This window comes from Thalassophryne amazonica, chromosome 5 (assembly GCF_902500255.1).
Source record: "Thalassophryne amazonica chromosome 5, fThaAma1.1, whole genome shotgun sequence".
NCBI classification, from domain to species: domain Eukaryota; kingdom Metazoa; phylum Chordata; class Actinopteri; order Batrachoidiformes; family Batrachoididae; genus Thalassophryne; species Thalassophryne amazonica.
This window is the reverse complement of record NC_047107.1, coordinates 7,604,839-7,676,927: the sequence shown is the minus strand read 5'-3', so window position 1 is coordinate 7,676,927 and position 72,089 is coordinate 7,604,839. Positions and strand designations below refer to the sequence as shown.

The window sequence follows — 72,089 nt, the reverse complement described above, 5'->3', positions numbered from 1 at the left end:
ACATCCTCATTGAGACAACTTTGGATGCTGTAGCTCCTCTGAAAAAGAGAGCTTTAAATCAGAAGTGCCTGACTCCATGGTATAACTCACAAACTCGCAGCTTAACGCAGATAACCCGTAAGTTGGAGAGGAAATGGCGTCTCACTAATTTAGAAGATCTTCACTTAGCCTGGAAAAAGAGTCTGTTGCTCTATAAAAAAGCCCTCCGTAAAGCTAGGACATCTTACTACTCATCACTAATTGAAGAAAATAAGAACAACCCCAGGTTTCTTTTCAGCACTGAAGCCAGGATGACAAAGAGTCAGAGCTCTATTGAGCCGAGTATTCCTTTAACTAGTAATGACTTCATGACTTTCTTTGCTAATAAAATTTTAACTATTAGAGAAAAAATTCATTCCTACCAGGCTGCTCAAGGAAGCCCTACCATTAATTAATGCTTCGATCTTAAATATGATCAATCTATCTTTATTAGTTGGCTATGTACCACAGGCTTTTAAGGTGGCAGTAATTAAACCATTACTTAAAAAGCCATCACTTGACCCAGCTATCTTAGCTAATTATAGGCCAATCTCCAACCTTCCTTTTCTCTCAAAAAAACCCTTCTTGAAAGGGTAGTTGTAAAACAGCTAACTCATCATCTGCAGAGGAATGGTCTATTTGAAGAGTTTCAGTCAGGTTTAAGAATTCATCATAGTACAGAAACAGCATTAGTGAAGGTTACAAATGATCTTCTTATGGCCTCAGACAGTGGACTCATCTCTGTGCTTGTTCTGTTAGACCTCAGTGCTGCTTTTGATACTGTTGACCATGAAATTTTATTACAGAGATTAGAGCATGCCATAGGTATTAAAGGCACTGCGCTGCGGTGGTTTGAATCATATTTATCTAATAGATTACAATTTATTCATGTAAATGGGGAATCTTCTTCACAGACTAAGGTTAATTATGGAGTTCCACAAGGTTCTGTGCTAGGACCAATTTTATTCACTTTATACATGTTTCCCTACATACATGTATTATTAGACGGCATTGCTTAAATTTTCATTGTTAGGCAGATGATACCCAGCTTTATCTATCCGTGAAGCCAGAGGACACACACCAATTATCTAAACTGCAGGATTGTCTTACAGACATAAAGACATGGATGACCTCTAATTTCCTGCTTTTAAACTCAGATAAAACTGAAGTTATTGTACTTGGCCCCATAAATCTTAGAAACATGGTGTCTAACCAGATCCTTACTCTGGATGGCATTACCCTGACCTCTAGTAATACTGTGAGAAATCTTGGAGTCATTTTTGATCAGAATATGTCATTCAATGCGCATATTAAACAAATATGTAGGACTCCTTTTTTGCATTTGCGCAAAATCTCTAAAATTAGAAAGGTCTTGTCTCAGAGTGATGCTGAAAAACTAATTAATGCATTTATTTCCTCTAGGCTGGACTATTGTAATTCATTATTATCAGGTTGTCCTAAAAGTTCCCTGAAAAGCCTTCAGTTAATTCAAAATGCTGCAGCTAGAGTACTAACAGGGACTAGAAGGAGAGAGCATATCTCACCCATATTGGCCTCTCTTCATTGGCTTCCTGTTAATTCTAGAATAGAATTTAAAATTCTTCTTCTTACTTATAAGGTTTTGAATAATCAAGTCCCATCTTATCTTAGGGACCTCATAGTACTATATCACCCCAATAGAGCGCTTCGCTCTCAGACTGCAGGCTTACTTGTAGTTCCTAGGGTTTGTAAGAGTAGAATGGGAGGCAGAGCCTTCAGCTTTCAGGCTCCTCTCCTCTGGAACCAGCTCCCAATTCGGATCAGGGAGACAGACACCCTCTCTACTTTTAAGATTAGGCTTAAAACTTTCCTTTTTGCTAAAGCTTATAGTTAGGGTTGGATAAGTTGACCCTGAACCATCCCTTAGTTATGCTGCTATAGACTTAGACTGCTGGGGGTTCCCATGATGCATTGAGTTTTTCTTTCTCTTTTTGCTCTGTATGCACCACTCTGCATTTAATCATTAGTGATTGATCTCTGCTCCCCTCCACAGCATGTCTTTTTCCTGGTTCTCTCCCTCAGCCCTAACCAGTCCCAGGCCCCTCCCTGAGCCTGGTTCTGCTGGTGGTTTCTTCCTGTTAAAAGGAAGTTTTTCCTTCCCACTGTTGCCAAGTGCTTGCTCACAGGGAGTCGTTTTGACAGTTGGGGTTTTTACATAATTATTGTATGGCCTTGCCTTACAATATAAAGTGCCTTGGGGCAACTGTTTGTTGTGATTTGGCGCTATATAAATAAAATTGATATGATTTGATTTGATTTGACCTCCTCTCAAAGGTTTGATGGATGACGTCATAGCCAATCAGTATCGACTACATCACTAAGCCCCACCCCTAACCCCTCTGCAAATCCCGCCCCTATGACTTGTCACAGCCAATCATAATTGACTACGGCACTAAGCCCCGCACCTAACCCATCCTTAATTCCGCCCCATGACGTGTCACAGCCAATCAGCGTGAGCCCAGCCCTAACCCCTCCCCTAATCCCGCCCCTATGACATCACAGCCAATCAGTGTGAGCCCGCCTCCGGAGTCCCACCCATCCATAATTAGTTCACACACAGGTGTCATATCAGCCTAATTTGCATTGAATGCTAGTCTGAGCATGTATGGGCATGTCTGCCCATTTTGTATCGACTGGGGTTCACCCCTTCCATGAGTCTCTGACGCTATAATATTATTTATAAAATAAAGATTTATAAAATGTAATTATTTAATTCATTTATTTGTGGGATTAACCCTTTAAAAACGCTTCTTAAAGAAACTCTCATTGCAGGTGATGTGTTCACGCGCACACGTGTGCGTCTCCCTTTAAAGCTGGTGCTGAGGTGGAGTATCTGGCTTTTTAAACCGCGATGGCCCGACGTGTTTTAACTTCGCGCTGCATAGCCGAAACTCCAGTAAATATAACAATCGTCTCTAAAGACCACTGAAGAAGGTAAAATTATACATAAATTGTGTAAAACCGCCTCTACCACTCGACCACCTGGCTGGGGTAGTGAATTTTGAGTCAGCAGCCTGTCTGGGGTATATGTTTGAAGCGTATAAAGCAACCCTGAGTTTTTACATGTTACCCTCCGGTTTGTTGATCGAGCCCCACACCCCGAAAGTGACTTTGTGCACATATGACTGGAGCGTTATGTCCACCGTGGTCGCTGCTTATTTGAGAGGGGATGTTTTAGTGGATCCTCAGACAATCCGTGCTGAGAACAAAAACATTTTCAGATTTCATGGACCGGTTACGCCAGCTCTCTGTATAAAGTGACCTTTGACTAAGTTCAAAAACTGTCTGGAATGAACGTTTAGATCCGTGTAGCACTGTTTGATCTGTGGGTGTGATGATTACAGCTCTGACCTGTCTGGAGCGAATAAACGTTTTAGCTCCCTGTAAGAGGGTGAGAGCCATATATAATCTTCATTTAGCCAGAAAACAGGGTCGAAGCAGTCACTCTGAGAGATCTCCACACATCCGCGTTAAAAGGGGTATTTTCAAAGTTTGGTTATATTTGCGGATCTATACTTGCAAAATGTTAATAATCACCTCGTCCAACTAGAAATTGAAGCTTCAAGCGTGAGCGGAGTATGTGGTGAATATATTTTGTAAATTGTTTTAAATTTGTTTTTACAGCCTGTTTAATAATTATCTTGTTTTTTTGTCTTACCTAATTATTATTTGTATATGTTAGAAATTTGTTTATAATCATTATTACAACCTGTGTAATATATATATATGGTCTCGCCTGATAATTATTTTATATGTTATTACAGATTATTTAAAAGTGAGTTGTGTAAATAAATTCAGTATGTATGCTATGTGTTTAGAGAAATCTGCTCAGACATTACAAACCTATTTCGGATGTGCGCCAGCCGGGAGAGGTAATTATCTCAGGTTTTTTATTTTATTTGTGATGTTATTACAAATGATTTAAAAGCGAGTTGTGTAAATAAAAGTCGTATGTCTGCTCTGTGTTTAGAGAAATCTATGCGGATATGACAAACCTGTTTTGGACGTGCGCCAGCCGGGGAGGTAATTATCTCAGATTATTTATGTATTTATTTATTTATTTATTTATTTATTTGTGTATGTATTTAATTTTAGCGTTTGAGGGGCGCATATAATTCTCTCTCTCTCTCTCTCTCTCTCTCTTTTTCTCTGTCTTCACTTTTAGAATTCAAGCCTGAAGAAGAGGTGCTCGGTAAATTCCCCTCTGTTCATAAAAAACTTTCTTTCTAATGAAAAGTGAACTTGTATAATAATTATTTTTATTTTCTCTCATTCCTAATAATTATTTTACTTTTCGGTACTGATTTAGCAACCCCGAACAACATTCCTGAACAACTTAACAGAGCCGGTAAGCAATAATATTTATTGATTAAGTCTGTATAAGGTTGCATACTCTATACTTATAAAAATTCACATACATGTCTGTGTTACAGAACCAGTGCAGACCTCTCCTTCAGTCGAACCTTCAGGGGGGTGCAGGCAGCCGTTGACGCCAGAGGATAGATCCCTACCTGCGTTCTTTGGTGAGTATTTGCAAAAGCGTTCTGTATATTTCAGCCAGGAGACGTCGAGCAGCTCCCGGAGAAGGAGGAGACCTGTTGACCGGCGGCCAAACAACTTCCAGATCCAGACCTGCATCATTCAATTAGTTGACCTCGTTTAGTACATTCATCACAGCTGAACTGGTATTAACTCACATACAGAGGTATACTGATTTTTTATTGTTTTTCAATATGTCAGAGGACAGTCAAGATAGGTCACCCAAATCAGGAGTGAATCCTTATCACACTGCCTTAATTTCAGAAATAAATAATGCTTTAAATGATACATGTCAGCTTGGAGATCCCTGACATGAGTCACCAGAGAGAACACTCCTGCACCGTATTAATCAGGCCAAATTCCAAAACAGTATACATTGGACCCCTTTAACAGAAGCGTTAAATGGTTTAAACCCTCCTTCACCCGAATCAGTGGACCCTTTCAGCTGCACTACAATTGCCTCAGCCTGTATGAAAATTTTTAAAACGAACTTTCTTCCACCTAATACATTGGCCTTACCGTCAGCCGACAATTACCGCCAACAGCATAAAAGAGTTTCAGACAGTTCGATTCAATGTCAAGAATGGGAAATGGAGAACCGAAATATTACAATCGCTCACGCACTGAACCAAGGTGAGAAAAAGCTGTGGGCGTATACCGTTGATGGTTATGCGGTGGTTAACGGGGTAAAAAATGTCTGGGAATTCCTTGGTTGCTTTTATCACAGTTGTCCAACCTGTTTTCTGGCCCATGAAAAAAATTCCTCTTCTGAACACCACATTTGGTCATCTGTACGCGGTGTTTCAGATGAAATTAGCAGCTTTGCGGGCAATGGAGGGTGTCAGTCTTACCATTATCTGGGAGCACGAATGGAATAACATGAAAAAAATGATCAGACAGTCCGACAATTTCTCCAACAGTACCAAGCCCCAAAACCCCTCGAACCAAGAGACGCTTTTTACGGGGGACGGACAGCCCCTGCGCATCTGCGGTACACCTCAGGTCAGGGTGAACAGATTCATTATGTTGATGTGACATCGTTGTACCCTTAGGTTAACATAAATTTCACATACCCCACAGGACATCCGAAAATCATTGTCAGGGATTTCCAAGACCCTCATTCATATTTTGGTCTCATCAAAGCTAGCGTGTACCCGCCGTGCGGGTTACATTTCCCCATTCTTCCTTACCGGATGCCTCAGGGAAAGCTAGTCTTTCCTCTTTGTCGCCTGTGTGCTGATCTCAACAACCAAGATGAATCATGCACACACAGTGATCAGAATAGAGCTTTGAACAGGATGTGGCCAGTCCCTGAATTTCACAAAGCTTTGGATAAGGTTACATTGTGGCAGAGATTAACGAGGTCTGGCATTTCGAAACTAAAAGCGATACTATATTTGTGGGGTACATAAGCACATTTTTAAAACATAAACAGGAGGCGTCTGGATATCCACCAGAATCTGATAAAGACTCTGAGAACAGGGAGAAAGAAGGACTACTTGGATCAATCAAAAAATCCGATTGGACCCGGGGAAAATTTCCCTCAACCCTGCAAAAAGACAAATCGCAAAATTATGCGTATAAAAAATTAAGGGTACCAGTGAACCATACAGATATTTATTCCTGGTCTGTGCACAAAACTGCTCAGATCGGTTTAGACTGAGAACAGGGTTGTTATAAAATCAGTGGTTGGCTGTTTATATTGCAAAATCCAGCAGGAGACCATGAGCTCACTTTTAAAAAGGAACGCCGACATTCTTAAAACTCTAATCAAAGCCAGCCTGCATCAGCGTCAAGACATTTTGAGAACGGGAGCTCCCGACCTTCTGGGTTCCTTATCTGAGATTGCTCTGAATATTTTAAAGGGTAATATCATCCTGAACAGGAGACAATTCAGCACCCTGAAAAGGAAGAGAAAAGCTTTATGGCTTTTGGTGGCTAAAATGACCAACTTAAAGAGTAAACGCAGGAGTCTTATACAGACTGGAGGATTCTTGTTGCCACTTCTGGCTGCTGCACTGCCGATTGTTACTCAACTCATACGAGGATAAATGATGTCAAAATCGACTCAGAAGATGTTTCTGGTAACACCCCAGCAACTTGAAAAGATGACCTCAAATACACAACTGTTGAATCCTGGTGGTGCAGACATCAGACAGTCTGCTGAAAATGATCTGGATTTTAAAATGAGAGCAGTTATTGCTGAAGATGGACAGAGTCCTTATGAGAAAATTAAAAAATACAAGGCTCTCCTGCAGCATTATTTAATGCTTATCATGCAGGGGGAGAATGAAAAGCGGGCACGTGTTACACCCTCTGAAAAGGACCCCGTTATTACACCAAAAGAGGAGGAGTTCACGGGTACCGTGAGGGAGGTGATAGAGAACCTGCCCTCGAGAGACCGTATGAATGCAGAGTATATTATGAGGAAGATTTCAACAGGTAATGCTACTTGGACCGCATCAGGTGAATTTATTTATAACGAGCGGGCTGTTAAGGGTTCCCATACAATCGATCTCATGAAATATCTCAGCTCTTCCTTCAAAAAGTCAAACCCTCCTACAGGCTGGGGCCGTTTTCTTACTGTTTTGAATGAATATAATATTCCTGTGACCTGCATTTCAAACCCTGCAGCCCGCAAAGAATAAAAGAATAAATAAAAGAATAAAACAAATAAAAATCTTTTCAAAAATAACAGTCTTCAGTGATTTCATTCAGTGTAAATGGTAACAGGTTTTAAACGCATGAAAACAACATGAACACTGGTTACACGAGCTCTTACAACCTGTTCTGGTACATTGCTGATATTCCTTCACAAATTCAAAAACCATATCGTCATTCTTAACAGTGTTGTGGGTGTATAAAGACAGTACATCTTTGTAGGACAGCCGCAGGCTCTTTCAGATAAATAAAAGACACAGTGTTGCCCGCAAACATCTGACATTTCGTGTTGAAGCTGTCTATTATGATAGAAAATCTTTGTAATTGGTTGATTATCCAGATACGGTAGGATACCTTTGGGGTACAGGTTGAAGTCCGGGCTAAATCCAAAGGAATCAAAAAACGTAGCTCCACCATCTTTTTCAACAGTAATCGCCAGCCAGTTTTCACTCGGTAAATGCCTCGGGTGGGTATTTACTATGAAAAAAGCAGGCGGTTTCGCTTTGATGCGATCTAACTCATCACAGGCCAACACTCCTCTGAAAATGTTTTCTGCTAAACGCCTCATCACGGCCTCCAACTCGAGGGTGTTCATGATTCAGTAAAAATTGACCAACACTTGCCGTTTGGAGTTAATTTCCAGAATGGAGTCATAGCACTCGTAGACCACTAGTGTTATCGTATGCGGGGTCACCACTCTGAAACGCATTTCCAGCCTTAGACTGCCAGTAGAAACTGGTGAAAATGCCCCCGTATCCTCCTCTGGACTCAGGTTAAAGGCGTACAAGGCATATCCCAGTGGGTAATCATCACGAGTTATACAGAGAGTAAGATCTTTCAAATGTTTCCCTGTGGCTGTGTACAAATTATAAAACTCTCTGACAGAGATCCCATTGTTAAATTGCGGTTGGGTTTAGAAGGCACCTGTCTAACATTTTGGCTTAGAGACAGATCTTCCACATCGTAGTTTCGGAAGTTAAACGGGGATAAATCCCTTTTCCCGCTGAATGCATTGTGGTTCACTATACCCAGGATGACGTATTTTGGTATGACCCCCAGAAACAGATTTTCCTGATTGCAAATTCTGGAATTGTGAGGGATAACATAGGTTTTCACATTAATCCATGATAACAGAAAGGGCGTTCCCTTTCAATAACGCCGCATTGAGGCTGAGAAGAACTGATGGGGAGACTGAGACTTTTTTAACCAAAACAGACGCTCCCAGGATGTTTAAGTTAAAAGTGCTGTTATCAGCACACATCAGGCTGAAAGCGTCACCTGCGTGTATCAGCTTAACTCTAAGGTCAACATTATTTAACAACGACCTCTCACAGAAAAAGATGTCTGCGTGTAATGGACCAAGCAGGTGGATTTCTCTCGACCGAGCGGTGAGGCGCGCTCTGCTCACCAGACCTGCGCTGGGCCCATCATCAGCCGTCACGGTTGAATCCAGCTCGCCTGCCGTGTCTTTGAAAAAAAAGGCCTGCTGTGAAATGAGATTTGAGTGATTAGTGTGGGGCTAATTTATTAGCCCCACACTGGTGTCAACAGCCAGATTACTTCCGTCAGCATTTGTACTTTTCACCAGGAGATGAATCAGAGTGTTATTTAAATCCAGATATCTTTCTCCGTCTCCGGTGATAAAAAAAATTCAATCGGCCTGGTGTCAGTCAGCGCCGATATCAGAGTTGTTTCCATATATTGACTGTCCTCTATTAAGGGTTGTGTCGATGGTCTAGCTCGCAGGTCTAGCTCGCTCATGGCGCACTCGGGTGAATTATATCATAACAGGCTCATCCTTAAGAAAAAGTATCACAAGACGGTCTTCTCTTCTTGCCGTTGCTTCAGACTGTCTCACGTTTGTGCGAGACTCTTCGGTTTTTTACCCCTGCCTATGCGTTTCCCTGGAGGGCATTTCCTGGGGTGTCTCACGAGTACCATGATCCCAGATCCTTCCTGCACGCCGGCTTCCTGAGGATGGGATACCCTTTCAACCCCATGGCTCACCACATCGGACACAATATTTTTGGCAGTGTTTTTCAGGTGAGGTTTGGTAAGCGCATATCCTTGTTTAAATAAAGGTGTGACGAACTTGAATAATTTTGAAAATATGTTTCCCAAACCTTTCCTGTACATAACAGGGGCGCCGGAAAAACTGTGACTGACCTGATTTTCATAATAAGGAATGAATCTATAAACATCAGGTTGCATTGATTGTTTTTAAACCCGTTGGTTTAAAGTGTAACGTGACAATCACTTTCCCGTATGTGAATTTAATGGGCTCGTCTTGATCTGTATGCATGTCAATGCTTATCTTTTCAATATGTCTTTTAGAAACTGGAATATAATAAGCAAGGTTGAATCTTTGCGTGATAATTTCTCCAAACTTCCCTTGGAACTTGAAACAGTGGAGCAGAGGAGCAAAACTGTCACCCACCATCTGAGCCTGAACAATGTCTGTGAAACAGAAAAAATGATATAACCCGCCTTTTATATCAAGGAAACGCGGGGAGGTCACGGCCCCAGGCCCACATCTGAACCACTTATCAGGCTGTAACCCCAGCATGTACTCCATTGGGGTTTCAAAATGTATGTGGCAGGTACCATCTCCTTCCCACAGAAAATTTTTTTGAATATCGTAATATTTTAAAGAGATCTTTGAATCTATATTCTTCAATCGAGAGTTTATCTGCGTTGCAGTAAGGTAAAATTTGTCATAATATCCAGCCTCAAAAGAAATTGATTGAACAGAGATTTTGTTCTTGGATGGAGGACCTGTAATTTTTTTCACCTGAAACACAGAGCAATGCTTTGCAATGCCAAGTGTGAGGATAAGAAATCTCCATCAGTGCCACAACCCACTCTCCCTCTTTATCTTGGTGTTGAGCCAAGCCTGGTAGCATGAAATCGTGTTATCCAGGAATACTTTTAGGCTGGAATTTGAAGGCAGAGCCACATAAAATGCTTGTCTCAGGTCCCGATCCATTTTACATATGCCGGTTGAAGATAGATGTCGTCACATTTATATGGCCATCAATTGGTCTGCAGGAACCCAGGAGTTAATTTGTCTCAGGCCAGACAAATTTCTTCCACTTGGTAAAACGTTCATGATTAATTTCTTGAACCTGATACGGTTTGTCTTTTGATATTTTAACCTTCTGCAATTCTGGTTCATAAAATGAACCTTCAATGATCTCGCCATCGTAGTCCGTTAACTTATACACAGGTGGGAAACTTGGAATACATTCTGACACTGTGAACATTTCATCTGTAAAACTCTGTTGATATTTTTTATCAAAACTCCCCTGAGCTTAGAAATCCTGACTATATCACCAACCTTATATTTAAACTTCATAGTCGTTGTGCGTAGGGGAAAAGTCCCATACAAATTTTGAAACACTTGATCGACATTTTGAGTATTAACCTCATTCGGACTCATCTTAATGCTTTTATGTTAAGACGCATTATAGGCTTTAAGCTGATCCTGCAGCACGTCGATGTAACGATGTGTATTGTTTGCAGTGAAAAACCTCCACATCTTGGTTTATAGTGTCTGATTAAAGCATTCAACGACTGAGGCCTTTAGATCGCTGCAGTTGAAAAATGTTTTATGCTGTTTTTTTTTTTGTTTTTTTTTTCATGAGGGTTAGGGTTAGGGTTAGGGTTGTTAGGGCTGTTGTAAAACAGTGGCGAAAGCATTTTAGACCTCACAACCTGTTTTCACTTTGAGAAGCCTAGCATATGCTTTTTTTGAAAATATGTCTATGACTGTTAAGAGATAATTATAGTCATCGTTATGAACCGATAAAGCCTGCATATCGCAGAGATCAACCTGGAATTGTTTCATAGGGGCTGTAACAAACACTCTATTTCTGATAAAATTCATCCTTGCGGGTTTATGTAAAGTGTAAGCATCTTCCCCGGACAAGGAATAATCCACATCTTTCCTGGAGGGTTTAACCCCAGATTCGGCTTTGATAGCCTTCTGTAAGCGTTCCACACCGCCGAAGCTTCCAGGATTTGAAGGGTCATAATACACATTTCTCATCAATCTTTCTTCAGCCATCATGTAAGGGATCAAGTATGTGAATGACGAAAAAACAGGCAATCCTAGTTTTATATATATATATATATATATATATATATATATATATATATATATATATATATATTATTTTTTTTCAAAAACTATATGGATTTGAATCACCCTGTTTCTGATAAAATTCATCCTTGTGGGTTTATGTAAAGTGTAAGCTTTGTAAGTGTAAGTGTAATCTTCCCCGGACAAGAAATACTCCACATCTTTCCTGGAGGGTTTAACACGGGATTTGGTTTTGATAGCCTTCTGTAAGCATTCCACACCGCTGAAGCTTCCAGGATTTGAAGGTTCATAATTCACATTTTTCATCAGTCTTTCTTCAGCCATCATGTAAGGGATCAAGAATGTGAATGACGAAAAAACAGGCAGTCCTAGCTGATATATAAATATTATTTTATTACAAACACGCGCAACTTAAAAAATAGAGAAATTATTGTTTTACACAGGCAACTTAAAAACAGAGAAATTATTCTTTCACACTTTTTTATCATTCATTAAAAAAAAACAAAAAAAAAACAGAAAAAGAAGTTACTATTTAATCATCTGCAGGGTTCGGTTTAAAACATCCCCGCCATTATTCAGACAAATCGCTGTATTAAGTTTCTGTAGGATGGTCAGGACTTCAGATCTCTCCAGGAGTTGTTGTTTTACACTGTGACAAAGGACGTCCACAATAAATGCTTCCAGTATAAAGAGGTGGTAGGGATTAAATGGAGGAAAATTGTCAGTAACCATAACGGAAATCCTGCGTAAGACAATGTAGGCAGAGTTATCCGCTATTTGCAAAATGGTTCTTAGCACATTTTCCTCCCAAAACTCTGGAGTGGCCTGATTTTTAACAGAGTCCAGCACCCTTTCCAATACAGACGACATTGTAATATTGTTTAGCCTGCGTGTGACTGCCTGATTTAAAAGATGCGACAGTTCATGAATGACATAACGACCCCTTACACCTCAACACAGATTAATCAGATAATTTCCCATGATAAATTGAACGTTTGACACAGATATATATATATATTAAAACAAAAAGCTCTGCAGCTGATGATCATATCAGGCCTACAGCTAGGTAGGGAGGTGCCACTCCATGAATAATTTTATAGGTTAGTAGCAGAACCTTAAAATCTGATCTCACTGGGACAGGAAGCCAGTGAAGGGATGCCAAAATGGGTGTAATGTGGTCAATTGAACCAATTGGAGACCCCTAATGCTAGACTGAGGTAAACCAGAAAACAGAACATTGCAGTAGTCCAATCTAGAAGAGATAAATGCATGGATCAGGGTCTCAGCATCAGCCATACACAGGATGGGACAAATCTTCGCTATATTTCGCAGGTGGAAGAAAACAGTAATATTTCTAATGTTCTACTAGTAATATTTCTAATGTTCTATCCTTAACTGCATACACCCCTGGAATGGAACAAGGGAAGGATACAGTAACAATCATTGTCATGGGCTGCTTGAACACTACGGCTCCTGTTTATCTTTGGCAGGCAGGACAAGTCAGGAACCGTCAAAGGTAACCTTGCAACGGAGGTGCCAGAAATTTACGGAGTTGTCATGGCGGCTGCAATAAATATCACATCAATGGACAGTACTACCATCATTTCTACAATTGTGCCATAATCCGAAGATGTCCTATCCAAGCAGAATCAAAGGAGTATAGACGGGACCATCCTGAACGTTTTCCTGATCCAGATTACAGGTTTGAAAAACTAACAATCTTGAAAATCTGTTGGGGTTTTTTTTGGGGGGGGGGGGGGGGGGGGGTGACAGCCAGTCATAGTAGAGAGGCACCATGATGTCTGGTCACTCTCTGGCTGCTAATCCAACATGGCAGAATCTGCTCCAAAACAGCTTCATTTCTGTGTAAATCTAATATGGTCATCATATATTATGTAAAAGCTACTGAAAACCACTTCAAAAACTGAAAACACTGTTTTCACAACCTGATAACACCTCTGCAGTGATTTACAAGGAAAAGCCACTAAGACTGGTCTTGTCTCAGAGTGATGCTGAAAAACTAATTCATGCATTTATTTCCTCTAGGCTGGACTATTGTAATTCATTATTATCAGGTTGTCCTAAAAGTTCCCTGAAAAGCCTTCAGTTAATTCAAAATGCTGCAGCTAGAGTACTGACGGGGACTAGAAGGAGAGAGCATATTTCACCCATATTGGCCTCTCTTCATTGGCTTCCTGTTAGTTCTAGAATAGAATTTAAAATTATTCTTCTTACTTATAAGGTTTTGAATAATCAGGTCCCATCTTAGGGACTTCTTAGTACCATATCACCCCAATAGAGTGTAAGGCAAGGCCATACAATAATTATGAAAAACCCCAACGGTCAAAACGACCCCCTATGAGCACTTGGCAACAGTGGGAAGGAAAAACTCCCTTTTAACAGGAAGAAACCTCCAGCAGAACCAGGCTCAGGGAGGGGCAGTCTTCTGCTGAGACTGGTTGGGGCTGAGGGAAAAAAACAGGAAAAAGACATGCCGTGAAGGGGGGCAGAGATCGATCACTAATGATTAAATGCAGAGTGATGCATACGGAGCAAAAAGAGAAAGAAACAGTGCATCATGGGAACCCCCCCACAATCTACGTATATATATATATATATATATGTGTGTGTGTGTGTGTGTATATGTATGTATGTAGGTATACGAGGTCTGTCCATAAAGTATAGGTCCTTTTTATTTTTTTTCAAAAACTATATGGATTTCATTCATATGTTTTTACGTCAGACATGCCTGAACCCTCGTGCGCATGCGTGAGTTTTTCCACGCCTGTCGGTGACGTCATTCGCCTGCGAGCACTCCTTGTGGGAGGAGTCGTCCAGCCCCTCGTCGGAATTCCTTTGTCTGAGAAGTTGCTGAGAGACTGGCGCTTTGTTTGATCAAATTTTTTTTTAAACCTGTGAGACACATCGAAGTGGACACAGTTCGAAAAATTAAGCTGGTTTTCGGTGAAAATTTTAACGGCTGATGAGAGATTTTGAGGTGATACTGTCGCTTTAAGGACTTCCCACGGTGCGAGACGTCGTGCAGCACTCCCAGGCGCCGTCGTCAGCCTGTTTCAAGCTGAAAACCTCCACATTTCAGGCTCTATTGATCCAGGACGTGGTGAGAGAACACAGAAGTTTCAGAAGAAGTTGGTTTCAGCATTTTATCAGGATATTCCACTGTTAAAGGAGATTTTTTTAATAAAAGACGTGCGGGCGGATTGCAGCGTCGGCTCGCAGCCACCGCGATGCTCCGCCACAGGAAAAACACCTCTGTTGGAAGCCTTAAGGACAAGTTGGAACATGTCCAGCTGTTAAACAATTTCTCATATACTCACTCCACTGAAAGCCATCAAAAGCCGCCTGGATTTTACAAAGGGTTATCAACACGGAGGTGTTTTTCCTGTGCCGCCGCACCGTGCCAGCTGCGTCCCGACGCGCGGACCCGTCTGCACGTCTTTCATTAAAAAAATCTCCTTTAACAGTGGAATATCCGGATAAAATGCTGAAACCGACTTCTTCTGAAACTTCTCTGTTCTCTCTCGACGTCCTGGATCAATAGAGCCTGAAATGTGGAGGTTTTCAGCTTGAAACAGGCTGACGACGGCGCCTGGGAGTGCTGCACGACGTCTCGCTCCGTGGGAAGTCCTTAAAGCGACAGTATCACCTCAAAATCTCTCATCAGCTGTTAAAATTTTCACCGAAAACCAGCTTAATTTTTCGAACCGTGTCCACTTCGATGTGTCTCACAGGTTTAGAAAAAATGTTTACATTTTTTTAAGTTTCTTTTCAGCACTGTAGCCAGGCTGACAAAGAGTCAGAGCTCTATTGAGCCGAGTATTCCTTTAACTTTAACTAGTAATGACTTCATGACTTTCTTTGCTAATAAAATTTTAACTATTAGAGAAAAAATTACTCATAACCATCCCAAAGACGTATCGTTATCTTTGGCTGCTTTCAGTGATGCCGGTATTTGGTTAGACTCTTTCTCTCCGATTGTTCTGTCTGAGTTATTTTCATTAGTTACTTCATCCAAACCATCAACATGTTTATTAGACCCCATTCCTACCAGGCTGCTCAAGGAAGCCCTACCATTATTTAATGCTTCGATCTTAAATATGATCAATCTATCTTTGTTAGTTGGCTATGTACCACAGGCTTTTAAGGTGGCAGTAATTAAACCATTACTTAAAAAGCCATCACTTGACCCAGCTATCTTAGCTAATTATAGGCCAATCTCCAACCTTCCTTTTCTCTCAAAAATTCTTGAAAGGGTAGTTGTAAAACAGCTAACTGATCATCTGCAGAGGAATGGTCTATTTGAAGAGTTTCAGTCAGGTTTTAGAATTCATCATAGTACAGAAACAGCATTAGTGAAGGTTACAAATGATCTTCTTATGGCCTCGGACAGTGGACTCATCTCTGTGCTTGTTCTGTTAGACCTCAGTGCTGCTTTTGATACTGTTGACCATAAAATTTTATTACAGAGATTAGAGCATGCCATAGGTATTAAAGGCACTGTGCTGCGGTGGTTTGAATCATATTTGTCTAATAGATTACAATTTGTTCATGTAAATGGGGAATCTTCTTCACAGACTAAAGTTAATTATGGAGTTCCACAAGGTTCTGTGCTAGGACCAATTTTATTCACTTTATACATGCTTCCCTTAGGCAGTATTATTAGACGGTATTGCTTAAATTTTCATTGTTACGCAGATGATACCCAGCTTTATCAATCCATGAAGCCAGAGGACACACACCAATTAGCTAAACTGCAGGATTGTCTTACAGACATAAAGACATGGATGACCTCTAATTTCCTGCTTTTAAACTCAGATAAAACTGAAGTTATTGTACTTGGCCCCACAAATCTTAGAAACATGGTGTCTAACCAGATCCTTACTCTGGATGGCATTACCCTGACCTCTAGTAATACTGTGAGAAATCTTGGAGTCATTTTTGATCAGGATATGTCAATTCAAAGCGCATATTAAACAAATATGTAGGACTGCTTTTTTGCATTTACGCAATATCTCTAAAATCAGAAAGGTCTTGTCTCAGAGTGATGCTGAAAAACTAATTCATGCATTTATTTCCTCTAGGCTGGACTATTGTAATTCATTATTATCAGGTTGTCCTAAAAGTTCCCTAAAAAGCCTTCAGTTAATTCAAAATGCTGCAGCTAGAGTACTGACGGGGACTAGAAGGAGAGAGCATATCTCACCCATATTGGCCTCTCTTCATTGGCTTCCTGTTAATTCTAGAATAGAATTTAAAATTCTTCTTCTTACTTATAAGGTTTTGAATAATCAGGTCCCATCTTATCTTAGGGACCTCGTAGTACCATATCACCCCAATAGAGCGCTTCGCTCTCAGACTGCAGGCTTACTTGTAGTTCCTAGGGTTTGTAAGAGTAGAATGGGAGGCAGAGCCTTCAGCTTTCAGGCTCCTCTCCTGTGGAACCAGCTCCCAATTCAGATCAGGGAGACAGACACCCTCTCTACTTTTAAGATTAGGCTTAAAACTTTCCTTTTTGCTAAAGCTTATAGTTAGGGCTGGATCAGGTGACCCTGAACCATCCCTTAGTTATGCTGCTATAGACGTAGACTGCTGGGGGGTTCCCATGATGCATTGTTTCTTTCTCTTTTTGCTCTGTATGCACCACTCTGCATTTAATCATTAGTGATCGATCTCTGCTCCCCTCCACAGCATGTCTTTTTCCTGGTTCTCTCCCTCAGCCCCAACCAGTCCCAGCAGAAGACTGCCCCTCCCTGAGCCTGGTTCTGCTGGAGGTTTCTTCCTGTTAAAAGGGAGTTTTTCCTTCCCACTGTAGCCAAGTGCTTGCTCACAGGGGGTCGTTTTGACTGTTGGGGTTTTACATAATTATTGTATGGCTTTGCCTTACAATATAAAGCGCCTTGGGGCAACTGTTTGTTGTGATTTGGCGCTATATAAAAAAATTGATTGATTGATTGATTGATTGATTACACTTAGCACTGGGATACCAATTAAGTAATTATTAAGAAAATTGCTCATACGGCTGAGGGTATTTTAATTGATATGAGGGTGTTTATAATGTATAATATCAAAGCTTATGGGCAGATTAGCAGCAGCATTTAATTTGCATTGTACGTGGAATATTTTTGATAAAATTTAATTTTACTTACAGAGAAACTTTTTCTCTGGGGATCAAAAATTAATTTAAATTAATAATTTTATATTAGTTTTGTATATTTTTTGTCATCATATGAATTTCCTCAGCAAATTTATTGATTGTAATATGTTTGTGTTAAACTGTTCAGTTTCGCTCTTAAAAATGATGTGTGTTCAATTGCATTGTCGTATCTGACTAATGTCATACTGAGTCTTCAAATCTATGTGATTAAAAATTTAGAATATTTTTCATAGGAATTTTCTCAGGGAATTTATTGATAGTAATGTTTGTGTTAAAACTTTCCGTAGTTTTGCTCTTAAATATGTTTAAATATTATTTCTAGAAGATTTATTATGTATGAACATTTTTTTTGGAGTAGCGTCTGTGGTTTACCGCTTAAGAAATCTTTTGTAAAGTTGAAAATTTTTCATTTTACGTGGTTTTTGAGCAATGATGTTTAATTCTGTAAAGATGAATTCCTCTCATCAATTAAATGATTTCAAAAGTTTTTCCATTATTGATTTTATATGTGAATTCCACATTGCAAGTCAATATTGGAATAAAACCTATTGAATTTTAAAACATTTATGAAGTTTGTTTTACTTAATTTTTTGTTGTTGTTTTTGTTGTTCTCAATAGGAACAATCACAAAAATTGTAGGTAACTGAGCAAGAACATTGCATGAACATCGGGAGGAGCTCGGAGTCGAGCCGCTGCTCCTCCATGTCGAAAGGAGTCAGTTGAGGTGGCTCGGTCATCTTTTCCGGATGCCCCCTAGACGCCTCGCTGGAGAAGTAGAAGAAGAAGCACGTCCCACTGGGAGGAGGCCCTGGGGAAGACCCAGGACATGCTGGGGGGTCTACATCTCTCGGCTGGCTTGGGAACGCCTTGGGGTTCCCTCGGAGGAGCTGGGGGAGGTGTGTGTGGATCGGGAGGTCTGGACGGCTTTGCTTGAGCTGCTGCCCCCGCGACCCGATTCCAGATAAAGCTGAAGAAAATGGATGGATGGATGGATGGACATTGCATGAACTTCATATGAACAAAGAATGAGGACAGGTAATGTTCACATTTGAACATTCTACAAATGTTCATTTAATGTTCTGCTGCAGCTGTTCATATGATGTTTGTGAACATTTGTGAATGTTTGTATAACATTCATTGAACGTTCGCATGCAGACATTACCTGTCCTCATTCTTTGTTCATATGATGTTCCTGCAGTGTTCATGCTACATTTGCGAACGTTCTCATGCAAACGTTCAATGAACATTCACAGAACATTCGGTTTCCGGGTGGGTAATCCACATGTATTCTTTCAAAGTAATCCTACCCAACCTTGCAAACAGCTGGATATCTGGTTCAGCACTCCACCAAAATTATCACAGTATTTCAGCTCGTTCAAGATGTTTCCAGCCACACCCTGGACTCTTGCCGGTGAGGGAAATATGTAATGGCTCGCCAGCAATTTGAGCACTGCAGGAATAAACTGTTCTGTCCAGAGGCTTTTTATCAGACGATGGAAATTGATTGGGTAAAAGAATTCAGATACCTGTTCCAGGCACTCGTGCTGCATCTGACTTGGATGCTCGACCTGACAGCCGTAACAGAGTTCCTTTCTACAATTCGTAATCACTCCAGCCAGCAGATGGATGACGGCCAGTTTTGTTGTTTTCAAAAATTAGTCGGAGAGAAGTCCGTCCGGCTGGTCACCGATGACTGGTGTGACGTACGTCTCGCCACACAGCGCTTGTTGTATCAGGTGGGGTGGGAGGGATGTTTCACCCCAACCTCATTATGGATGGGCAGGACTCCAGAGGTAGGCTCACACTGATTGGCTGTGATGTCATAGGAGCAGGATTAGGGCAGAGGGTTAGGGGCGGGCTCACGCTGATTGGCTGTGACACGTCATTGGGGCGGGATTAGGGGAGGGGCTTAATGACAGTCGATTCTGATTGGCTGTGACGTCATCCATCAAACTTTTGACAGGAGGTGGGGTATTATTCTCTATATTACAATAAAGACAATTATTTTTAATTATTCTATAAAAAAACAAATCATTCAATAATTATGTTTTTAATTACTTTTTAATTTAACATAACTCAGATAATACACAATTAGAAAACTGTTGGGAAAGTGTAGGTACACGGACCCACAACAGGGGGCGCAAATGAACGGACAATGGAGGAAGTCAAATAACAACACTTTACTGTTGTGAATGGGCACAACAAACGCAACAGATTACAACAATAGACAAAAAGCCAAATCACAAAAGGTGTCGTGTGGGCAGGCTCGAAGATAGAAGACGTCTGTCCAAAGTAGAACCGGAACCACACGATTTCCTCCGCCACCAGACCCCGGGAATACTGGAGCCGCCAAGTCCCGAACTCCCAGGTGGCCACTGCCTCCGCGTGTCGGACCTGGTACTGCTGGCGAGGAACAAAAAAACAATTAAATGTGAGCGCGTTTGCACCCAGCAATCCACACGGCAGGAAAACTACCTCCACCTCTCATTGGAAAAAGAGTCTGCTATACAATGCACAAAGTCACAAAAGGTTACTGTTGAAAGATCGCACAATCAGCTGAGAACGTTACCTTCCAGGTAGAACGATATCTCGGCAAAGAGGTGGAGACGTCGTCCTGCTGATGTACCCCTGCTGATCAGGTGATTGGTAACAGCTGTTGCAGGTGATGCCTGACAGCTGTCACCCTGGCTGCTCCTGTGAGGCGGCAGCGCCCTCTGGTGCCTGGAGCCCGCACTCCAGACAGGGCGCCCTCTGGTGGTGGGCCAGCAGTACCTCCTCTTCTGGCGGCCCACACAACAGAAAACACTATTTCTTTGATTACTACATTAAACAAATCATCCAATAATTACAATAAAGACACAATTATTTTTTAATTATTGTATAAAAAAACAAATCATTCAATAATTATGTTTTTAATTACTCTTTAATTTAACATAATTCACATAATACACAATTAGAAAACATTATTTCTTTGATTACTCCATTAAACAAATCATCCAAAAATTACAATAAAGACACACTTATTTTTTAATTATTCTATAAAAACAAATTAAATAATTATGTTTTAATTACTCTTTAATTTAACATAATTCAGGTAATACACAATTAGAAAACACTATTTCTTTGATTACTCCATTAAAGAAATCATCCAATAATTACAATAAAGACACACTTATTTTTTAATTATTCTTGAATTCAGAAATTAAATATTACGAGAGGAGGGCCTATGTGTGGAGGAGGAGCTTGGAGGCAGGGCTAGAAGCTGGTCTTAGGGCGGGGCTTTGAGGGTCTTAGGGGGTGGGGTTTTGGGGTCATGGGTGGATGATTTATGGTGACAGACTCTCTGGCAGCATTTGCACAGTATATACAGTTGTAAGCAAACTATTCACAATTATTGTCCCTAATTTCTCTGACAGTTTGTGCACCACTCAGTCAACATTCATGCAAAAATACACAAACATGTCATAAGTACCAGTTCAGTGAAATTCATGCTGAAACATTTGACTAGAGTAGCAGGTTTAGTTGCTAATTCATACTCCAAATACTTACCAATAGACACGGCCCAGTGAGATAGCACCCTTGATAGCATCCACTTTTGCAAAGGTTAATTTGTACCCCAAAAACATTATAAAAGATTGTAGCAGTAAATGGACATATGGATGCTAGAGGGTCACTGACATACAGTGAGGAAAATAAGTATTTGAACATCCTGCAATTTTGCAAGTTCTCCCACTTAGAAATCATGGAGGGGTCTGAAATTTTCATCTTAGGCGCATGTCCACTGCGAGAGACATAATCTAAAAAAAAAAAAAAAAAAAAAAATCCGGAAATCACAATGCATGATTTTTTAAAATAATTTATTTGTATGTTACTGCTGCAAATAAGTATTTGAACATCTGTGAAAATCAATGTTAATATTTGGTACAGTAGCCTTTGTTTGCAATTACAGAGGTCAAGTATTTCCTATAGTTTTTCACCAGGTTTGCACACCTGCAGCAGGGATTTTGGTCCACTCCTCCATACAGATCTTCTCTAGATCTTTCAGGTTTGGAGTTTCAGCTCCCTCCAAAGATTTTCTATTAAGTTCAGGTCTAGAGACTGGCCAGGCCACTCCAGGACCTTGAAATGCTTCTTACGGAGCCCCTCCTTAGTTGCTGGCTGTGTGTTTGGGGTCATTGTCATGCTGGAAGACCCAGCCATGACCCATCTTCAATGCTCTTACTGAGGGAAGGAGGTTGTTTGTCAAAAGCTTGCAATACATGAGCCCATCCATCCTCCCTTCAATACGGTGCAGTCGTCCTGTCCCCTTTGCAGAAGAGCACCCCCAGAGTATGATGTTTCCACCCCCATGCTTCAAGGTTGGGATGGTTTTCTTGGGGTTGTTCTCATCCTCTCAACACAGCAAGTGGAGTTATAATAATAATAAGTTGATTCCAAAAAGCTCTATTTTGGTCTCATCTGACCACATGACCTTCTCCCATGCATCCTCTGGATCATCCAGATGGTCACTGGCCTAAAATAGGCCTGGACATGTGCTGGCTTCAGCAGGGGGGGCCTTGTTGCCCTGCAGGATATTAAACCATGACAGCATCATGTATTACTAATGTAATCTTTGTGACTGTGGTCCCAGCTCTCTTCAGATCATTGACCATGTCCTCCTGTGAAGTTCTGAGCTTTCTCAGAATCATCCTTACCCCATAAAGTCAGATCTTGCATGGAATCCCAGACCGAGGGAGATTGACAGTCATCTTGTGTTTCTTCCACTTTCTAATAAATAATCATAACAGTTGTTGTCTTCTACTAAGCTGCTTGCTGTTGTCCTGTAGTCCATCACAGCCTTGTGCAGGTCTACAGTTTTGTCCCTGGTGTCCTTAGACAACTTTTTGGTCTTGGCTATGGTGGACAGGTTGGACTGTGATTGATTGAGTGTGTGAACAGGTGTCTTTTATACAGGTAACAAGTTCAAACAAGTGTTGTTAATATAGGTAAAGAGTGCAGAATAAGAGGGTTTCTTAAAGAAAAATTAACAGGTCTGTGTGAGCCAGAATTCTTGCTGATTGGCAGGTGTTCAAATACTTATTTGCAGCAGTAATATACAAATAATTTTTAAAAAAATCATACATTGTGATTTCCTGATTTTTTTTTTTTTTTTTTAGATTATGTCTCTCACAGTGGACATGCACCTAAGATGAAAATTTAAGAGAACTTGAAAAATCACAGGGTGTTCAAATACTTATTTTCCTCACTGCAGTTTGGTTAAAATTTGAACCATAAGTTAAAAATGTATGCCTCTGGATGATTTGTAAGTGGGAGAACTTGCAAAATCGCAGTGTGTTCAAATACTTAGTTTCCTCACTGTATATATATATATATATATATATATATATATATATATATATATATATATATATATATATATATAATCTGTAGAAAACAATATCATGGGCAGAAAAGGGTCCAGTAGGGCATTACATTTTACCATTGTTTCTTCATCAGGGGCATAGGCAATAACTGTAGGCCTTTTCTTTGAATGTTTCATTAGGGCTTGGAAGGCTAAAAGGGAAAAACTTTTTAAAATCGAAAAGACTCTTATTGCTGTTGTATGTTCATGCAAAGATAAAACTTATGTGCGTTTCCTTTGGTGAGAGAGCTCAACTACACGTGTAAATGTTCTGTTGAGTTGCGCATCCTGACAATATTGTGCTGTAAATACAGTGTGCACATGCAAATTTTAACTTTTTTTACTGCAAACACAAAACTTCCGTGGGTTTTCTTCGGCACTCGGTCAGGGAGTCCCTTGCAGAAAGAAATGTGCACTTGCGCCGTAAAGAGAGCCACTTTTTTAACTTTCAATTATTAATCCATTACAGAAATTAAAGATTCATCTTAATTTTTTTAAATACACTTTGTTTTAAATAATTCCATTTAATTATTCCAGAAAACAAATCATTCAATACTTTTTCTTTAATTACTTCAAAAGACTTTGTTTTAAAGAATTGTGTTTATTTTTAATTATTCTATAAAAAACAAATCATTCAATAATTATGTTTTTAATTACTCTTTAATTTAACATAATTCAGATTTTACACAATTGTAAAACACTATTTCTATGATTACTCCATTAAACAAATCATCTAATAATTACAATAAAGAAACAATTATTTTTTAATTATTCTTAAATTCAGAAATTAAAAATTATCAGAGGAGGGGCTGTCTGGAGGAGGAGCATGGAGGCAGGGCTTGGGGCGGGGCTTTCCGGGCTTAGGGGGTGGGGTTTTGGGGTTGTGGGTTGATGATTTATGGTGACAGACAAGTATAATCTCCAGCAGCATTCGCACAATATATAGAGTTGTAAGCAAACTATATATTTTTTTGGCACTAATTTCTCTGACAGTTTGTGCGCCACTCAGTCAACATTCGTTCGACATACACAAACATGTCATAAGTACCATTGTAGCAGTAAAGGGACATATGGACGGTAGAGGGTCACTGGCATATAAAAGGACATCATTGGCATATAGCAAAACCCTCTGACCAGTGTCCACTCTCTGAATCCCCTTAATTACATTCTCAGCCTTCCAAGGGAAACTACGCAACCTTTAAGCTTAATTTTACATTTCGGGAGTATTTAATGACTAAGTGAATTGTTTTGGGGTGAATGGGGGCTCCCTTCCTGAGGCATCTCGTAGCATTAAACTGTCATGAACTTGAGCAGCACACGAATTGTGTGATGGTCTTCATGAAGATGACATCACCAATTACTGATGTAAACATGCACATGTGATGGTGTCACGTGACATCAGTGCAGTGCCACGGTGCATATAGACTCAGAGTGTGCAGAGCAGCTCTGCCCACACACACTGAGCCTCTCACACTCTGATCTGTGCCACAGGAGAACAACTGGTGTGGGGGATTTTGGGGCTTATTTGAGAATTTTGCAGACATCCCAGCTCCAAAGATGACATGTTTTCATTCCTGAAGAAATTATCCTGAAGTAGTGTTATTGTGTTTTTCTCCTCCAGTGACATCAGCAGGTTTATCTATGTTCCTGAAATGATTTTCCATGATGTCATATTCAAATCAGTCTCAGATAAATGTGTTTGCTGGACTTCAGGGTGACTTGCTGGTGGAATATGTTCTGTTCACCGTGCTCTGTTCCTTGCCATGCTGTTTGTTCCTCTTCATTAATGGGATGATGTTATTCACACTGAGGAGTAAAGCGGTGTTTCGTGAGACTCCTCGTTACATCCTTCTGTATAACGTGCTGTTAGCAGACACTGCACTGCTCGCACAGAGCCAGTTACTCTACGCACTGGCTGCTTCTGGACTCAGACTGACGTATCCTGTGTGTGGAGTTCTCACCATGCTGACCACTCTGTCAAATGAAATCTCTCCTCTCACGCTGATGGTGATGTCTCTGGAGAGGTATGTAGCTGTGTGCTACCCGCTGAGGCACGCTCAGATCATCACCATCACAAAAACAGCAGCAGCTATCTGCATGGTGTGGGCTTTCAGTCTTCTAAATGTCTGCATGAGAGTTCTTTTACTGTTAGAGTCTCCACTTGAAGACAATCTGCAGATGGCCACAGTTTGTACAGACACAGCCATGATGATCGGCCCTTTGTCTTATCAATATAACTTGGCCTACACGTGCGTCCTCTTTGTGCTGGTTGCTGTGGTGATCAGCTTCTCTTATATCAGTGTGGTGCTCGCTGCCAGATCAGCCTCCGTAGACCAAGCTTCAGCCCGAAAGGCTCGTAACACGCTGCTGCTTCATCTGGTCCAGCTGGGCCTCAGTCTCTGCTCCACTCTGCACTCAGTCACAATCATATCACTGTCCAAAACCCGAGACAAAGTCACAATTTCTCGGCTCAAACGTGTTCTGTATGTGTGTGTTTACCTGTTCCCCAGGTGTCTGAGCGTTCTTATCTACGGCCTCAAAGACCAGACCATCAGACCCGTCCTCATGTTCTACCTCTGCTGTTGTCTGCAGAGAGCCAAACCCAGACACAGCAACAAGCAAGAAAACAAAGTTAGTCTTTAAACATAAAGACAACAACATAAAAATGAACAAACAACTTATTTATTGTATGTCAGTAAAGAACTGACTTTGAAAGGCAGTGAAGAAATCCCGTTAAAATGTCCTTAACTGATGATCATTTCTCTGTCTGTGCTGTTTCACTCTGACTGTACTGTGACCTGATACTGTAAAGTAGCGATTTTTTGCAAAACTTCCTGCCATCTTGCACAAATATTTGCATACGATAACAGTGAACTGAAAGTGACACACAATTTTCTCTTTGGTAACTGTCCTGGACCAAAAACCTTCAAACTCAGGGTCACTGACTGCACACATTCCATGTTATCACACAGTGTGCGTCACAAAATCTACAAGTTGTCCTGCTGTTTATCATACAGAATTGCACAGAGCGAAGTTAAATTTGTTAAAGCAACAGACTCGTCATGTCTGGCAGACGTTCAGCCATTTGTCAGACCTGATAAACTCCAGGTTCTTGTGGAAAGGCTGCTTTGTTCCCTCCAGCCAACGATGTCACTCCTCAAGTTCTTATGAGTTTGACCACCAAAACCTCATGAGTGCAGATGTTAGTGTTCAGTGGACAACACCGTTCTTTTTTTTCACTTTGTCAGCTTTTCACTCCTCCACAAGAAGGAGGTGAACTCATTGGATTAACAAATATCACAGTTTCAACAACAATATCAATATAAAAGAAAGAACACATAAAATGTGATAATTAAGAGTAAAGACCAACAACAAATGTCACGCTGGGAGTTGGAAGTCTGCAAGGAGAGGACAGCTGTATCTTCGCCGTGTCATTCCACTGAGCCTGATTGTTAACAGACAGAGAGGGGAAGATGGAGTGAAGAAATGAACCTCTGTCTGCACTTCAACAAGCCAAAAATAACTGCTGAACCTCGACCTGTAGATTCTTAGAAATGAAGGAATATATTATGATGGAGTCTCTGACTTACTTTCAGTTTCTCTGTGCTATTATGAAATAAATATTTTCTGCTGCTTGACAGAGGATTGTATGCTTCTTTCAATCAGACAAAATCTAGTTCTTATGAAGATTCATGGCTGTTGGAGATGAATGAGGCACAGTGTCTGAGGCAGGGAATATAGTTCATGGAAGGTTGGTTACCTTGTTCATTTCTTTTTCTTCTATATGTCAGGATTTGGCCCTAACCGGGGCTTTGATTCCATTTTTCCCTCTTTCCTTTTTCCACCATCTGCTCCAGCTTTGATTTATTAGTTATTTTATCATGTATTTATTCTGTGATGTATTTTGCTTTGCCATTTTGTGGGCTAAAGGGAAAAATTTTTAAAAATTGAAAGGACACTTGGTACTGTTGTATTTTCATGCAAAGACAAAACCTATGTGAGTTTCCTTTGGTGAGAGAGCTCAACTCCACATGTCAATGTTCTGTCGAGTTGCGCGTCCCGACAATATTGTGCTGTAAATACAGAGTGCACATGCAAATTTTAACTTTTTTAAATTGAAAAGACACTTATTGCTGTTGTATTTACATGCAAAAACGTTACAGGTGTTTTCTTCAGCCGCTCGGTCAGGGAGTTTGTTGCAGAAAGAAATGCACAGTTGTGCGGTAAAGAGAGACACGTCAACCCCAACGGGGGATTGGTGAGAATCTGGGTCAAGAGAACTGCGTGTGCATGTGCAGTTGCACGGAAGGCTGGCTTCTCGATAGGAATGACTTCTCCTCGGAACACCAGGAAGGATTAAATGGTCAATGAGGATGGCTCCCGTCTGGAAAGTGATTTTTGTCAAGATTATAAATTCATTGTGTTTATTTAAATAACAGAGGGACAAAACACCAGCTTCTTCCTGTTGGCTTTACTGACTAACATGAAATGCAGATGATAAAATGCAGCACACGTTGCTGCATTTAAATAGACGTTGTTTTAAATAATTCCATTTAATTATTCCATAAAACAAATCATTCAATACTTATGTTTTTTAATTACTCTTTAATTTAAGATAATTCACAAATAATAAAACACAATTTCTTTAATTACGTCAAAAGACTTTGTTTTAAAGAATTCTGTTTATTTTTTAATTATTCTATAAAAACAAATCATTCAATAATTATGTTTTTAATTACTGTTTAATTTAACATAATTCAAATAATACACAATTAGAAAACACTATTTCTTTGAATACTCCATTAAACAAATCATCCAAAAATTACAATAAAGACACACTTATTTTTTAATTATTCTGTAAAAAACAAATCATTCAATAATTATGTTTTTAATTACTCTTTAACATAATTCAGATAATACACAATTAGAAAACACTATTTCTTTGATTACAATAAAGACACAATTATTTTTTTAATTATTCTATAAAAAACAAATCATTCAATAATTAGGTTTTTAATTACTCTTTAACATAATTCAGATAATACACAATTAGAAAACACTATTTCTTTGATTACAATAAAGACACAATTATTTTTTTAATTATTCTATAAAAAACAAATCATTCAATAATTAGGTTTTTAATTACTCTTTAATTTAACATAATTCGGATAATTCACAATTAGAAAACACTATTTCTTTGATTACCCCATTAAACAAGTCATCCAATAATTACAAGAGAGAATAATACCCCACCTCCTGTCAAAAGTTTGATGGATGAAATCATAGCCAATCAGAATTGACTACGTCACTAAGCCCTGCCCCTAACCCCTCCGCTAATCCTCCCCCATGACGTGTCACAGCCAATCAGAATCAACTATGTCACTAAGCCCCACCCCAACCCTGCCCTAATTCCGCCCCTATGACATCTCACAGCCAACCAGCGTGAGCACACCCCTAACCCCTCCCATAATCCCACCCCTATGACATCACAGCCAATCAGCCTGAACCCGCCTCCTGAGTCCCACCCATCCATAATTAGTTCACACACAGGTGTCATTCCACCCATCCATAATTAATTCACACACAGGTGTGATATCAGCCTAATTTGCATTGAATGCTAGTCTGAGCATGTATGGGCATGTCTGCCCAATTTGTATCTAGTGGGGTTCACCCCTTCCATGAGTCTCTGACACTATAATATTATATATAAAATAAAGATTTATAAAATGTAATTATTTAATTTGTATATTTGTGGAATTAACCCTTTAAAAACAGTTCTGACAGAAACGCTCATTGCAGGTGATGTGTGCACGCGCACACGTGTGTGTGTGTGCGTCTCCATTTAAAGCTGGTGTTGAGGTGGAGTATCTGGCTTTTCAAACCGCAATGGCCCGATGTGTTTTAACTTCGCGTTGCATAGCCAAACTCCGGTAAATATTACAATGGTCTCTAAAGATGTAGGACCACCTAAAAAGGTAAAATTATACATAAATCATGTAAAACCGCCTGTACCACTCGACCACCTGGCTGGGGTAGTGAATTTTGAGTCAGGAGCCTGTCTAGGGTAGTTATTCGAAGCGTATAAAGCAACCCTGAGTTTTTACATGTTACCCTCCGGTTTGTTGATCGAGCCCCACACCCCGAAAGTGACTTTGTGCACATATGACTGGAGTGTTATGTCCACAGTGGTCGCTGCTTATGTGAGAGGGGATGTTTTAGTGGATTCAATAACCAGCAAAAATGTATTTAAGCATAAAAATTCAAAAAGAAAAAATAATATACCACCTTCAACTGCACCACAGACTAAAACAGTTAAATGTGGTCTATTAAACATTAGGTCTCTCTCTTCTAAGTCCCTGTTAGTAAATGATATAATAATTGATCAACATATTGATTTATTCTGCCTTACAGAAACCTGGTTACAGCAGGATGAATATTTGTTTAAATGAGTCAACACCCCCGAGTCACACTAACTGCCAGAACGCTCGTAGCACGGGCCGAGGCGGAGGATTAGCAGCAATCTTCCATTCCAGCTTATTAATTAATCAAAAACCCAGACAGAGCTTTAATTCATTTGAAAGCTTGACTCTTAGTCTTGTCCATCCAAATTGGAAGTCCCAAAAAACAGTTTTATTTGTTATTATCTATCGTCCACCTGGTCGTTACTGTGAGTTTCTCTGTGAATTTTCAGACCTTTTGTCTGACTTAGTGCTTAGCTCAGATAAGATAATTATAGTGGGCGATTTTAACATCCACACAGATGCTGAGAATGACAGCCTCAACACTGCATTTAATCTATTATTAGACTCAATTGGCTTTGCTCAAAATGTAAATGAGTCCACCCACCACTTTAATCATATCTTAGATCTTGTTCTGACTTATGGTATGGAATTTGAAGACTTAACAGTATTCCCTGAAAACTCCCTTCTGTCTGATCATTTCTTAATAACATTTACATTTACTCTGATGGACTACCCAGCAGTGGGGAATAAGTTTCATTACACTAGAAGTCTTTCAGAAAGCACTGTAACTAGGTTTAAGGATATGATTCCTTCTTTATGTTCTCTAAAGCCATATACCAACACAGTGCAGAGTAGCTATCTAAACTCTGTAAGTGAGATAGAGTATCTCGTCAATAGTTTTACATCCTCATTGAAGACAACTTTGGATGCTGTAGCTCCTCTAAAAAAGAGAGCTTTAAATCAGAAGTGTCTGACTCCGTGGTATAACTCACAAACTCGTAGCTTAAAGCAGATAACCCGTAAGTTGGAGAGGAAATGGCGTCTCACTAATTTAGAAGATCTTCACTTAGCCTGGAAAAAGAGTCTGTTGCTCTATAAAAAAGCCCTCCATAAAGCTAGGACATCTTTCTACTCATCACTAATTGAAGAAAATAAGAACAACCCCAGGTTTCTTTTCAGCACTGTAGCCAGGCTGACAAAGAGTCAGAGCTTTATTGAGCCGAGTATTCCTTTAACTTTAACTAGTAATGACTTCATGACTTTCTTTGCTAATAAAATTTTAACTATTAGAGAAAAAATTACTCATAACCATCCCAAAGACGTATCGTTATCTTTGGCTGCTTTCAGTGATGTCGGTATTTGGTTAGACTCTTTCTCTCCGATTGTTCTGTCTGAGTTATTTTCATTAGTTACTTCATCCAAACCATCAACATGTCTATTAGACCCCATTCCTACCAGGCTGCTCAAGGAAGCCCTACCATTATTTAATGCTTCGATCTTAAATATGATCAATCTATCTTTATTAGTTGGCTATGTACCACAGGCTTTTAAGGTGGCAGTAATTAAACCATTACTTAAAAAGCCATCACTTGACCCAGCTATCTTAGCTAATTATAGGCCAATCTCCAACCTTCCTTTTCTCTCAAAAATCTTGAAAGGGTAGTTGTAAAACAGCTAACTGATCATCTGCAGAGGAATGGTCTATTTGAAGAGTTTCAGTCAGGTTTTAGAATTCATCATAGTACAGAAACAGCATTAGTGAAGGTTACAAATGATCTTCTTATGGCCTCAGACAGTGGACTCATCTCTGTGCTTGTTCTGTTAGACCTCAGTGCTGCTTTTGATACTGCTGACCATAAAATTTTATTACAGAGATTAGAGCATGCCATAGGTATTAAAGGCACTGCGCTGCGGTGGTTTGAATCATATTTATCTAATAGATTACAATTTGTTCATGTAAATGGGGAATCTTCTTCACAGACTAAGGTTAATTATGGAGTTCCACAAGGTTCTGTGCTAGGACCAATTTTATTCACTTTATACATGCTTCCCTTAGGCAGTATTATTAGACGGCATTGCTTAAATTTTCATTGTTACGCAGATGATACCCAGCTTTATCTATCCATGAAGCCAGAGGACACACACCAATTAGCTAAACTGCAGGATTGTCTTACAGACATAAAGACATGGATGACCTCTAATTTCCTGCTTTTAAACTCAGATAAAACTGAAGCTATTGTACTTGGCCCCACAAATCTTAGAAACATGGTGTCTAACCAGATCCTTACTCTGGATGGCATTACCCTGACCTCTAGTAATACTGTGAGAAATCTTGGAGTCATTTTTGATCAGGATATGTCATTCAAAGCGCATATTAAACAAATATGTAGGACTGCTTTTTTGCTTTTACGCAATATCTCTAAAATCAGAAAGGTCTTGTCTCAGAGTGATGCTGAAAAACTAATTCATGCATTTATTTCCTCTAGGCTGGACTATTGTAATTCATTATTATCAGGTTGTCCTAAAAGTTCCCTGAAAAGCCTTCAGTTAATTCAAAATGCTGCAGCTAGAGTACTAACAGGGACTAGAAGGAGAGAGCATATCTCACCCATATTGGCTTCTCTTCATTGGCTTCCTGTTAATTCTAGAATAGAATTTAAAATTCTTCTTCTTACTTATAAGGTTTTGAATAATCAGGTCCCATCTTATCTTAGGGACCTCATAGTACCATATCACCCCAATAGAGCGTTTCGCTCTCAGACTGCAGGCTTACTTGTAGTTCCTAGGGTTTGTAAGAGTAGAATGGGAGCTGGTTCCACAGGCTCCTCTCCTGTGGAACCAGCTCCCAGTTCAGATCAGGGAGACAGACACCCTCTCTACTTTTAAGATTAGGCTTAAAACTTTCCTTTTTGCTAAAGCTTATAGTTAGGGCTGGATCAGGTGACCCTGAACCATCCCTTAGTTATGCTGCTATAGACTTAGACTGCTGGGGGGTTCCCATGATGCACTGTTTCTTTCTCTTTTTGCTCTGTATGCACCACTCTGCATTTAATCATTAGTGATTGATCTCTGCTCCCCTCCACAGCATGTCTTTTTCCTGGTTCTCTCCCTCAGCCCCAACCAGTCCCAGCAGAAGACTGCCCCTCCCTGAGCCTGGTTCTGCTGGAGGTTTCTTCCTGTTAAAAGGGAGTTTTTCCTTCCCACTGTCGCCAAGTGCTTGCTCACAGGGGGACGTTTTCACCGTTGGGGTTTTTACGTAATTATTGTCTGGCCTTGCCTTACAATATAAAGCGCCTTGGGGCAACTGTTTGTTGTGATTTGGCGCTATATAAAAAAAATTGATTGAACTGATTGATTGATTCTCAGACAATCCGTGCTGAGAACAAAAACATTTTCAGATTTCATGGACCGGTTACGGGGGCTCTCTGTATAAAGTGACCTTTGAATAAGTTCAAAAACCGTCTGGAATGAACGTTTAGATCCGTGTAGCACTGTTTGATCTGTGGGTGTGATGATTACAGCTCTGACCTGTCTGGGGCGAATAAACGTTTTAGCTCCCTGTAAGAGGGTGAGAGCCATATATAATCTTCATTTAGCCAGAAAACAGGGTCGAGGCAGTCACTCTGAGAGATCTCCACACATCTGCGTTAAAAGGGGTATTTTCAAAGTTTGGTTATATTTGCGGATCTATACTTGCAAAATGTTAATAATCACCTCGTCCAACTAGAAATTGAAGCTTGAAGCGTGAGCAGAGTATGTAGTGAATATATTTTGTAAATTGGTTTTAAATTTGTTTTTAAGCCTGTTTAATAATTATCTGTCTTACCTAATTATTATTTATATATGTTAGAAATTTGTTTATAATCACTGTTACAACCTGTGTAATATATATATAGATAGATAGATAGATAGATAGATAGATAGATAGATAGATAGATAGATAGATAGATAGATAGATAGATAGATAGATAGATAGATAGATAGATAGATAGATAGATAGATAGATAGATAGATAGATAGATAGATATTGTCTAGCCTGATAATTATTTTATATGTTATTATAGATTATTTAAAAGTGAGTTGTGTAAATAAATTCAGTATGTATGCTACGTGTTTAGAGAAATCCACGCAGACATTACAAACCTGTTTCGGACGTGCGCCAGCCGGGAGAGGTAATTATCTCAGATTATTTATTTATTTATTTTATTTGTGATGATATTACAGATTATTTAAAAGTGAGTTGTGTAAATAAATTCAGTATGTATGCTACGTGTTTAGAGAAATCCACGCAGACATTACAAACCTGTTTCGGACGTGCGCCAGCCGGGAGAGGTAATTATCTCAGATTATTTATTTATTTATTTTATTTGTGATGATATTACAGATTATTTAAAAGTGAGTTGTGTAAATAAAAGTCGTATGTCTGCTCTGTGTTTAAAGAAATTTATATGATAAACCTGTTTCGGACGTGCGCCAGCCGGGAGAGGTAATTATCTCAGATAATTTATTTATTTGTGATGTTATTACAGATTATTGAAAAGCAAGTTGTGTAAATAAATCGTATATCTGCTTTGTGTTTTAGAGAAATCTACGCGGACATTACAAACCTGTTTCGGACGTGTGCCAACCGGGGAGGTAATTATCTCAGATTATTTATGTATTTATTTATTTATTTATTTATTTATTTATTTGTGTATGTATTTAGTTTTAGCGTTTGAGGGGCGCATATAATTCTCTCTCTCTCTCTCTCTCTCTCTTTTTTCTCTGTCTTCACTTTTAGAATTCAAGCCTGAAGAAGAGGTGCTCGGTAAATTCCCCTCCGTTCATAAAAGACTTTCGTCTAATGAAAAGTGAACTAGTGTAATAATTATTTTTATTTTGTATCATACCTAATAATTATTTTACTTTTCGGTACTGATTTAGCAACTCCGAACGACGTTCCTGAACAGCTTAACAGAGCCGATAAGCAATAATATTTATTGATTAAGTCTGTATAAGGTTGCATACTCTATACTTATAAAAATTCACATACATGTCTGTGTTACAGAACCAGTGCAGACCTCTCCTTCAGTCGAACCTTCAGGGGGGTGCAGGCAGCCGTTGACGCACGAGGATAGATCCCTACCTGCGTTCTTTGGTGAGTATTTGCAAAAGCGTTCTGTAGACATGACATGTAATTAAGCGATAATTTATTCATAACACGTAAAATCTGTAGATTTCAGCCAGGAGACGTCGAGCAGCTCCCGGAGAAGGAGGAGACCTGTTGACCGGCGCCCCAACAACCTCCAGATCCAGACCTGCATCATTCAATTAGTTGACCTCGTTTAGTACATTCATCACAGCTGAACTGGTATTAACTCACATACAGAGGTATACTGATTTTTTATTGTTTTTCAATATGTCAGAGGACAGTCAAGATAGGTCACCCGAATCAGGAGTGAATCCTTATCACACTGCCTTAATTTCAGAAATAAATAATGCTTTAAATGATACATGTCAGCTTGGAGATCCCTGACATGAGTCACCAGAGAGAACACTCCCGCACCGTATTAATCAGGCCAAATTCTAAAACAGTATACATTGGACCCCTTTAACAGAAGCGCTAAATGGTTTAAACCCTCCTTCACCCGAATCAGTGGACCCTTTCAGCTGCACTACAATTGCCTCAGCCTGTATGAAAATTTTTAAAACGAACTTTCTTCCACCTAATACATTGGCCTTACCGTCAGCCGACAATTACCGCCAACAGCATAAAAGAGTTTCAGACAGTTCGATTCAATGTCAAGAATGGGAAATGGAGAACCGAAATATTACAATCGCTCACGCACTGAACCAAGGTGAGAAAAAGCTGTGGGCGTATACCGTTGATGGTTATGCGGTGGTTAACGGGGTAAAAAATGTCTGGGAATTCCTTGGTTGCTTTTATCACAGTTGTCCAACCTGTTTTCTGGCCCATGAAAAAAATTCCTCTTCTGAACACCACATTTGGTCATCTGTACGCGGTGTTTCAGATGAAATTAGCAGCTTTGCGGGCAATGGAGGGTGTCAGTCTTACCATTATCTGGGAGCACGAATGGAATAACATGAAAAAAATGATCAGACAGTCCGACAATTTCTCCAACAGTACCAAGCCCCAAAACCCCTCGAACCAAGAGACGCTTTTTACGGGGGACGGACAGCCCCTGCGCATCTGCGGTACACCTCAGGTCAGGGTGAACAGATTCATTATGTTGATGTGACATCGTTGTACCCTTAGGTTAACATAAATTTCACATACCCCACAGGACATCCGAAAATCATTGTCAGGGATTTCCAAGACCCTCATTCATATTTTGGTCTCATCAAAGCTAGCGTGTACCCGCCGTGCGGGTTACATTTCCCCATTCTTCCTTACCGGATGCCTCAGGGAAAGCTAGTCTTTCCTCTTTGTCGCCTGTGTGCTGATCTCAACAACCAAGATGAATCATGCACACACAGTGATCAGAATAGAGCTTTGAACAGGATGTGGCCAGTCCCTGAATTTCACAAAGCTTTGGGTAAGGTTACATTGTGGCAGAGATTAACGAGGTCTGGCATTTCGAAACTAAAAGCGATACTATATTTGTGGGGTACATAAGCACATTTTTAAAACATAAACAGGAGGCGTCTGGATATCCACCAGAATCTGATAAAGACTCTGAGAACAGGTAGAAAGAAGGATGACTGGATCAATCAAAAAATCCGATTGGACCCGGGGAAAATTTTCCTCAACCCTGCAAAAAGACAAATCATGAAATTATGCGTATAAAAAAGTTATGCGTATAAAACCTTGAGTGGAAAAACTGTTATGCACGTGAAAGGGATCACACAAACTCATGCTAGCTGTTATAAATAAACTTTGACAGCGTCAAAGACTTGATTGAGGGTTATGTAAAAGATCCTACCAAGAGTATGAAACGTCATAAAAACAGCTTCAAGCTGACAAACGCGTCATTCCAGAAAACCTTCTGAGTCGTGTATGACAAACGATGTCTTTTGCCTGACGGTCTGCCTGAAACCTTTGGATGTTGAAAAGCATGTCTGATTTTGGAGAGCCTATCCTGTTTGACTCGAGATTGCAGACACCTTTCTCATGCCTCGTAATAGGACCAAGTGGATCAGGAAAAACTGTTTTTGTTAAATCATTATTGGAGAACTATGATCATGTAATGAAAGATGTGCCGGAAAATATTGTATGGATTTACACCTCATTCCAACCAATGTACTCTGAACTGAGGGCGAAGAACAAAAACATTCAGTTTGTGCAAGGTCTGCCTGATTCTTTTGAAGACGAAAGCCTTTTTCCTTCTGGTCCGTCTCACCTGATAATATTGGGCGATCTCATTTTTCAGGCAGCTGATGACCCCGGAGTTGTGAGAGTATTTACAAAGTACAGACACAATAGGAATGTGTCAATAATTTTAATAACTCAGAATGTGTTTCATCAGGGGAAATACAGCAGAACAATCAGTCTCAACACAAGCTATATGGTGCTCTTTAAAAACCCACGTGATAAGCTGCAGATGAATATTTTATCTCAGCAAATGTTCCCCTCCAAAAAACAATATTTTTTGGACAGCTTAGAAGACGCAACCAGTGAACCATAAGGATATTTATTCCTGGTTTGTACACAAAACTGCTCAGATCGGTTTAGACTGAGAACAGGGTTGTTATAAAATCAGTGGTTGGCTGTTTATATTGCAAAATCCAGCAGGAGACCATGAGCTCACTTTTAAAAAGGAACGCCGACATTCTTAAAACTCTAATCAAAGCCAGCCTGCATCAGCGTCAAGACATTTTGAGAACGGGAGCTCCCGATCTTCTGCGTGCCTTATCTGAGATTGCTCTGAATATTTTAAAGGGTAATATCATCCTGAACAGGAGACAATTCAGCACCCTGAAAAGGAGGAGAAAAACTTTACGGCTTTTGGTGGCTACAATGACCAGGTTAAAGAGTAAATGCAGGAGTCTTATACAGACTAGTTGATTCTTGTTGCCACTTCTGGCTGCTGCACTGCTGATTATTACTCAACTCATACGAGGATAAATGATGTCAAAATCGAGTCAGAAGATGTTTCTGGTAACACCCCAGCAACTTGATCAGATGACCTCAAATACACAACTGTTGAATCCTGGTGGTGCAGACATCAGACAGTCTGCTGAAAATGATCTGGATTTTAAAATGAGGGCAGTTATTGCTGAAGATGGACAGAGTCCGTATGAGAAAATTAAAAAATACAAGGCTCTCCTGCAGCATTATTTAATGCTTATCATGCAGGGGGAGAATGAAAAGCGGGCACGTGTTACACCCTCTGAAAAGGACCCCGTTATTACACCAAAAGGGAAGGAGTTCACGGGTACCGTGAGGGAGGTGATAGAGAACCTGCCCTCGAGAGACCGTATGAATGCAGAGTATATTATGAGGAAGGTTTCAACAGGTAATGCTACTTGGACCGCATCAGGTGAATTTATTTATAACGAGCGGGCTGTTAAGGGTTCCCATACAATCGATCTCATGAAATATCTCAGCTCTTCCTTCAAAAAGTCAAACCCTCCTACAGGCTGGGGCCGTTTTCTTACTGTTTTGAATGAATATAATATTCCTGTGACCTGCATTTCAAACCCTGCAGCCCGCAAAGAATAAAAGAATAAATAAAAGAATAAAAGAAATAAAATTCTTTACAAAAATAACAGTCTTCAGTGATTTCATTCAGTGTAAATGGTAACAGGTTTTAAACGCATGAAAACAACATGAACACTGGTTACACGAGCTCTTACAACCTGTTCTGGTACATTGCTGATATTCCTTCACAAATTCAAAAACCATATCATCGTTCTTAACAGTGTTGTGGGTGTATAAAGACAGTACATCTTTGTAGGACAGCCGCAGGCTCTTTCAGATAAATAAAAGACACAGTGTTGCCCGCAAACATCTGACATTTCATGTTGTAGCTGTCTGTTATGATAGAAAATCTTTGTAATTGGTTGATTGTCCAGATACTGTAGGATACCTTTGGGGTACAGGTTGAAGTCCGGGCTAAATCCAAAGGAATCAAAAAACGTAGCTCCACCATCTTTTTCAACAGTAATCGCCAGCCAGTTTTCACTCGGTAAATGCCTCGGGTGGGTATTTACTATGAAAAAAGCAGGCGGTTTCGCTTTGATGCGATCTAACTCATCACAGGCCAACACTCCTCTGAAAATGTTTTCTGCTAAACGCCTCATCACGGCCTCCAACTCGAGGGTGTTCATGATTCAGTAAAAATTGACCAACACTTGCCGTTTGTTGTCTGGTATGACCCCCAGAAACACATTTTCCTGATTGCAAATTCTGGAATTGTGAGGAATAACATAGGTTTTCACATTAATCCGTGATAACAGAAAGGGCGTTCCTTTTCAATAACGCCGCATTGAGGCTGAGAAGAACTGCTGGGGAGACTGAGACTTTTTTAACCAAAACAGACGCTCCCAGGATGTTTAAGTTAAAAGTGCTGTTATCAGCACACATCAGGCTGAAAGCATCACCTGCGCGAATCAGCGTAACTCTAAGGTCAACATTATTTAACAACGACCTCTCTCAGAAAAAGATGTCTGTGTGTAATGGACCAAGCAGGTGGATTTCTCTCGACCGAGCGGTGAGGTGCACTCTGCTCACCAGACCTGTGTTGGGCCCATCATCAGCTGTCATGGTTGAATCCAGCTCGCCTGCTGTGTCTTGAAAAAAAAGCCTGCTGTGAACTGAGAATTGAGTGATTCAGCTGAGTAGTTTAGTAATGTTTCAATCATAGCCCTGTAAGGATGTGTGGCACTGGACTGCAAAATTAACCTGTCACCCAGAGTGACATCGATCTGTGAAAAAATTATGTTCAGGGGGTAATCTATTAGCCCCACGCTGGCGTCAGCAGCCAGATTACTTCCGTCAGCATTTGTAATTTTCACCAGGAGATGAATCAGCGTGTTATTTAAATCCAGGTATCTTTCTCCGTCTCCGGGGATAAAAAATTCAATCGGCCCGCTGTCAGTCAGCGCCGATATCAGAGTTACTTCCACATACTGACTGTCCTCTATTAAGGGTTGTGTCGATGGTCTAGCTCGCAGGTCTAGCTCGCTCATGGCGCACTCGGGTGAATTATATCATAACAGGCTCATCCTTAAGAAAAAGTATCACAAGACGGTCTTCTCTTCTTGGCATTCCGTCAGACTGTCTCATGTTTGTGCGAGACCCTTCCGTTTTTTACCCCTGCCTATGCCTTTCCCGGGAGGGCGTTTCCTGGGGTGTCACGCGAGTACCATGATCCCCGATCCTTCCTGAGGATGGGATACCCTTTCAACCACATGGCTCACCACATCGGACACAATATTTTTGTCAGTGTTTTTCAGGTGAGGTTTGGTAAGCGCATATCCTTGTTTAAATAAAGGTGTGACAAACTTGAATAATTTTGAAAATATGTTTCCCAAACCTTTCCTGTACGTAACGGGGGCGCCGAAAAAACTGTGACTGACCTGATTTTCATAATAAGGAACGAATCTATAAACATCAGGTTGCACTTTCCCGTATGTGAATTTAATGGTCTTATCTTGATCTGTATGCATGTCAATGCTTATCTTTTCAATATGTCTTTTAGAAACTGGAATATAATAAGCAGGGTTGAATCTTTGCGTGATAATTTCTCCAAACTTCCCTTGTATCTTGAAACAGTGGAGCAGAGGAGCAAAACTGTCACCCACCGTCTGAGCCTGAACAATGTCTGTGAAACAGAAAAAATTATATAACCCGCCTTTTATATCACGGAAACGCGGGGAGGTCATTGCCCCAGGCGCGCATCTGAACCACTTATCAGGCTGTCTATAAGGTCAAAGGTGTCATAATATCCAGCATCAAAAGAAGTCGATTGAACGGAAATTTTGTTCTTGGATAGAGGACCTGTCATTTTTTTCACCTGAAACGCAGAGCAATGCTTTTCCTGAATATTTAACCAAGTGTGAGGATAAGAAATCTCCGTCAGTGCCACAACCCACTCTCCCTCTTTATCTAGTTGTCGAGCCAAGTCCACCTGGTAGCATGAAATCGTGTTATCCAGGAATACTTTTAGGCTGGCATTTGAAGGCAGAGTCACATAAAATGCTTGTCTCAGGTCGCGATCCATTTTTCATATGCCGGTTGAAGATAGATGTTGTCACATTTATATGGCCGTCAGTTGGTCTGCAGGAACCCAGGAGTTAATTTTCTCAGGCCCGTTCTTCCAACTGACAAATACAAATTTGTTCTTTTTTTTTTTTTTTTTACAATTTTATATTTAAACTTCATAGGCCTTGTGCATAGCGAAAAAGTCCCACACAAATTTTGAAACACTTGATCGACATTTTGAGCATTAACCTCATTCGGACTCATCATAATGCTTTTATGATAAGATGCATTATAGGCTTTAAGCAGATCAATCAATCAATCAACTTTTTTCTTATATAGCGCCAAATCACAACAAACAGTTGCCCCAAGGCGCTCCATATTGTAAGGCAAGGCCATACAATAATTATGAAAAACCCCAACGGTCAAAACGACCCCCTATGAGCAAGCACTTGGCCACAGTGGGAAGGAAAAACTCCCTTTTAACAGGAAGAAACCTCCAGCAGAACCAGGCTCAGGGAGGGGCAGTCTTCTGCTGAGACTGGTTGGGGCTGAGGGAAAAAACCAGGAAAAAGACATGCTGTGGAGGGGAGCAGAGATCGATCACTAATGATTAAATGCAGAGTGATGCATACGGAGCAAAAAGAGAAAGAAACAGTGCATCATGGGAACCCCCCCACAATCTATGTCTAAAGCAGCATAACCAAGGGATGGTCCAGGGTCACCCGATCCAGCCCTAACTATAAGCCTTAGCGAAAAGGAAAGTTTTAAGCCTAATCTTAAAAGTAGAGAGGGTATCTGTCTCCCTGATCTGAATTGGGAGCTGGTTCCACAGGAGAGGAGCCTGAAAGCTGAAGGCTCTGCCTCCCATTCTACTCTTACAAACCCTAGGAACTACAAGTAAGCCCGCAGTCTGAGAGCGAAGCGCTCTAATGGGGTAATATGGTACTACGAGGTCCCTAAGATAAGATGGGACCTGATTATTCAAAACCTTATAAGTAAGAAGAAGAATTTTAAATTCTATTCTAGAATTAACAGGAAGCCAATGAAGAGAGGCCAACACGGGTGAGATATGCTCTCTCCTGCTAGTCCCCGTCAGTACTCTAGCTGCAGCATTCTGAACCAACTGAAGGCTTTTTAGGGAACTTTTATGACAACCTGATAATAATGAATTACAATAGTCCAGCCTAGAGGAAATAAATGCATGAATTAGTTTTTCAGCATCACTCTGAGACAAGACCTTTCTGATTTTAGAGATATTGCGTAAATGCAAAAAGGCAGTCCTACATATTTGTTTAATATGCGCTTTGAATGACATATTCTGATCAAAAATGACTCCAAGATTTCTCACAGTATTACTAGAGATCAGGGAAATGCCATCCAGAGTAACGATCTGGTTAGACACCATGCTTCTAAGATTTGTGGGGCCAAGTACAATAACTTCAGTTTTATCTGAGTTTAAAAGCAGGAAATTAGAGGTCATCCATGTCTTTATGTCTGTAAGACAATCCTGCAGTTTAGCTAATTGGTGTGTATCCTCTGGCTTCATGGATAGATAAAGCTGGGTATCATCTGCGTAACAATGAAAATTTAAGCAATACCGTCTAATAATACTGCCTAAGGGAAGCATGTATAAAGTGAATAAAATTGGTCCTAGCACAGAACCTTGTGGAACTCCATAATTAACTTTAGTCTGTGAAGAAGATTCCCCATTTACATGAACAAACTGTAATCTATTAGACAAATATGATTCAAACCACCGCAGCGCAATGCCTTTAATACCTATGACATGCTCTAATCTCTGTAATAAAATTTTATGGTCAACAGTATCAAAAGCAGCACTGAGGTCCAACAGAACAAGCACAGAGATAAGTCCACTGTCCGAAGCCATAAGAAGATCATTTGTAACCTTCACTAATGCTGTTTCTGTACTATGATGAATTCTAAAACCTGACTGAAACTCTTCAAATAGACCATTCCTCTGCAGGTGATCAGTTAGCTGTTTTACAACTACCCTCTCAAGAATCTTTGAGAGAAAAGGAAGGTTGGAGATTGGCCTATAATTAGCTAAGATAGCTGGGTCAAGTGATGGCTTTTTAAGTAGTGGTTTAATTACTGCCACCTTAAAGGCCTGTGGTACATAACCAACTAACAAAGATAGATTGATCATATTTAAGATTGAAGCATTAAATAATGGTAGGACTTCCTTGAGCAGCCTGGCAGGAATGGGGTCTAATAAACATGTTGATGGTTTGGATGAAGTAGCTAATGAAAATAACTCAGACAGAACAATCGGAGAGAAAGAGTCTAACCAAATACCGGCATCACTGAAAGCAGCCAAAGATAACGATACATCTTTGGGATGGTTATGAGTAATTTTTTCTCTAATAGTCAAAATTTTATTAGCAAAGAAAGTCATGAAGTCATTACTAGTTAAAGTTAATGGAATACTCAGCTCAATAGAGCTCTGACTCTTCGTCAGCCTGGCTACAGTGCTGAAAAGAAACCTGAGGTTATTCTTATTTCTTTATTCTTATGAGCGCCTTGGGGCAGCTGTTTGTTGTGATTTGGCGCTATACAAGAAAAAAGTTGATTGATTGATTGATTGATTTTCTTCAATTAGTGATGAGTAGAAAGATGTCCTAGCTTTACGGAGGGCTTTTTTATAGAGCAACAAACTCTTTTTCCAGGCTAAGTGAAGATCTTCTAAATTAGTGAGACTCCATTTCCTCTCCAACTTACGGGTTATCTGCTTTAAGCTACGAGTTTGTGAGTTATACCACGGAGTCAGACACTTCTGATTTAAAGCTCTCTTTTTCAGAGGAGCTACAGCATCCAAAGTTGTCTTCAAAGAGGATGTAAAACTATTGACGAGATACTCTAACTCCCTTACAGAGTTTAGGTAGCTACTCTGCTCTGTGTTGGTATATGACATTAGAGAACATAAAGAAGGAATCATATCCTTAAACATAGTTACAGCGCTTTCTGAAAGACTTCTAGTGTAATGAAACTTATTCCCCACTGCAGGGTAGTCCATCAGGGTAAATGTAAATGTTATTAAAAAATGATCAGACAGAAGGGAGTTTTCAGGGAATACTGTTAAGTCTTCTATTTCCATACCATAAGTCAGAACAAGATCTAAGATATGATTAAAGTGGTGGGTGGACTCATTTACTTTTTGAGCAAAGCCGATAGAGTCTAATAATAGATTAAATGCAGTGTTGAGGCTGTCATTCTCAGCATCTGTGTGGATGTTAAAATCGCCCACTATAATTATCTTATCTGAGCTAAGCACTAAGTCAGACAAAAGGTCTGAAAATTCACAGAGAAACTCACAGTAACGACCAGGTGGACGATAGATAATAACAAATAAAACTGGTTTTTGGGACTTCCAATTTGGATGGACAAGACTAAGAGACAAGCTTTCAAATGAATTAAAGCTCTGTCTAGGTTTTGATTAATTAATAAGCTGGAATGGAAGATTGCTGCTAATCCTCCGCCCCGGCCCGTGCTACGAGCATTCTGACAGTTAGTGTGACTCGGGGGTGTTGACTCATTTAAACTAACATATTCATCCTGCTGTAACCAGGTTTCTGTTAGGCAGAATAAATCAATACGTTGATCAATTATTATATCATTTACCAACAGGGACTTAGAAGAGAGAGACCTAATGTTTAATAGACCACATTTAACTGTTTTAGTCTGTGGTGCAATTGAAGGTGCTATATTATTTTTTCTTTTTGAATTTTTATGCTTAAATACATTTTTGCTGGTTATTGGTGGTCTGGGAGCAGGCACCGTCTCTACGGGGATGGGGTAATGAGGGGATGGCAGGGGGAGAGAAGCTGCAGAGAGGTGTGTAAGACTACAACTCTGCCTCCTGGTCCCAACGCTGGACAGTCACAGTTTGGAGGATCCAAGAAAATTGGCCAGATTTCTAGAAATGAGAGCTGCTCCATCTAAAGTGGGATGGATGCCGTCTCTCCTAACAAGACCAGGTTTTCCCCAGAAGCTTTGCCAATTATCAATGAAGCCCACCTCATTTTTTGGACACCACTCAGACAGCCAGCAATTCAAGGAGAACATGCGGCTAAACATGTCACTCCCGGTCTGATTGGGGAGGGGCCCAGAGAAAACAACAGAGTCCGACATTGTTTTTGCAAAGTTACACACCGATTTAATGTTAATTTTAGTGACCTCCGATTGGCGTAACCGAGTGTCATTACTGCCGACGTGAATTACAATCTTACCAAATTTACGCTTAGCCTTAGCCAGCAATTTCAAATGTCCTTCGATGTCGCCTGCTCTGGCCCCCGGAAGACAATTGACAATGGTTGCTGGTGTCGCTAACTTCACATTTCTCAAAACAGAGTCGCCAATAACCAGAGTTTGATCCTCGGCGAGTGTATCGTCGAGTGGGGAAAAACGGTTAGAGATGTGAACGGGTTGACGGTGTACACGGGGCTTCTGTTTAGGGCTACGCTTCCTCCTCACAGTCACCCAGTCAGCCTGCTTTCCCGACTGCCCGGGATCTGCCAGGGGGGAACTAACGGCGGCTAAGCTACCTTGGTCCGCACCGACTACAGGGGCCTGGCTAGCTGTAGAATTTTCCACGGTGCGGAGCCGAGTCTCCAATTCGCCCAGCCTGGCCTCCAAAGCTACGAATAAGCTGCACTTATTACAAGTACCGTTACTGCTAAAGGAGGCCGAGGAATAACTAAACATTTCACACCCAGAGCAGAAAAGTACGGGAGAGACAGGAGAAGCCGCCATGCTAAATCGGCTAAGAGCTAGTAGCTATGCAACCTAGCGGATTCCTAAAAACACACAAAGTGAATAATGTGTAAATAATTTAAAGGTGATTCAGCAGAAGGAGTGCCCCAATCAAGGCACCAAACAGGCCATGAAGCAGCACAGGCAACGCACGGCAACAGCGAACGCACGACAACGGTGCTAAAATAAAATAAAAATCGACTAAACACGCTGTGGAGCAGCACAGATAACGCACGACAACAGTGCTAAAAAAAAAATAAAAAAAATAAAAAAAAAATTAAAACGAAAGCTTTAGCAAGCTAGTTAGCTTGCCAACGCTGATGAAAGTTAGCTGATAAAAGTGCTCCGTCGCGATGTTTCGACCGTTAGAGGTCTTCCTTAGGCGTTGGAGCACAGTAAAAAAGTAAAAAAAAAAAAAAAGTAAAAAGGTAAAAAAGTGTTGAAAAAGACTGTTAATTCAAGTCCAAAGCAGCAGGTAGCAGTCTCTGTGTAAACAGTCCCAACAGAGAGCCAAAATTCTGATGCCAGATTTGAGTGTCAAGTGCTAATAATCGGTGGTTTCGGTGATAATCGGTGATCCTGCAGCACGTCGATGTAACGATGTGTATTGTTTGCAGTGAAAAACCTCCACATCTTGGTTTTTAGTGTCCGATTAAAGCATTCAACGACTGAGGCCTTCAGATCGCAGTTGAAAAATGTTTTATGCTGTTTTTTTTTCATGAGGGCTGAAAAAAACCTTGTTGAAAAATTCTTTCCCAGCATCAGTTTGCAACTTCTGTGGGACTCCGCTTTCTTGTAAAACAGTGGCGAAAGCATTTGAGACCTCATGACCTGTTTTCGCTTTGAGAAGCCTGGCATATGCTTTTTTTGAAAATATGTCTATGACTGTTAAGAGATAATTATAGTCGTCGTTATGACCCGATAAAGCCTGCATATCACAGAGATCAACCTGGAATTGTTTCATAGGGGCTGTAACAATCACCCTATTTCTGATAAAATTCATCCTTGCGGGTTTATGTAAAGTGTAAGCATCTTCCCCGGACAAGAAATACTCCACATCTTTCCTGGAGGGTTTAACCCCAGATTCGGCTTTGATAGCCTTCTGTAAGTGTTCCACACCACCGAAGCTTCCAGGATTTTAAGGGTCATAATACACATTTCTCATCAATCTTTCTTCAGCCATCATGTAAGGGATCAAGTATGTGAATGATGAAAAAACAGGCAGTCCTAGTTTATATATATATATATATATATATATATATATATATATATATATATATATATATATATATATATATATATATATATATATATAATTTTATTACAAACACACGCAACTTAAAAAACAGAGAAATTATTGTTTTACACTTTTTTATCATTCATTTAAAAAAAATAGAAAAAGAAGTTACTATTTAATCATCTGCGTGGAAAACAGCTTCATTTCTGTGTAAATCTAACATGGCCATCATATATTATGTAAAAGCTACTGAAAACCACTTCAAAAACTGAAAACACTGTTTTCACAACCTGTAACACCTCTGCAGTGATTTACAAGGAAAAGCCACTAAGACACCCACACAACTCAGGAGAAGTTCTTGGTCTTGTCTCAGAGTGACGCTGAAAAACTAATTCATGCATTTATTTCCTCTAGGCTGGACTATTGTAATTCATTATTATCAGGTTGTCCTAAAAGTTCCCTGAAAAGCCTTCAGTTAATTCACAATGCTGCAGCTAGAGTACTAACGGGGACTAGAAGGAGAGAGCATATCTCACCCATATTGGCCTCTCTTCATTGGCTTCCTGTTAATTCTAGAATAGAATTTAAAATTATTCTTCTTACTTATAAGGTTTTGAATAATCAGGTCCCATCTTAGGGACTTCTTAGTACCATATCACCCCAATAGAGCGCTTCACTCTCAGACTGCAGGCTTACTTGTAGTTCCTATTGTTTTTAAGAGTAGAATGGGAGGCAGAGCCTTCAGCTTTCAGGCTCCTCTCCTCTGGAACCAGCTGCCAATTCAGATCAGGGAGACAGACACCCTCTCTACTTTTAAGATTAGGCTTAAAACTTTCCTTTTTGCTAAAGCTTATAGTTAGGGCTGGATCAGGTGACCCTGAACAATCCCTTAGTTATGCTGCTATAGACTTAGACTGCTGGGGGGTTCCCATGATGCACTGAGTGTTTCTTTCTCTTTTTGCTCTGTATGCACCACTCTGCATTTAATCATTAGTGATTGATCTCTAATATATATATATATATATATATAAAAACAAAAAGCTCTGCAGCTGATGATCATATCAGGCCTACAGCTAAGGTAGGGAGGTGCCAGCCCATGAATAATTTTATAGGTTAGTAGCATAACTTAAAATCTGATCTCACTGGGACAGGAAGCCAGTGAAGGGATGCTAAAATGGGTATAATGTGGTCAATTGAACCAATTGGAGACCCCTAATGCTTGACTGCGGTAAACCAGAAACTAGAACATTGCAGTAGTCCAATCAAGAAGAGATAAATGCATGGATCAGGGTCTCAGCATCAGCCATACACAGGATGGGACGAATCTTCGCGATATTTCGCAGGAGGAAGAAAACAGTCCTAGTAATATTTCTAATGTTCTAACCTTAACTGCATACACCCCTGGAATGGAACAAGGGAATGATACAGTAACAGTCATTGTCAGGAGCTGCTTGAACGCTACGGCTCCTGTTTATCTTTGGCAGGCAGGACAAGTCAGGAACCGTCAAACGTAGCCTTGCCAGGGACGTGCCACAAATTTACGGAGTTGTCATGGCAGCTGCAATAAAAATCACATCAATGGACAGTACTACCATAATTTCTACAATTGTGCCATAATCCGAAGATGTCCTATCCAAGCAGAATCAAAGAAGTATAGACGGGACCATCCTGACCTTTTTCCTGATCCAGATTACAGGATTGAAAAACTAACAATCTTGCAAATCTGTTTTTTTTGGGGGGGGGGGGGGGGGGGCTTCATTTCTGTGTAAATCTAACACGGCCATCATATATTATGTAAAAGCTACTGAAAAACACTTCAAAAACTGAAAACACTGTTTTCACAACCTGATAACACCTCTGCAGTGATTTACAAGGAAAAGCCACTAAGACACCCACACAACTCAGGAGAAGTTATAGGCTTATGTGGCTGTGATTGGAGAAATTGTGCACAGTGCAAGATTTGCATTTTGCATCACTACTCTTAGCTTCATAGTGGAGTAGAGCACAGAAGGATTTTCTTTCAACAATACAGTTCAAATCCAGGCTTGCATCTCAGATGTATCTTCTGGTAATTTGTAGCTAAAGTTTCAGGTCTTCTTTTTGAGAAAATCCTCCTCTATACCACTTCATCATGAAGATGGATAATATCAGTCATCAAGTTGTTTACCAATGAATATGGCTTTATACACCCTTCAGAAAACCATACACCCTGAGGCCTCAGGGTGTATGGTTTTCTTCAGGGTGTATGGTTTTCTTCAGGGTGTATAAAGCCATATTCATTGGTAAAACAACTTGATAATGATTTTATCATATACCTATAAATGATAAATGCATGCAGAACACAATAAGGATGCAGGACCCGCAAAGAATCCAAGTCATAGCCACGGAGCTCTGTGGCTGCATATCAAAACAGCGAGCGTAAACTCTGGACCTGTTGCTGCTTGCAGCTCGACACAGCAGACGGGGGGACAGTGTGAGTGGCAGCTGCGGCGCTTACCAAGCCTACAAACTCAGTAAGCGCATCAGAGGCAGTGAGAGCAAATGCGGTGATGCTGACTGGTGTCACGTACAGTTCTTTCCGCCGTATAATTCTTTCCGCCTCGCTTAGGAAACATCGCTTGGAACTTGAGGTGGATGGATGATGAAAGAAGCAAAACACCTTTGCAATTTACGTCGATATTTTGATGAATTTTTGATGATTTCTTCATTTGCAGCAGCTTCATTAAACAAATGTACTCGAATGATTATCAGCACGACGGCGAGCTTACAGGCTAATCTCCACTAACACTAGAAGACAGTTGCCAGTTATGGCTTCTGAAACAAGGGAGAAAATAAAGAAACAGCACAGTTCAGCTGTAAGCTCGCCGTTGTGCTGATAATCATTCTAGTACATTTGTTTAATGAAGCTGCTTTAAATGAAGAAATTCATCAAAATATCGACATAAATTGCAAAGGTGTTTTGCTTCTTTCATCATCCATCCACCTCAAGTTCCAAGCGCTGTTTTCTAAGCGAGGTGGAAAGAATTGTATGTGACACCTGATTGGCTGATTACTCAGGTGGTATAAAAAATATTACCCGTCCATGAAAAGGGTGTATTGCTATTTATTCTTTAGTGTTTTATCCAATCATATTGGCATATCATTTATAGGTATATGATCAATCAATCAATCAATTTTATTTATATAACGCCAAATCACAACAAACAGTTGCCCCAAGGCGCTCCACACTGCAACCATACCATATAATTACGTAAAAACCCCACCGGTCAAAACGACACCCTGTGAGCAAGCACTTGGCGACAGTGGGAAGGAAAAACTCCCCCCTAACAGGAAGAAACCCCAGCAGAACCAGGCCCAGGGAGGGGCAGTCCCAGCAGGGATGATAACTGGTAATACAAAAATGCAAATCTTGCACTGTGCATAATTTCTCCAATCACAGCCACGTAAGCCTATAACTTCTTCTGGGTTGTCCGGGTCTCTTTGTGGCTTTCCTCACTCTTCAACTTTTCCTCACTCTTCTTCTTCTTCTTGCACAGTCACTCAGTTTTCCAGAACTGTCCATGCAGATTTACCATAGAGTGCCATATTGTTTGTATTTCTTCATAATTGATGTAAATAAAGTCCAAAACATTCAGTGGCAGCTTTACCCTCAGAGAGCCTCGTCCACAACTACCACAAAAGACAGGCAGTACATGGTATTAAGAACAGGGGTATGTAAACTTTTGATCAGATTAATTTGGGTAGTTTGTGTTGTCATTATGATTTGAAAATAGTAAACAATGTTGTTTGCCAATTAATGGCTTCACCCAACCACGAACCATGAGCGAAAAAAAAGTATTTGTGTCATCGTTCATATTCTCTGAAAAATGGGCAAAAAAAGTAAACTTTTGCCAGGGTATGTAAACTTTTGGACCCCACCTGTATACATATATATATATATATATATATATATATATATATATATATATATATATATATATATTACACTTAGCACTGGGATACCAATTAAGTAATTATTAAGAAGACTGCTCATACGGCTGAGGGTATTTTATATGATATGAGGGTGTTTATATTCTATAATATCAAAGCTTATGGGCAGATTAGCAGCAACATTTAATTTGCATTGTACGTGGAATATTTTTGATAAAATTTAATTTTACTTACAGAGAAACTTTTTCTCTGGGGATCAAACATTAATTTAAATTAATAATTTTATTTTATTTTTGTATATTTTTTTCATCATATGAATTTCCTCAGGAAATGTATTGATTGTAATATGTTTGTGTTAAACTGTTCAGTTTCGCTCTTAAAAATGATGTGTGTTCAATTGCATTGTCGTATCTGACTAATGTCATACTGAGTCGTCAAATCTATGTGATTAAAAACTTAGAATATTTTTTCATACGAATTTTCTCAGGGAATTTATTGATAATAATGTTTGTGTTAAAACTTTCCACAGTTTTGCTCTTAAATATGTTTTGTTAATTGTATGTAGATGTCTAAAAGATTGTTGTAGTTTTTGTTTCAAGCGGTGATTTATGTTTAAGTTGAATTTATTTTATGGATGTACGGTGTGGTACGCCAGCTGCACCACATCTGAGAAGAAACAGCTTCAGCGAGTGATTAAAACAGCTCAGCGGATCATTGGTTGCCCGCTCCCATCTCTGGCTGAGATTTAGTCAAAACACCTTCTCGGATGGGCCACAAAGATCACGAATGATCCCTACCATCCGGGACACTCCCTCTTCTCCATCCTCCCGTCTGGCAGGCTCCGGGTTATCCGAGCCCATACAAAGAGACTGAGGGACAGCTTTTTCCCAATGACTGTGAATAGACTTTTAGAAGAATATTGACTACTTGTATCACACTGGGGATCACACTGTTTTTATTATTGCAACGGATATCCCCTCCACTGTTTTATTCTTTAAAATATGTATTTAATATTCATTATCTTATTTATACTGAGTTTTTAACAGACTATATATTTTATATGTGATAGTCTATTGTATATTGTAATTTATCTGTGAGGGAGCTGCTGCACAGGGGTGTTGCCGAACGACATTTTATTGTGTTCTTTATACAATGACAATAAAGCTTATTCATTCATTCATTCATTCATTCATTTTTGCTCCTAAAATGTGTATTATCAGTTGTATGTAGATCAAAAGATGAATTTTTTTTAGGTTTCATTATTATTTCTAGAAGATTTATTATGTCTGAACATTTTTTTTTGGAGTAGCGTCTGTGGTTTACTGCTTAAGAAATCTTTTGTAAAGTTGAAAAATTTTCATTTTATGTGCTTTTTGAGCAATGATGTTTAATTCTGTAAAGATGAATTCCTCTGTTATCAATTAAGTGATTTCAAAAGTTTCTCCATTACTGATTTTATGTGTGAATTCCACATTGCAAGTCACTAATGGAATAAAACCTATTGAATTTTAAAACATTTATGAAGTTTGTATTACTTAATTTTTTTTTTTTTTGTTATCAATAGGAACAATCACAAAAATTGTAGGTAATTGAGCAAGAACATTGCATGAACATCATATGAACAAAGAATGAGGACAGGTAATGTTCACATTCAAACATTCTACAAATGTTCATTTAGTGTTCTGCTTGTAGTGTTGGCCGCCCGAAGAGGAGGTACTGCTGGCTCACCACCGGAGGGCGCCCTGCCTGTTGTCGGGTTTCAGGCACCAAAGGACGCAGTCGCCTCGCAGGAGCTCCAGGAGCACCTGAGTTGACAGTTGTCAGTCATCATTCATCACATCACATCCATAAAAGCCTGGGAGAGACACCATAACTCTGCCGAGTTATCTGCTTACCCTAAAGGTAATCAACTCAACCGTTCTGTGCCGTTCGCACACATTTTTGCATCAGAGCTTTTTGCAGTCGTTTAACCTTTTTGTACACTTGCAGCTTGTAGCCGAGTTTGTGGAAGTTGGAGGAGTTGGCGTCTCCACTCCTCACTTCAGACTTGATTAAGTGATACATAAGGCACTGCACGTACTCTGTGTTCCTGTGTTTGGAGGTGGAGGTTTTCCCCCAGAAAGGAACTGTATTTTTCTGCTGACTTGTTTTCTGGGTGTTCACACACCCACTCCGTAACCTGTCTATTTTCCTGCCAGCAGTACCGGATCTAACAGCTGGAAGCAGTGGCCACCTGGGGACTCAGGACTTGGCGGCTTCGGTGTGTTGCAGGTCTCCGTTGGCGGTGGAACCTCGTGGGTCCCAGCTCTTCTCTGGTTAGGTGTCTCCTACCCTCGGGCCTGCCCACGCGTCACTGAGTTTTGTGATTGACAGACTAAAAGCATATTTGGTTGTTTGTGCACTTTTGCAGAATAAATTATTATTTATTCAGACTTCCTATTGGCCGTTCATTTACGCCCCCTGGAGTGGGTCCGTGTACTTCACTTTCCCAACACTGCTGCAACTGTTTATATGATGTTTGTGAACATTTGTGAATGTTTGTTTAAGGTTCATTGAATGTTCGCATGCAAACATTACCTGTCCTCATTCTTTGTTCATATGATGTTCGTGCAGTGTTCATGCCACGTTTGTGAACGTTCTCATGCAAATGTTCAATGAACATTCAAAGAACGTTCGGTTTCCGGGTGGGCATGTACATACATACATGTAATCCACATGTATTCTTTCAAAGTAATCCTACCCAACCTTGCAAACAGCTGGATATCTGGTTCAGCACTCCACCAAAATTATCACAGTATTTCAGCTCGTTCAAGATGTTTCCAGCCACACCCTGGACTCTCGCCGGTGAGGGAAATATGTAATGGCTCACCAGCAATTTGAGCACTGCAGGAATAAACTGTTCTGTCCAGAGGCTTTTTATAAGACGATGGAAATTGATTGGGTAAAAGAATTCAGATACCTCTTCCAGGCACTCGTGCTGCATCTGACTTGGATGCTCGACCTGACAGCCGTAACAGAGTTCCTTTCTACAATTCGCAATCACTCCAGCCAGCAGATGGATGACGGCCAGTTTTGTTGTTTTCAAAAATTAGTCAGAGAGAAGTCCATCCGGCTGGTCACCGATGACTGGTGTGACGTACGTCTCGCCACACAGCGCTTGTTGTATCAGGTGGGGTGGGAGGGATGTTTCACCCCAACCTCATTATGGATGGGCGGGACTCCAGAGGCAGGCTCACACTGATTGGCTGTGATGTCATAGGAGCAGGATTAGGGGAGGGGTTAGGGGCGGGCTCACACTGATTGGCTGTGACACGTCATTGGGGCGGGATTAGGGGAGGGGTTAGGGGCGCAGCTCAGTGACGTAGTCAATTCTGTATGGCTGTGACGTCATCCATCAAACTTTTGACAGGAGGTGGGGTATTATTCTCTCTATTACAAAAAAGACACAATTATTTTTTAATTATTCTATGAAAAACAAATCATTCAATAATTATGTTTTTAATTACTCTTTAATTTAACATAACTCAGATAATACACAATTAGAAAACACTATTTCTTTGATTACTCCATTAAACAAATCATGCAATAATTACAAGACACAATTATTTTTTAATTATTCTATAAAAAACAAATAATTCAATAATTATGTTTTAATTACTCTTTAATTTAACATAATTCAGATAATACACAATTATAAAACACAATTTCTTTGATTACTCCATTAAAGAAATCATCCAATAAGTATAATAAAGACACAATTATTTTTTAATTATTCTATAAAAAACAAATAATTCAATAATTGTGTTTTAATTAGTCTTTAATTTAACATAACTCACATAATACACAATTAGAAAACACTATTTCTTTGATTACATCATTAAACAAATCATCCAATAATTACAATAAAGACAACTATTTTTTAATTATTCTATAAAAAACAAATCATTCAATGATTATGTTTTTAATTACTCTTTAATTTAACATAACTCAGATAATACACAATTAGAAAACACTATTTCTTTGTTTACTCCATTAAACAAATCATCCAATAATTACAATAAAGACACACTTATTTTTTAATTATTCTTGAATTCAGAAAATAAATATTACGAGAGGAGGGCGTATGTGTGGAGGAGGAGCTTGGAGGCAGGGCTTGAAGCTGGTCTTAGAGCGGGGCTTTGAGGGTCTTAGGGGTGGGGTTTTGGGGTCATGGGTGGATGATTTATGGTGACAGACTCTCTGGCAGCATTCGCACATTATATACAGTTGTAAGCAAACTATTGACAATTTTTGCGCCACTCAGTCAACATTCAAGCGACATACACAAACATGTGGTAAGTACCAGTTCAGTGAAATTCATGCTGAAACATTTCACTAGAGTAGTAGGTTTAGTTGCTAATTCATACTCCAAATTCTTGCCAATAGACACGGCCCAGTGAGATAGCACCCTTGATAGCAAAACATCTACTCTTGCAAAGGTTAATTTGTACCCCAAAAACATTATAAAAGATTGTAGCAGTAAATGGACATATGGATGGTAGAGGGTCACTGACATACAGTGAGGAAAATAAGTATTTGAACATCCTGCAATTTTGCAGGGTGTTCTCCCACTTAGAAATCATGGAGGGGTCTGAAATTTTCATCTTAGGCGCAATGTCCACTGCGAGAGACATAATCTAAAAAAAAAAAAAAATTCCGGAAATCACAATGCATGATTTTTTTAATAATTTATTTGTATGTTACTGCTGCAAATAAGTATTTGAACACCTGTGAAAATCAATGTTAATATTTGGTACAGTAGCCTTTGTTTGCAATTACAGAGGTCAAACATTTCCTATAGTTTTTCACCAGGATTGCACACACTGCAGCAGGGATTTTGGTCCACTCCTCCATACAGATCTTCTCTAGATCTTTCAGGTTTGGAGTTTCAGCGCCCTCCAAAGATTTTCTATTAAGTTCAGGTCTAGAGACTGGCCAAGCCACTCCAGGACCTTGAAATGCTTCTTACGGAGCCCCTCCTTAGTTGCCCTGGCTGTGTGTTTGGCGTTATTGTCAGCCATGATCCATCTTCAATGCTCTTACTGAGGGAAGGAGGTTGTTTGTCAAAATCTTGCAATATATGACCCCATCCATCCTCCCTTCAATACGGTGCAGTCGTCCTGTCCCCTTTGCAGAAGAGCACCCCCAGAGTATGATGTTTCCACCCCCATGCTTCAAGGTTGGGATGGTTTTCTTGGTGTTGTTCTTATCCTCTCAACACAGCAAGTAGAGTTATAATAATAAGTTGATTCCAAAAAGCTCTATTTTGGTCTCATCTGACAACATGACCTTCTCCCATGCCTCCTCTGGATCATCCAGATGGTCACTGGCCTAAAATGGGCCTGGACATGTGCTGGCTTCAGCGGGGGGGGGGCTTGCTGCCCTGCAAGATATTAAACCATGACAGCATCATGTATTACTAATGTAATCTTTGTGACTGTGGTCCCAGCTCTCTTCAGATCATTGACCACGTCCTCCTGTGAAGTTCTGAGCTTTCTCAGAATCATCCTTACCCCACAAAGTGAGATCTTGCATGGAATCCCAGACCAAGGGAGATTGACAGTCATCTTGTGTTTCTTACACTTTCTAATAAATAATCATAACAGTTGTTGTCTTCTACCAAGCTGCTTGCCTGTTGTCCTGTAGTCCATCCCAGCCTTGTGCAGGTCTACAGTTTTGTCCCTGGTGTCCTTAGACAGCTCTTTGGTCTTGGCTATGGTGGACAGGTTGGAGTGTGATTGATTGAGTTTGTGAACAGGTGTCTTTTATACAGGTAACAAGTTCAAACAGGTGCAATTAATACAGGTAAAGAGTGTGGAATAAGAGGGCTTCTTAAAGAAAAATTAACAGGTCTGTGTGAGCCAGAATTGTTGCGGGTTGGTAGGGGATCAAATACTTATTTGCAGCAGTAACATACAAATAAATTATTTTTTATGATTTGAACTTTATTGATTTTTACAACACCAAATAAAACAGAAGTGCAAGATATTTACAACATACAATATAGGAGAACATTTGCACTATGACAGAGAGAAAAGAAAAAAAAAGAAAAACAAAGAAAATAATAATAAACAACTGAAAACAAACACATACAAAAACACCCAGTGATGGAATCTATAACGAGTAGCCGGTCTCACCATTTTACACCTGCCTGTTTAAACTGGCAAGGTAGGAGTCCCACTTCAAGTGAAAACTATCTTTTTTGTCCAGAAGTTTAAATGAAAGGCCCTCCAGAGCAGCTAGTTTACCCAGCTCCTTGTGCCATAATGCCACTGATGGGGCAGAGGAAGATTTCCAATGGGAGGTTATAAGTTTACGGCCCACCATCAGGGCCGTATGTGCCCACTCGGCATCATGGGAGGGAAGGGAGTCGAGAACAGAAGGATCACCCAGTGTAAATAATCTCTGGGAGAAGGGTACATCATGTTTAATGACCTGCATAACATACTGATGAACTTCCCCCAAAAAATCCTGGATCTTAGGACAGCTCCATATCATGTGGATAAGTGTACCCTCCCCTCCTCTGCACTTCCAGCAAATGGGAGATTGAGCTAGTTTCACTCTGTACAATTTATAAGGTGTCCAGTAAATCCTATTCAGTATTTTAAATTGTACAAGACGTGTCCTTAGCTCGCTTGACAATTTTTTACCATTTCGCAAAACTGTAACCCATTCAGCATCAGTAAAACGCGAATTGAGATCCGTTTCCCATGCTAACTTAAGGGTCGAGGGGCTCTTTTCCAAACTCCCAAGTAGTATTGAATAATACACCGAAGCCCTAAAACCCTTTCCAAACACCTCCAGCGCTTGGGTAAACCAATCTACATCATAGGGAGGACAAGTAAGCGATCCAAAGGTGTGGCACAACAAATGTCACAGTTGTAGGTATCTCCAGAATTGATTTTGAGGTAATCCAAATTGTGTACGAAGGTCTGTGAACGATTTAAAGGTTCCCCCTTCATTCAGATCTCTCAAAACCAAGATCCCCCTCTCTACCCAGGAGCCCCAAATAAATGGGGATTTTTCAATACACATACTTGGGTTATGCCAAATAGAGGCAGCCATATGGAGATTAGGGTTAAAACCTAATAAAAATGCAACCCTCTTCCAAACATATTGCAAGAAGGACACAATGGGGTGGGTTCTTCATTTAGAAGGGAGTCTTATGGTAACAAAGTGCAGAGGGGGGAGGGACCATACAAATAAATTATTAAAAAAATCATACATTGTGATTTTCAGAAAAAAAAAAATATATATATATATATATATATATATATATATATTAGATTATGTCTCTCACAGTGGACATGCACCTAAGATGAAAATTTCAGACCCCTCCATGAAAACTGCAGGGTGTTCAAATACTTCTTTTCCTCACTGTAGCAAAACCCTCTGACCAGTGTCCACTCTCTGAATCCCCTTAATTACATTCTCAGCCTTCAAAGGGAAACTACACAACCTTTAACCTTAATTTTCCATTTCGGAAATATTTAATGACTAAGTGAATTGTTTTGGGGTGAATGGGGGCTCCCTTCCTGAGGCATCTCATAGCATTAAACTGTCATGAACTTGAGCAGCACACGAAACGTCGAGTACAGTGTGTGATGGTCTTCATGAAGATGACATCACCAATTACTGATGTAAACATGCACATGTGATGGTGTCACGTGACATCAGTGCAGTGCCACGGTGCATATAGACTCAGAGTGTGCAGAGCAGCTCTGCCCACACACACACTGAGCCTCTCACACTCTGATCTGTGCCACAGGAAAACAACTGGTGTGGGGGATTTTGGGGCTCATTTGAGAATTTTGCAGACATCCCAGCTCCAAAGATGACATGTTTTCATTCCTGAAGAAATCATCCTGAAGTAGTGTTATTGTGTTTTTCTCCTCCAGTGACATCAGCAGGTTTATCTATGTTCTGGGCCTGAAATGATTTTCCACGATGTCATATTCAAATCAGTCTCAGATAAATGTGTTTGCTGGACTTCAGGGTGACTTGCTGGTGGAATATGTTCTGTTCACCGTGCTCTGTTCCTTGCCATGCTGTTTGTTCCTCTTCATTAATGGGATGATGTTATTCACACTGAGGAGTAAAGCGGTGTTTCGTGAGACTCCTCGTTACAACCTTCTGTATAACCTGCTGTTAGCAGACACTGCACTGCTCGCACAGAGCCAGTTACTCTACGCACTGGCTGCTTCTGAACTTCAGTCTTCTAAATGTCTGCATGAGAGTTCTTTTACTGTTAGAGTCTCCACTTGAAGACAATCTGCAGATGGCCACAGTTTGTACAGACACAGACATGATGATCGGCCCTTTGTCTTATCAATATAACTTGGCCTACACGTGCGTCCTCTTTGTGCTCGTTGCTGTGGTGATCAGCTTCTCTTATATCAGTGTGGTGCTCGCTGCCAGATCAGCCTCCGTAGACCAAGCTTCAGCCCGAAAGGCTCGTAACACGCTGCTGCTTCATCTGGTCCAGCTGGGCCTCAGTCTCTGCTCCACTCTGCACTCAGTCACAATCATATCACTGTCCAAAACCCGAGACAAAGTCACAATTTCTCGGCTCAAACGTGTTCTGTATGTGTGTGTTTACCTGTTCCCCAGGTGTCTGAGCGTTCTTATCTACGGCCTCAAAGACCAGACCATCAGACCCGTCCTCATGTTCTACCTCTGCTGTTGTCTGCAGAGAGCCAAACCCAGACACAGCAACAAGCAAGAAAACAAAGTTAGTCTTTAAACATAAAGACAACAACATAAAAATGAACAAACAACTTATTTATTGTATGTCAGTAAAGAACTGACTTTGAAAGGCAGTGAAGAAATCCCGTTAAAATGTCCTTAACTGATGATCATTTCTCTGTCTGTGCTGTTTCACTCTGACTGTACTGTGACCTGATACTGTAAAGTAGCGATTTTTTGCAAAACTTCCTGCCATCTTGCACAAATATTTGCACATGATAACAGTGAACTGAAAGTGACACACAATTTTCTCTTTGGTAACTGTCCTGGACCAAAAACCTTCAAACTCAGGGTCACTGACTGCACACATTCCATGTTATCACACAGTGTGCGTCACAAAATCTACAAGTTGTCCTGCTGTTTATCATACAGAATTGGACAGAGCGAAATTAAATTTGTTAAAGCAACAGACTCGTCATGTCTGGCAGACGTTCAGCCATTTGTCAGACCTGATAAACTCCAGGTTCTTTTGGAAATGCTGCTTTGTTCCCTCCAGCCAACGATGTCACTCATCAAGTTCTTATGAGTTTGACCACCAAAACCTCATGAGTGCAGATGTTAGTGTTCAGTGGACAACACTGTTCTTTTTTCACTTTGTCAGCTTTTCACTCCTCCACAAGAAGGAGGTGAACTCATTGGATTAACAAATATCATCACAGTTTCAACAACAATATCAATATAAAAGAAAGAACACATAAAATGTGATAATTAAGAGTAAAGACCAACAACAAATGTCACGCTGGGAGTTGGAAGTCTGCAAGGAGAGGACAGCTGTATCTTCGCCGTGTCATTCCACTGAGCCTGATTGTTAACAGACAGAGAGGGGAAGATGGAGTGAAGAAATGAACCTCTGTCTGCACTTCAACAAGCCATAAATAACTGCTGAACCTCGACCTGTAGATTCTTAAAAATGAAGGAATATATTATGATGGAGTATCTGACTTACTTTAATTTTCTCTGTGCTATTATGAAATAAATATTTTCTGCTGCTTGAGAAAGGATTGTATGCTTCTTTCAATCAGACAAAATCTAGTTCTTATGAAGATTCATGGCTGTTGGAGATGAATGAGGCACAGTGTCTGAGGCAGGGAATATAGTTCATGGAAGGTTGGTTACCTTGTTGTTTTTTTTTCTTCTTCTATATGTCAGGATTTGGCCCTAACCGGGCTTGGATTCCATTTTTCCCTCTTTCCTTTTTCCACCATCTGCTCCAGCTTTGATTTATTAGTTATTTTATCATGTATTTATTCTGTGATCTATTTTGCTTTGCCATTTTGTGGGCTAAAGGGAAAAACTTTTTAAAATTGAGAAGAGACTTGGTACTGTTGTATTTTCATGCAAAGACAAAACCTATGTGAGTTTCCTTTGGTGAGAGTGTCCAAGTGTCAATGTTCTGTCGAGTTGCGCGTCCCGACAATATTGTGCTGTAAATACAGCGTGCACATGCAAATTTTAAATTTTTTAAATTGAAAAGACACTTATTGCTGTCGTATTTACATGCAAAAACAAAAGTTACGTGGGTTTTCTTCAGCCGCTCGGTCAGGTAGTTTGTTGCAGAAAGAAATGGACAGTTGTGCGGTAAAGAGAGGCACGTCAACCCCAACGGGGGATAGGTGAGAATCTGGGTCAAGAGAACTGCGTGTGCATGTGCAGTTGCGCGGAAGGCTGGCTTCTCAATAGGAATGACATCTCCTCGGGACAAGAGCCCCCGGTCTGGTGTCACCGAGGACGGCTCCCGTCTGGAAAGTGAGTTTTCTCAAGATTATAATTTCATTGTGGAATATGGGTTAGGAGGTGGGACTTGTTTATTTAAATAACAGAGGGACAAAACACCAGCTTCTTCCTGCTGGCTTTAACGACTAACGTGAAATACACCTGATAAAATGCAGCACACACACTAATAGCACACACACGCACAAACCTCACAACCACACACACCCACACACATGCACAGTACCCAGTCACGTGCATACAACTGCCCCCTCTGCACGTCTGCGTGAGATTTTACTGAGTCCTGCTCTGCAAAGAAAAAGAACAGTGATACTTTGCAAAAAACTGGCCCTCGACTAATTTATTTTTTTTAACTTTTAATTATTAATCTGTTACAGAAATTAAAGATTCATCTTAGTTTGTTTTACTGTAAATAGACGTTGTTTTAAATAATTCCATTTAATTATTCCATAAAACAAATCATCCAATACTTGTGTTTTTTAATTACTCTTTAATTTAAGATAATTCAGAAACAATAAAACAATTTCTTTAATTACGTCAAAAGACTTTGTTTTAAAGAATTCTGTTTATTTTTTAATTATTCTATAAAAAAAACAAATCATTCAATAATTATGTTTTTAATTACTGTTTAATTTAGCATAATTCAGATAATACACAATTAGAAAAAACTATTTCTTTGATTACTCCATTAAACAAATCATCCAAAAATTACAATAAAGACACACTTATTTTTAATTATTTTATAAAAAACAAATCATTTAATAATTATGTTTTTAATTACTCTTTAATTTAACATAATTCAGATAATACACAATTAGAAAACACTGTTTATTTTATTACAGTAAATACACAATTATTTTTAATTATTCTATAAAAACAAATCATTCAATAATTATTTTTTTTAATTACTCTTTAATTTAACATAATTCAGATAATACAATTAGAAAACAATATTTCTTTGATTACTCCATTAAACAAATCATCCAATAATTACAATAAAGACACATTTATTTTTTAATTATTCTATAAAAAACAAATCATTCAATAATTATGTTTTTAATTACTCTTTAATTTAACATAATTCAGATAATACGATTAAATCAAATCAAATCAATTTTATTTATATAGCGCCAAATCACAACAAACAGTTGCCCCAAGGCACTTTATATTGTAAGGCAAAAGCCATACAATAATTACAGAAAAAACCCCAACGGTCAAACTGACCCCCTATGAGCAAGCACTTGGTGACAGTGGGAAGGAAAAACTCCCTTTTAACAGGAAGAAACCTCCAGCAGAACCAGGCTCAGGGAGGGGCAGTCTTCTGCTGGGACTGGTTGGGGCTGAGGGGATAGAATCAGGAAAAACACATGCTGTGGAAGAGAGCAGAGATCAATCATGAATGATTTAAAGCAGAGTGGTGCATACAGAGCAAAAAGAGGTGAATAAAAAGAAACACTGGTTGCATCATGGGAAACCCCCCAGCAGTCTAAATCTATAGCAGCATACTTAAGGGATTGTTCAGGGTCACCTGACCCAGCCCTAACTATAAGCTTTATCAAAAAGGAAAGTTTTAAGCTTAATCTTAAAAGTAGAGAGTTGTTAATCTTAAAAGTAGAGAGCTGTTTGTTCATTTTTGTTCATCCATTCCTTTGTTCATTAGAAAACACTATTTCTTTGACTACTTTATTAAACAAATCATCCAAAAATTACAATAAATACACACTTATTTTTAATTATTTTATAAAAAAACAAATCATTCAATAATTGTGTTTTTAATTGCTCTTTAATTTAACATAATTCAGATAATACACAATTAGAGAACACAGTTCCTTTGATTACTCCATTAAACAAATCATCCAGGAATTACAGTAAAGACACAATTATTTTTAATTATTCTATAAAAAAAACAAATCATTCAATAATTATGTTTTAATTATTCTTTAATTTAACATAATTCAGATAAGACACAATTAGAAAACACTATTTCTTTGATTACTCCATTAAAGAATTCATCCAATAATTATAGTAAAGACACAATTATTTTTAATTATTCTATAAAAAAAACAAATCATTCAATAATTATTTTTTTAATTACTCTTTAATTTAACATAATTCACATAATACACAATTAGAAAACACTATTTCTTTGATTACTCCATTAAACAAATCATCCAAAAATTACAATAAAGACACACTTATTTTTTAATTATTCTATAAAAATAAATTCAATAATTATGTTTGAATTACTCTTTAATTTAACATAATTCAGATAATACACAATTAGAAAACACTATTTCTTTGATTACTCCATTAAACAAATCATCCAGTAATTACAATAAAGACACAATTATTTTTAATTATTCTATAAAAAAAAACAAATCATTCAATAATTATGTTTCAATTACTCTTTCATTTAACGTAATTCAGATAAGACACAAATAGAAAACACTATTTCTTTGATTGCTCCATTAAATAATTCATCCAATAATTACAGTAGACACAATTATTTTTAATTATTCTATAAAAAAACAAATCATTCAATAATTATGTTTTTAATTACTCTTTAATTTAACATAATTCACATAATACACAATTAGAAAACACTATTTCTTTGATTACTCCATTAAACAAATCATCCAAAAATTACAATAAAGACACACTTATTTTTTAATTATTCTATAAAAACAAATACAATAATTATGTTTTAATTACTCTTTAATTTAACATAATTCAGATAATACACACTTAGAAAACACTATTTCTTTGATTACTCCATTAAACAAATCATCCAATAATTACAATAAAGACACAATTATTTTTTAATTATTCTATAAAAACAAATCATTCAATAATTGTGTTTTTAATTACTCTTTAATTTAACATAATTCACATAATACACAATTAGAAAACACTATTTCTTTGATTACTCCATTAAAAAAATCATCCAAAAATTACAATAAAGACACTTATTTTTTAATTATTCTATAAAAACAAATTCAATAATTATGTTTTAATTACTCTTTAATTTAACATAATTCAGATAATACACAATTAGAAAACACTGTTTCTTTGATTACTCCATTAAACAAATCATCCAGTAATTACAATAAAGACACAATTATTTTTAATTATTCTATAAAAAAACAAATCATTCAATAATTATGTTTTTAATTACTCTTTAATTTAACATAATTCAGATAATACACAATTAGAAAACACTATTTCTTTGATTACTCCATTAAACAAATCATCCAATAATTACAAAAATACACAATTACTTTTTTAATTATTCTATAAAAAACAAATAATTCAATAATTATTTTTAAATTACTGTTTAATTTAACATAATTCAGATAATACACACTTAGAAAACACTATTTCTTTGATTACTCCATTAAACAAATCATCCAATAATTACAATAAAGACACAATTATTTTTAATTATTCCATAAAAAACAAATCATTCAATAATTATATTTTTAATTACTCTTTATTTTAACATAACTCACATAATACACAATTAGAAAACACTATTTCTTTGATTACTCCATTAAACAAATCATCCAAAAATTACAATAAAGATACACTTATTTTTTAATTATTCTATAAAAAAAATTCAATAATTATGTTTTAATTACTCTTTCATTTAACATAATTCAGATAATACACAATTAGAAAACACTATTACTTGATTACACCATTAAACAAATCATCCAGTAATTACAATAAAGACACAATAATTTTTAATTATTCTATAAAAAAAAACAAATCATTCAATAACTATGTTTTAATTACTCTTTAATTTAACATAATTCAGGTAAGACACAGTTAGAAAACACTATTTCTTTGATTACTCCATTAAAGAATTCATCCAATAATTACAGTAAAGACACAATTATTTTTAATTATTGTATAAAAAACAAATCATTCAATAATTATGTTTTAAATACTCTTTAATTTAACATAATTCACATAATACACAATTAGAAAACACTATGTCTTTGATTACTCCATTAAACAAATCATCCAAAAATTACAATAAAGACACACTTATTTTTTTAATTATTCTATAAAAACAAATTCAATAATTATGTTTTAATTACTCTTTAATTTAACATAATTCAGATAATACACAATTAGAAAACATTATTTCTTTGATTACTCCATTAAACAAATCTTCCAAAAATGACAATAAAGACACTTTTTTAAATTATTCTATAAAAACAAATTCAATAATTATTTTTAAATTACTCTTTAATTTAACATAATTCAGATAATACACAATTAGAAAACACTATTTCTTTGATTAACAGTCTTTTTCAAGACTTTTTTACTTTTTTACTTTTTAATTTTTTTTTTTTTTTTTTTTTTTTTTTACTTTTTACTGTGCTCCAACGCCTAAGGAAGACCTCTAACGGTTGAAACATCGCGACGGAGCACTTTTATCAGCTAACTTTCATTAGCGTTGGCAGGCTAACTAGCTTGCTAACGCTTTCGTTTTTATATATATATTTTTTTTTAATTTATTTATTTTTTTTATTTTAGCACCGTTGTCGTGCGTTGCCTGTGCTGCTTCATGGCCTGTTTGGTGCCTTGATTGGGGCACTCCTTCTGCTGAATCACCTCTGGATTATTTGCACATTATTCACTTTGTGTGTTTTTGGGAATCCGCTAGCTTAGCGTAGCTACTAGCTCTTAGCCGATTTAGCATGGCGGCTTCTCCTGTCTCTCCCGCACTTTTCTGCTCTGGGTGTGAAATGTTTAGTTATTCCTCGGCCTCCTTTAGCAGTAATGGTACTTGTAATAAGTGCAGCTTATTCGTAGCTTTGGAGGCCAGGCTGGGCGAAGTGGAGGCTCGGCTCCGCACCGTGGAAAATTCTACAGCTAGCCAGGCCCCTGTAGTCGGTGCGGACCAAGGTAGCTTAGCCGCCGTTATTTCCCCCCTGGCAGATCCCGTGCAGTCGGGAAAGCAGGCTGACTGGGTGACTGTGAGGAGGAAGCGTAGCCCTAAACAGAAGCCCCGTGTACACCGTCAACCCGTTCACATCTCTAACCGTTTTTCCCCACTCGACGACACACCCACCGAGGATCAAACTCTGGTTATTGGCGACTCTGTTTTGAGAAATGTGAAGTTAGCGACACCAGCAACCATTGTCAATTGTCTTCCGGGGGCCAGAGCAGGCGACATCGAAGGACATTTGAAATTGCTGGCTAAGGCTAAGCGTAAATTTGGTAAGATTGTAATTCACGTCGGCAGTAATGACACTCGGTTACGCCAATCGGAGGTCACTAAAATTAACATTAAATCGGTGTGTAACTTTGCAAAAACAATGTCGGATTCTGTTGTTTTCTCTGGGCCCCTCCCCAATCAGACCGGGAGTGACATGTTTAGCCGCATGTTCTCCTTGAATTGCTGGCTGTCTGAGTGGTGTCCAAAAAATGAGGTGGGCTTCATTGATAATTGGCAAAACTTCTGGGGAAAACCTGGTCTTGTTAGGAGAAACGGCATCCATCCCACTTTAGAGGGAGCAGCTCTCATTTCTAGAAATCTGGCCAATTTTTTTGGATCCTCCAAACTGTGACTGTCTAGCGTTGGGACCAGGAGGCAGAGCAGTGGTCTTATACACCTCTCTGCAGCTTCTCTCCCCCTGCCATCCCCTTATTACCCCATCCCCGTAGAGACGGTGCCTGCTCCCAGACCACCAATAACTAGCAAAAATCTATTTAAGCATAAAAATAAAAAAAAATAATAATAATATAGCACCTTCAATTGCACCACAGACTAAAACAGTTAAATGTGGTCTATTAAACATTAGGTCTCTTTCTTCTAAGTCCCTGTTGGTAAATGATATAATAATTGATCAACGTATTGATTTATTCTGCCTAACAGAAACTTGGTTACAGCAGGATGAATATGTTAGTTTAAATGAGTCAACACCCCCGAGTCACACTAACTGTCAGAATGCTCGTAGCACGGGCCGGGGCGGAGGATTAGCAGCAATCTTCCATTCCAGCTTATTAATTAATCAAAAACCTAGACAGAGCTTTAATTCATTTGAAAGCTTGTCTCTTAGTCTTGTCCATCCAAATTGGAAGTCCCAAAAACCAGTTTTATTTGTTATTATCTATCGTCCACCTAGTCGTTACTGTGAGTTTCTCTGTGAATTTTCAGACCTTTTGTCTGACTTAGTGCTTAGCTCAGATAAGATAATTATAGTGGGCGATTTTAACATCCACACAGATGCTGAGAATGACAGCCTCAACACTGCATTTAATCTATTATTAGACTCTATCGGCTTTGCTCAAAAAGTAAATGAGTCCACCCACCACTTTAATCATATTTTAGATCTTGTTCTGACTTATGGTATGGAAATAGAAGACTTAACAGTATTCCCTGAAAACTCCCTTCTGTCTGATCATTTTTTAATAACATTTACATTTACCCTGATGGACTACCCTGCAGTGGGGAATAAGTTTCATTACACTAGAAGTCTTTCAGAAAGCGCTGTAACTAGGTTTAAGGATATGATTCCTTCTTTATGTTCTCTAATGTCATATACCAACACAGAGCAGAGTAGCTACCTAAACTCTGTAAGGGAGCTAGAGTATCTTGTCAATAGTTTTACATCCTCATTGAAGACAACTTTGGATGCTGTAGCTCCTCTGAAAAAGAGAGCTTTAAATCAGAAGTGTCTGACTCCGTGGTATAACTCACAAACTCGTAGCTTAAAGCAGATAACCCGTAAGTTGGAGAGGAAATGGCATCTCACTAATTTAGAAGATCTTCACTTAGCCTGGAAAAAGAGTTTGTTGCTCTATAAGAAAGCCCTCCGTGAAGCTAGGACATCTTTCTACTCATCACTAATTGAAGAAAATAAGAACAACCCCAGGTTTCTTTTCAGCACTGTAGCCAGGCTGACAAAGAGTCAGAGCTCTATTGAGCTGAGTATTCCATTAACTTTAACTAGTGATGACTTCATGACTTTCTTTGCTAACAAAATTTTGACTATTAGAGAAAAAATTACTCATAACCATCCCAAAGATGTATCGTTATCTTTGGCTGCTTTCAGTGATGCCGGTATTTGGTTAGACTCTTTCTCTCAGATTGTTCTGTCTGAGTTATTTTCATTAGTTACTTCATCCAAACCATCAACATGCTTATTAGACCCCATTCCTGCCAGGCTGCTCAAGGAAGTCCTACCATTATTTAATGCTTCAATCTTAAATATGATCAATCTATCTTTGTTAGTTGGTTATGTACCACAGGCCTTTAAGGTGGCAGTAATTAAACCATTACTTAAAAAGCCATCATTTGACCCAGCTATCTTAGCTAATTATAGGCCAATCTCCAACCTTCCTTTTCTCTCAAAAATTCTTGAAAGGGTAGTTGTAAAACAGCTAACTGATCACCTGCAGAGGAATGGTCTATTTGAAGAGTTTCAGTCAGGTTTTAGAATTCATCATAGTACAGAAACAGCATTAGTGAAGGTTACAAATGATCTTCTTATGGCTTCGGACAGTGGACTTATCTCTGTGATTGTTCTGTTGGACCTCAGTGCTGCTTTTGATACTGTTGACCATAAAATTTTATTACAGAGATTAGAGCATGTCATAGGTATTAAAGGCACTGCGCTGCGGTGGTTTGAATCATATTTGTCTAATAGATTACAGTTTGTTCATGTAAATGGGGAATCTTCTTCACAGACTAAAGTTAATTATGGAGTTCCACAAGGTTCTGTGCTAGGACCAATTTTATTCACTTTATACACGCTTCCCTTGGGCAGTATTATTAGACGGTATTGCTTAAATTTTAATTGTTACGCAGATGATACCCAGCTTTATCTATCCATGAAGCCAGAGGATACACACCAATTAGCTAAACTGCAGGATTGTCTTACAGACATAAAGACATGGATGACCTCTAATTTCCTGCTTTTAAACTCAGATAAAACTGAAGTTATTGTACTTGGCCCCACAAATCTTAGAAGCATGGTGTCTAACCAGATTGTTACTCTGGATGGCATTTCCCTGATCTCTAGTAATACTGTGAGAAATCTTGGAGTTATTTTTGATCAGGATATGTCATTCAAAGCGCATATTAAACAAATATGTAGGACTGCCTTTTTGCATTTACGCAATATCTCTAAAATCAGAAAGGTCTTGTCTTTGAGTGATGCTGAAAAACTAATTCATGCATTTATTTCCTCTAGGCTGGACTATTGTAATTCATTATTTTCAGGTTGTCCTAAAAGTTCCCTAAAAAGCCTTCAGTTGGTTCAGAATGCTGCAGCTAGAGTACTGACGGGGACTAGCAGGAGAGAGCATATCTCACCCGTGTTGGCCTCTCTTCATTGGCTTCCTGTTAATTCTAGAATAGAATTTAAAATTCTTCTTCTTACTTATAAGGTTTTGAATAATCAGGTCCCATCTTATCTTAGGGACCTCGTAGTACCATATTACCCCATTAGAGCGCTTCGCTCTCAGACTGCGGGCTTACTTGTAGTTCCTAGGGTTTGTAAGAGTAGAATGGGAGGCAGAGCCTTCAGCTTTCAGGCTCCTCTCCTGTGGAACCAGCTCCCAATTCAGATCAGGGAGACAGATACCCTCTCTACTTTTAAGATTAGGCTTAAAACTTTCCTTTTCGCTAAGGCTTATAGTTAGGGCTGGATCGGGTGACCCTGGACCATCCCTTGGTTATGTTGCTTTAGACGTAGACTGTGGGGGGGTTCCCATGATGCACTGTTTCTTTCTTTTTTTGCTCCGTATGCATCACTCTGCATTTAATCATTAGTGATCGATCTCTGCCCCCTTCTCGGTATGTCTTTTTCCTGGTTCTTTCCCTCAGCCCCAACCAGTCTCAGCAGAAGACTGCCCCTCCCTGTTCCTGGTTCTGCTGGAGGTTTCTTCCTGTTAAAAGGGAGTTTTTCCTTCCCACTGTGGCCAAGTGCTTGCTCATAGGGGGTCGTTTTGACCGTTGGGGTTTTTCATGGTTATTGTATGGCCTTGCCTTGCAATATGGAGCGCCTTGGGGCAACTGTTTGTTGTGATTTGGCGCTATATAAGAAAAAAGTTGATTGATTGATTGATTGATTACTCCATTAAACAAATGATCCAGTAGTTACAATAAAGACACAATTATTTTTAATTATTCTATAAAAAAACAAATCATTCAATAATTATGTTTTTAATTACTCTTTAATTTAACATAATTCAGATAATACACAATTAGAAAAAACTATTTCTTTGATTACTCCATTAAACAAATCATCCAAAAATTACAATAAAGATACACTTATTTTTTAATTATTCTATTAAAACAAATTCAATAATTATGTTTTAATTACTCTTTAATTTAACATAATTCAGATAATACACAATTAGAAAACACTATTACTTGATTACACCATTAAACAAATCATCCAGTAAATATAATAAAGACACAATTATTTTTAATTATTCTATAAAAAACAAATCATTCAATTACTATGTTTTAATTACTCTTTAATTTAACATAATTCAGATAAGATGCAATTAGAAAACACTATTTCTTTGATTACTCCATTAAAGAATTCATACAATAATTACAGTAAAGACACAATTATTTTTTAATTATTCTATAAAAAACAAATAATTCAATAATTATGTTTTAATTACTCTTTAATTTAACATAATTCACATAATACACAATTAGAAAACACTATTTCTTTGATTACTCCATTAAAGAATTCATCCAAAAATTACAATAAAGACACACTTATTTTTTAATTATTCTATAAAAACAAATACAATAATTATGTTTTAATTACTCTTTAATTTAACATAATTCAGATAATACACACTTAGAAAACACTATTTATTTGATTACTCCATTAAACAAATCATCCAATAATTACAATAAAGACACAATTATTTTTTAATTATTCTATAAAAACAAATCATTCAATAATTGTGTTTTTAATTACTCTTTAATTTAACATAATTCACATAATACACAATTAGAAAACACTATTTCTTTGATTACTCCATTAAAAAAATCATCCAAAAATTACAATAAAGACACTTATTTTTTAATTATTCTATAAAAACAAATTCAATAATTATGTTTTAATTACTCTTTAATTTAACATAATTCAGATAATACACAATTAGAAAACACTATTTCTTTGATTACTCCATTAAACAAATCATCCAGTAATTACAATAAAGACACAATTATTTTTAATTATTCTATAAAAAAACAAATCATTCAATAATTATGTTTTTAATTACTCTTTAATTTAACATAATTCAGATAATACACAATTAGAAAACACTATTTCTTTGATTACTCCATTAAACAAATCATCCAATAATTACAAAAATACACAATTACTTTTTTAATTATTCTATAAAAAACAAATAATTCAATAATTATTTTTAAATTACTGTTTAATTTAACATAATTCAGATAATACACACTTAGAAAACACTATTTCTTTGATTACTCCATTAAACAAATCATCCAATAATTACAATAAAGACACAATTATTTTTAATTATTCCATAAAAAACAAATCATTCAATAATTATATTTTTAATTACTCTTTATTTTAACATAACTCACATAATACACAATTAGAAAACACTATTTCTTTGATTACTCCATTAAACAAATCATCCAAAAATTACAATAAAGATACACTTATTTTTTAATTATTCTATAAAAAAAATTCAATAATTATGTTTTAATTACTCTTTCATTTAACATAATTCAGATAATACACAATTAGAAAACACTATTACTTGATTACACCATTAAACAAATCATCCAGTAATTACAATAAAGACACAATAATTTTTAATTATTATATAAAAAAAAACAAATCATTCAATAACTATGTTTTAATTACTCTTTAATTTAACATAATTCAGGTAAGACACAGTTAGAAAACACTATTTCTTTGATTACTCCATTAAAGAATTCATCCAATAATTACAGTAAAGACACAATTATTTTTAATTATTGTATAAAAAACAAATCATTCAATAATTATGTTTTAAATACTCTTTAATTTAACATAATTCACATAATACACAATTAGAAAACACTATGTCTTTGATTACTCCATTAAACAAATCATCCAAAAATTACAATAAAGACACACTTATTTTTTTAATTATTCTATAAAAACAAATTCAATAATTATGTTTTAATTACTCTTTAATTTAACATAATTCAGATAATACACAATTAGAAAACATTATTTCTTTGATTACTCCATTAAACAAATCTTCCAAAAATGACAATAAAGACACACTTTTTTAAATTATTCTA

At 38.5% G+C, this 72,089-nt stretch overlaps 1 protein-coding gene and 1 pseudogene across 1 annotated transcript; both read left to right on the top strand.

Moving 5' to 3' along the window:
• The first annotated feature begins 24,600 nt into the window (after window positions 1–24,600).
• On the top strand, window positions 24,601–48,938 carry LOC117509717. The gene is made up of 4 exons (XM_034169435.1): window positions 24,601–24,959; window positions 25,446–25,566; window positions 37,474–37,633; window positions 48,778–48,938. The coding sequence occupies exons 1-4, from the start codon at window positions 24,601–24,603 to the stop codon at window positions 48,936–48,938; spliced, it is 801 nt and encodes a 266-aa protein (XP_034025326.1).
• A 9,308-nt stretch (window positions 48,939–58,246) lies between these two features.
• On the top strand, window positions 58,247–59,042 carry LOC117509716 (annotated as a pseudogene).
• The last annotated feature ends 13,047 nt before the right edge of the window (window positions 59,043–72,089 follow it).

Coding starts and splice junctions, on each gene's coding strand:
- LOC117509717 (XM_034169435.1), top strand. CDS start 24,601: ATGTCATATTCAAATCAGTCTCAGATAAATGTGTTTGCTGGACTTCAG. Junction 24,960..25,445: donor ATGGTGATGTCTCTGGAGAG/GTATGTAGCTGT, acceptor CCTGTTCCCCAG/GTGTCTGAGCGTTCTTATCT. Junction 37,634..48,777: donor TATGAGGAAGGTTTCAACAG/GTAATGCTACTT, acceptor TGCTGCTTGCAG/CTCGACACAGCAGACGGGGG.